Source organism: Bidens hawaiensis, unplaced genomic scaffold (genome assembly GCF_021521415.1).
Source record: "Bidens hawaiensis isolate Kalapana, Puna unplaced genomic scaffold, B.hawaiensis_p1.1 tig00001269_1, whole genome shotgun sequence".
Classification (NCBI taxonomy): Eukaryota; Viridiplantae; Streptophyta; class Magnoliopsida; order Asterales; family Asteraceae; genus Bidens; species Bidens hawaiensis.
In genome coordinates this window covers 4,420,136-4,492,224 of record NW_027491072.1, presented here as the reverse complement: position 1 = coordinate 4,492,224, position 72,089 = coordinate 4,420,136, and the positions used below count along the sequence as shown (strand labels likewise).

The window sequence follows — 72,089 nt, the reverse complement described above, 5'->3', positions numbered from 1 at the left end:
CATCCACCACCACCGTCCATCACCCCCCGTTGGCCACAACCATCGTCTACTACTACCACCCACCACTCATTGTCCGCCACCACCACCGTCCACTACCACCACCACCGGTCACCACCCACCACAACCGTCCATCACCACCACCCACCGTCCACCACCATCATTCACCGCCTACCACAATTGTCCGCCCCCAATCGTCCACCACCACCCACTTCCACAGTTCGTACAGCAACACCAGTTATTTTAGCAGTCTACAAACGTTAAATGACTTATATCTACTGTGATATGTATGATATGCAACTAATTTTCAGCTTATGTAGATGATCCCAATTTATAAAACAAACAATATTATATTTTAAAATTACAGACCTTCAGACCACATATTTAGTTGCAGACATGAAATCATACGAAATCAGATTGCAGCCGTTATTTGTTTTAAAAAACAAAAAGCAGCTGATTATTTATTTCTTTTCTTTTTCTTTTTCTTTTTTTTTAAAGGGATCCTAGGTCTGGAAGGTGGTGGTTACCCCAAACGAGATGAGATGAGATGAGGAGAGTATAAACAGTCAAATCAATTTGGTCTGGTGTGGGAATTGGATTGAAACACAAAGAAGAATGTTGGAAGATGAGGAGGAGGAGGATATAGAATTCTGGAAACAAGCCGCCGAACTCGCTGAAATCTGTTCCTCATTGAAAACCCCTCCCACGACTACCCAACAACCATTACAATTGCCAATAACTCCTCCTCCTCCTCCTCCTTGTAGTATCAGTTATTCTCCTCCTAAACAGTTTTCTCAGATACCACCCACGGAAGACCAACACCACGAGATTCATCGATTAAAGGTTCCCTGATTTACTTTTATAATTCATTGAGGTTCCAGTTTCATTTCTTATTTTCTCTTTGTTCCATTGCAGGATGAATTGGGAAGACTCTCCAAGCAGCTTGTTAATCTGGTATACAACTTTAATGTTATTAATTCTTCTTTTCTTAATTCATTTCATTCTAATGCTTGCTTTTAGGAACAAGAGTGTTTGGAACTTAGGAAGGATAGACAAAAGCATCTTAGACCACCGCTAAATGGATCCGAAGATGCCCAAACTTCTTCTTGTACAAATTTGTGAGTAATACTCTTATAACATGCATATCAGAATTCTTATTGCACCATTTGGCTGCAACTGTAATTTTCAAAATAAATTACCTCTAGCCGTGTTTTGTTTTCCAATATTTACTCTAGTTAATGTGGCAGGAAAAATAAAGATCCTATTGAAGACCCTTCTCTGGGGACCAAAGGTACTTCAATTAATTAACTTTTAATTTTATGTGAATCATATTAATTGAGGATTAGTTGGGTTCTGGGGGATACCCGTAAAAGTTGTGATTTATAAAATTTATAATGCTGCGAGGTGGCAGTTCTGACCCATTTACTCACGAATATCGGTTTAAAAGTTCAATTTATGTTTTTATTACTAATGGCTCATATGGGTAAAACAAAAACAAAGCTAGCTAGAAAGGAAAATGGTTAGAAGCCGCTTATTGTGTAACTTTATGTGTATATAAGATTCTAAATGTTTTTGATTGATAAAATTGTAAAAGCTATCTTATTATTGAAATAAGATAACTTTTGTTATTTTGTTTGACACTCTGAGAATATTTTTACATATTTAAGTTTTTGGGACATAAGGTTTCAGGTCAGCTTAGACCAACCAATTTTGTTTCAACTATTAAATAGCTAGCGGTTGCCTTTTATCTTTCGGGTCTTAATTTGTTTTGTTTTACTTTTTATTAGGTGCAATCCCATGCAAGGCGGTGGGTGTTCAGACTGATGGACATGCCGTATCAACTGATCCGACAATAAAGAAGAATTCATCAGTTTCAAGAAAGTTGGTAGGCATATGGGAACCACAAAATGACCAAATTCAAAGAACCAACCTTGTTTCCATGTTATTTGTGGCTTGTGAAGCAGATTTGCAGGTCCTATTTGGATTCTTAGGTTTGAACATACCATCGAAAAAGACCACAACTAAAGTGGTTCCAAGTCATTGCATTCAGTCTGCTGAAGCTGCAAAAGTGTCTCATCTCTACTTAACTTTAACAAAGGTAGGTATTGGATTACACTTATTAATTTTCTGGCTGTTAAAAGATTATTTAGATTTCATGCTCTCACAGTATTCTTTATAAATTTCTGTAAACATCTCATACGTTAATACAATTTTGCATCTTAATTTGTTTTTACAGTTCTTTTTTTTTTAGTAAAGTGCCAAAATCGTCCCTGAGGTTTGGTTAATTATGCGACTTTTGTCCAAAAAGTTTTCTTTTTGCAATTGGACCATTGACGTTTCCCACTTCTTGCCAAATACGTCCATGTAGTTAACTCCGTTAGTTTCATCGTTAAGTCAGGGGTATAATCGACTTTTCACTAAGGCAAGAAGGGTCATTTATGTCTTTTTGGCGGAATACATACACACTAAATTAACATCATCCCCAATCCCTAACCCTTTCCGACTTACCCTCGCCTGAACTTCACAAAAACCTGAACTTCCATTTTTGTCTTCATTTTTTGTTGATCGGATGATGTTCTATGGAATCTATACCCAAGAAATATGGTCGATTGAACATGGTGGGCTTGGCTCCTACATTCAACAAGTTGAAACACCATCTCTGCGTTTTGTTTTGGTTTGATTTGGGGCTTTAAAAAATTGAAAAACACAGGGGCTCGGTCTCCAATAGCACCATTTGTTCCGGTCAAACCCCACCACCGCCATTTCTCTGGCCGCCATCCCCTTTTCATGCTCTAATTCCGGTAAATCGACCGATTGCAAGTCATATACCCAACAAACCAAGGCCTCAAACCACCTAATCCAATCCACACTCTTAGTCTCTAAACAAATTTGGTTTCATTCTGGTGCGATTTGGCTTTGCTTTTGTTTGATTCAACAGGGTTGGAGAAGGTGGGGTGGGTTCTTGGTAATAATCTGGTTTTTGTGGCGGCGACAGATCACGTTTTGGGTTGGTGGTGGTGGTGGTGAACGGTCACCGGAATAGTATATGTTCTTGGTGGTGTTGGAAAGAGGAGAAGATCGACGGAGAAGGTGGGCAAATCTTGAATGAAGTTTGGGGTGGTTGCCATTGCGTCGACGTTGCAGTGATGGCGAGCCTATGATGTTTCCGGTGGTGGGGTGAGGGGTGGCCGGTGGGGTGGGGTATTGCTGCTGGTGGTGAAGGTTACACTAATGATGAAGATGAGGATTTAATTAGGTTAAAAAATAATAATAAATGAAATAAATTGGTAAAAGACATAGTTACCCCTCATTAAACAATGAAAATTAACGGAGTTGGCAAATTGAACGTAATTAGCAAGAAGTGAGAAACGTCAATGGTCCAGTTGCAAAAAAGTAACTTCTTGGACGAAAATCACATAAATATACCTCAGGGACGATTTTGGCACATTACTCTTTTTTTTTTGTCTTTATTTTTTGTGTTCTTTGTTGATACTACGCAAAATGAAGTTTTCTAGTTAAGGCTTATGATTTTGTTAATGATTAAATATTGTTTCAAGCAAGAAACTTTCAATGCACTTTCACAGTGTTTATATTAACTCTTTGAACGAACTAAAATTTGATGACTTTAAAGTTTTAAAAATGATTCAATAAGCTAGTGGATGTCTTGACTTTTTGTTGACTTTTTTCGAAAAAGGTAAGATCCGGTGAATCGGAAGCAATTTATTAAGGATAATTTTTTTTTCTTTGGAACAGGCATATCAATATCCCTGGATAATACCTTTTCTTTCACTTCTAGTTCCTATGTTAATAGGGCTGGGACTTCTTCTTTACTTAAGCAGCCATATCATTATCAACTATTATAGGTCTTGTTGTCTTAGAAGCTAGTAACGGACTCCAAAGTTGCCTGCAGAAAGTTATCTCTAATAACATGAAATATACCAGTTTTGAATTAATATGTCACACATGTCAGAATATTATTATATGTTTCTTATTAGTACTGTTACATAGTAATTTTTGTTCCATATAAGCCTCACACTTAGGTGTTGTTTGTTTTTGAAGACAAAAACTGTCTACAATCTAATTTCATCTGATTTCATGTCTGCAACTGAAGATGTGGTTTGAAGGTCTGCAATCTGAAAATATAATACTGTTTGTTTTATAAACTGGTTATTGTCTACATAAGCTGAAAATTAGTTACCTATCATATATATATATCACAGTAGATAGAAGTCATTTAACGTTTGCAGACTAGTAAAATAGTTGGTGGTGGGCGATGGACGGTGGTGGTGGTGGTGGCGGACGGTGGGTGGTGGTGGTGATGGACGGTGTTGGTGGCGGACGGTAGGTGGTGGCGACGGACGGTGGGTGGTGGTAGTGGACGATGGTTGTGGCCGACGGGTGGGTGGTGGTTGTAATGGATGGTGGTGGTGGTGATGGACGGTGGTGTGGGTGGTGGGTGGTGGTAGTGAACGGTGGGTGGCGGCGGTGGTGGACGGTGGGTGGTGGTGGTGGACGGTGGTGGTGGTGGTGGTGGTGTTGGACATTGGGTGTTGGTAGGATGTTAAGAAATGTGAAGAAGTTAAAAAATAGCTTCTTTTTTAAGACCATAAAAGCAGTTTGCAGATCTTATTTAAAAAAAAACAGTCTTCAGAAGCTTACGTCTGCGCGCCCGCAGACATAAGCCTCCTGCAGATGTTTTAAGCAAAAACAAACACCACCTTAGATTGTGACATCGCTGAGGGCTGTATGCATTTCTGGGTTAGATTTGATAATATTTGCTGTTCATCAGCATATCTGCAACACTTGCCTTACTATGAGTTTATTATATGCGTTTTTTCACGAGTCCTCGTATTGTTTTATATTCTTTAGTGAAGTATGAGCATGTTACTGTTGCTATAAAGTATTTAATTGAGAAAGTGACAATTAAACTTGTGCAGATTAGTTATGATACAGGAAAATTGGGCGATTTGTTAGAAGCATTGGTCGATCTCTGTGGTCTTCAAAATGTGAGTTTGTAACAATATTCATGTTAAAATAAACCAGTATTGGAAGTTTTGTTATCATATGTTTACAATAGTATATTCCTGTTAGGAATCAACCTTTTGCCACTGTTATTCTTTTTTCTTGTTCTTATCATAACAGCTGAAGCATTTGTTCCGCAGGTTATGATTGTTTACAGATCTCTTTGTGTATTGCATGTGGTTTTGAAACATGTTTTGAATATGGAAAACAAATTAAGCTGCAGGTATATTCCATTATTCCCTCCAACTTAATAAATTGGTTATGTAAAGTTTTTGTTTTATTAATGTTCTCTTCATCTCTTTACATACTGCTACCGCTCTAACTCTCATGTACTTAAAATTAAAGGTACTTTGTATTATTTCTAAAAGTTTCTAACCCTACTTTTCTTATTTTGTTTTTTAATGAAAACTGTTTTAAGATTGTAGTTTTTTATTTTCTGTGGGTCGTGGTGCTCTCCACCTTATGAACTTTGATTTGATCTTTCCAGTGTACTGTGCTCAGGGACACTGTCATTATTAAAGACCCTTCCACTTCTAATCCAAGGTTGTTGATGAGTGCTAAGAACAAGGACAACTCTAGGAATAAATCGCAGCCTTTGATTTCTAGTTCGAAGTGGTTTTCGCTTTTTCAAACGATGCATCAAGTTGCCACTAGACAGTGTGAAGAAAGCATAAAAGTGGAGGCTGTTTCTATCATGAATATTCTTATTTTGAGAACCGATGCTTATACGGAAAGGGAAATGCAAGTTCAATAGCCGCTTATGCTTTTTGGCATCTCATATTTTGTTATAATCTTTCTGAACCAAGTTTGTTTTGTAAATTCTACTTTAAGGTAGGTATGGAGAGGTGCCAATTTTTCAAAGTATTTCTCATCTGTTAAAAAAAGAAGCCGCAGTTGGCGTGAAAAAGCAAGCTGTACGTCTTCTCTACCTTTTGTTAAATTGTAAGTTAATCTCATTTCAGTCCTACGAAATTCAATTAAGTCATTTTGTTAGCAAACGTTACTTTCAGATTCCTAGATCTTTTTCTGGGTTCTAAATTATGTTTGTTTTGTTTTATGTTTTTGGGAATCAATTTCTTTCATAGTGAATTGGTCGTTATTATATGAACCTGTTGATTTAGTAGCTGTAGTAGCTGGTATCTTAATGTGAACTATAGTTGAAACCAGTGTTGTAAAAGTTGAATTCCAAGGGCGACTAATCGGTCCTCGGACCGCTACGTTGGAGACTTACTTCAAGGCGGCTTGGATTAGTCGGAGTTGGTCAACAGTCGGGCTAGGCGGTCAAAAGTCGGGCTAGGCGGTCAAAGGTTGGCTAGGCTATCTTTTTCATGTGAATTATGCTTATTTTACTATAGAGGGGAGGAGGGGTAGAGGACGACCGAAATTGACTTGGGATGAGAGGATTAGGCATGATTTGATAGACCTAAACCTCTCCGAGGACATGGTTGAGGATAGGAATTCGTGGAGAAGTAGAATTAAAGTTAAGGATTTTTAGAGAGAATTGAATACCTTAGGGCTTAGACTTAACTTATTTAGTCCACATACCATAATGGTATTTCCCTTGCATATATTATTATTATTATTATTATTATTATTATTATTATTATTATTATTATTAGCTTTTATATAGCTGTTAAACTGTGATCTTATTATTAATATTATATAATAATATTAATATTAATATTAATATTATTATAATTAGTAGTAGTTTTTATATAACTGTTAAAATTTGATTTCCTTTATTTTGCTTTATTTTCCTTTATTTTGCTTCATACGCATGTTCTTAGAGCCGAGGGTCTCTCTGGAAGCCACCTCTTTATTCCTTTGGATAGAGGTACGGTGTGCCTACATCCCACGCTCCCCAGACCCTACTTATAGCTTTGCTGTCGGTGGGATTTTACTGGGCATGATTGATTGATATATATATTGATTAACATACATATAATATCCAAAACTTAATTTTCTTTATATTTACTATGTTCGAGTACTCTTCGAGGACTTCTAACTCCCGAGTCGGCCGCCTAGCGATATTTGCAACCTTGGTTGAAACAGATATTGGTGACATCATCTTGTTCTCACAAGATAACTCGTATATAGGAAGGAAGCCAACTTAATTTGTCAAATAAAGACCTTTTTAACCGCCTTGGTTTTCTGGTGCTTGAAAATATTACATTTTTTTCTTTCATCTACATTGAAATTGCTTTAACTTTTCTTGTGAAGGTCCAAAGGTATTGGACATGTTTTGTTCCTCTTCTAATGAGGAGGGAACAAGTGGTGAAGTTTCAAGAACAAATGCTGAAATTGGTCATAGATTTGAAGGATTAGGTTCGGTACTAGACGGTTTAGCTGATTGTTTAGCTTGCCATGGAAATGGTGCATCCACAAGCTTGGTATGTTATGTTCATCCTTTCTTCTTATAGAACTTTAGTCTCGTAACAAGTCCAATCTGACTAGTTTTTTCAGACGGGTTTTTATATGTAGTTCAGTCTAATATTTTAAATAAATCTAAGATTAGGAATTTGATTTACCCGATCTAATTTACCTTAAAACAAACTCTATAATCAAATCAAGACTATGATTTCATTTAAGACACTCTTTGCCAAAAAAAACATTTGAATACCTTGGTTTTAAATATCCAGGTGTTAAAACTTCAACGGAATACCATCGTTCTGCTGGCCTTTTTAGCATCCTCTGGGAGAAGCGGCTTTGAAATTTTGTTGGGACGTAATCTCTCGAGAAGGACCAACTTTCTTTACTTAATTTTGCAAGTTATGGCATCTGAAATTGATGTAGAGACATCTGAGTGTATTCATCTTCCCGAAGACATCAGAGAAAGGTAATCTAGTTTAGTATCTCATAACCTTTTTTTAGAACTGATGATCCGATTGTGTGGTTATTTAAACATTACATAATTCGTTTTAAAACACAAATCCATTCCCGTTCATGTTTGTGCAGAATGTTACTCATACGGGAAGCACTTATTCTTCTAAACAGACTTGTGTCAAATTCTCAATACTCGACACCAGTTTTACGGGTGCTGACAAACAGACGAGACATGGCGATCTTGACAATTGACGTTGCTACTCGGTTATCGAGGAAAAGTAAATTGTTGTGGCAATCCGACACCACGAGAGAGTCCGAAATTGTGGATTTGGCCAGGATTTTCAAAAAGAGAGTGTTTTCTTTCTTAGGAGATGCTACATAACATGATAAAAATACAACATTGGGGCATCGGTTGGTTGCAGCTCAAAATGATGAAGGAAGATGATTTTGAGTTTGTTCTTTTTTTGCTTGTATGGCAAACGTACCAATGTAATTTTTTTTGAAGAATTTGAAGGCTGAAAACAGTAGAAATTGGATTTGAATCCATCACTGCCCCCACCTTTTTGTAGCTTAAGTTGCAACCTTTTAAATTCCTTGTATTATGTACGGTTAAACTTACAATTTTGAACTTTATCAATCTTTTTTAAAGCTTTAGGATGAAACAAAATAGATGGTGTCGGTGTTGTTACGTAATAGATTTGGTCGGCTTAACTGTTGGGCATTAAAGTTTAATAAACATGTTAGATCCATACAAAGAGAGACAGAACAAATAACGAATATTGGAATAAAATTTTCAGTTTTGATCTATTGGCCGGTGTTAAATCCAATTTAAGAAATTTTTTTTTGATAGTTCAAACTTTCCAACCTATTTACCTCCGATATTCCCAAGATAATAGAAGGCTTACCCTGTTAGTTTTTTTATGACAAAGGTATTTGCATGGATGATTACTTTAAAAAAATATTTTCTTATTATTAAGAATTAATAATACTAGTTTTTCAGACATGCCGCGTTGCGGCGGGGAAGCTGATCGATCAATCAGAAGCTTCTTATTTATGGCATGAAATCTTCAAACAAACCCATTGTATTCTACAAACAAACACAAAACAACTAAACTACCCCGCCACTGATCGAACATTTGCTTCAAATATTCTTCAAGCAAATCAAATAATACCTATTAAAAGTCACCAAAATCATTAGATTTCAGAAAAATGCTAGTGTCTTAAAAGTTGAATCATTGAGAAGTTGTGTAATTGTTGGTCACTTATTACACCACCTTACCTCTAGATCAATAATTTTTTGCCCGTCAGTTTTCTCCACCTACTGTGGAAGATATCATATCCAAAATTATTAAAGTGATTAGTTTAAAAATGTTTCATTACCAAGACTCTACAGAAGTAATGTTGCTGGAGGCATTTTACCAGCATGACAGTCAACAAACAGGTAGCATAGCTCCTTTAGGGTTTTTTTTGGTATCCATCTTTTGACAACTTGTATTTGTAACAGCTCCGGCTTTTGACGTTCTTTGACGCTGCAGATACATCTGAAGGTCATTGCTGTTTGATTGTTGCTGATTGTATTATGCAAAATGTTAGCATCCGGTATGCTATTGACAAAGTTGGTATAGCGATAGCATAAATCATGTATTTGGTGGAGTTTTGTATTTTAACTATAATGAATAGATATGCAGCAATTAACTTAATATGTACCTCCTTTAAACAGGTTTAAACTCAAAACTGTTAAGCTTTCCTTATCAAGCAAACACAAATATGCAACTGTAAATTGCATTCTGTGTCATATGGTAACCATATCTTACAATTTAATATGCATAACTGCTTATTAACTCCATTATGTTGCTTTATTAAACTATTAAATCGATAACATTTCATAGTATAAACTACATAATCCTATCTTGCAAGAATGAATAAAGAGAATGATCAGGTTAAGACAAATACCTTTTCGAATGCCGAAGCTAATTGCTGGAGCGCGGTGCCTGGATCTCCTAGTATCTCTTTTCATTCAAACAGCTTATTCTATCCTAATAACCAATCAACAAAGAACCTCTTTTTAGTATGTTACACATGAAGAACTATTTTATGGCACCAAACACTTCCAAAATAAAGATTACCTTCGAAAGACTTCCCCACACAACATAGATTGAAATTTTAAGCTACCTCTAACCAACTATAGGTCTTTATTGTGTCACCTAATTTTAGAAGAAACAAATTTCAATTACATGACACAAAACGTTAATGTTATTTTCAGAAATGAAAGTAAGTTGTGCAAAAGAAGATGTGGCAAAAAGCTAACGACACCACCTTTAAAAGGAGAACACTTTACATGCATTTAAAATATCAAAGATTAACATCAAATTAAATCCTAATCTGTGGTTAATACGCGAGAGAGCAGCTTTGGCTGCAAATAAGCCGTTGCATAGTTGATGACCATGCCATCCAAAACTTGCCATGCCACGCCACGACATGAATCTGATCATCGTTGGAGTTTAAACCGAAATCATGAAAGTAAACATTATGCATGTTCACTATAAAATAGATTGCCATTACCAAAACCCTAATGAAGTCTCGAATAAAAAACATTGAGGCTTTCATGATAACCAAGCCTCTCGAAGAGGAGTCATCCACTGACTATCTTCCTAAATCGTATCAACATTTTTGAATCCCCAAAATAATCGACATCTAAAGTGGACTTAAAAAGTAATCAATTACCTCACAAAGTGCAGAATAAACTCGATTGGGAACTACGGATTCGTCGCCGCCAAGGAAACGACCAGTGGTCGACAGGCGCCGGTCTCCGACATCACCGTCGCCTAAGGTTCGAAAATGGAACCCGGCAACAGTCATAGCTTCGCCGTCACCTAGGGTTCGAAAACGAAACCCGGCCGGAAACAGTCGAAATCGGAGACACTTACACACCATAAACTACAGCAGCGGTGGAAAGGGGAGTTTGTAACAATTATAGACAGAGAAGCAAAGCGGTGGTTGAGAGGGAGAGAGTGAGGTTGAATGAAATGAGAGGATGAGATGTACACATATGTTAAGTAAGTGTACAAACAATTATAACGCATTTTTCAATGAACAGTGAACATGTGAGGAAACATAAAGTTGAAAAATAATATATATATATATAATATAATACACGTACATCGCACCCCACCATCGCTGCATCACAATAGCCTACCTCCCCTGTGAAATAGCCCAAAATAGCCCTCGTCCAGTTACCACCACTATTGCCGCCAATTACCGCCACCACTATTAGATCACCACCATCAGATCTCGATTCTACCCTAATCGTAGATGTTGGGTGTCATTTTTTTAAAAAAATCGATGGACCCAAAAGGAGCAAATTTGGGAAGAGATGGTTGATATTTTTTTTTGTCAATGTAACATCCGTCTTTCTAGATAAATAATAATACAAGATTTTATAATAATAATAATATTATTATTATTATTATGTGTTATTATTTATTTATTTTAAATAATAATAAGTTGAGTGATGAGCTTAGAATTAAAAACATGGAATTGAGGGTGGTAATGGGCTTGGCATATATATACAAACACATCAAACCTTACTAAAAACCTAGATCGCATTTAATCCATTTCACCTCCACCTAAAGAAAACACACTCAAAACACACACACACTCTCCATTCTCCATCTAAGTTGGATCTAGAACCGAGGAATGAGCAAGAATCATTTAATGTTCGCGTGTCGTGGTATTTATATATGAAAGATTAAGATCAAACGCGTGCCAAAATCCAAATCTGAATCGACCTCGAACCAAATCTGAACCGACCTCAGAAAGGTATGTTTAGCTAAAAAGTTGAACTTTTCGTTTACGGATTTGCATGAAAATTTGTAGGATGATAGATCAGGTCATGGATAATGATAAAGCAATGAACTTGATAATAAATGGGCTAGTCGATTCGGGTAAAACGAGTGGTGTTCGGTTCGTAAAAAGGACGCGTAAACGAAGTCGGATTTGACATGGAATTTCATATGGCGATAGATAAAAATGATATGTTTAATAAAACCCCGAGTTTTATGAAAATTTGGATAAGATCCGGTAGGTAAAATCAAGGTCGTTTAAACAAATGGAATTTGCGAGATGGACTTGCAAATGCAAGATGTAACTTGCGTTCACGCTTACAAGATGTAACTTGCTTTCACCCTAGCAAGATGCAACTTGCGTTCACATTGGCAAGATGTAACCTGCGTTCACACCTGCAAGATGTATCTTGCGTTCACACCTACAAGAAAAACTAACTGACCCCGTTAGCTCAGTTAGTGAGAAAGCAGTTAAGTTTGTTAAGTGGGTTGAAGTAACTATGTAAACTCTGTTAATCTAATAAACCAAGTTATTACCAATAACCCCGTTAGGTGCGTTAGACTTAACTAACAAGTTTAGCTATCAAGTTAACTTCGTTAACTAAGTTAGTTTAGTTCACTAGTTCGATTAGTCAGTTATATGAGTAATTAACGCACATATATGTTAAACAGTTAGCCATGCTTAGTTAAAGAAGGGGATTACAGTTAATTAAGAATGCTTAAGGATCCGGGTGAGTTCTAGCCCTCTTTTAACCTTTAAACGTTTTGCGGCTGTATGTATACTCCTAAAAGAAGATAAAAGAGGAATGTGACATGTTTTTATGAGAAAATAAACAGGTAAACTAGTAATAGATGTAAGTAACTCTTTTATGTTAAAGTTGCATGAAGAATATGAGTAAGTCATAACATGGACATTAGGGAGGTCGTAGTACCTTATACCTGTCCACATCATGAATGCTCGTGGGCAGTACGTGAGTGCTTATAGATAGACACACGTTCCTTTCATGGATATGAATAGATGTTCCTTTTATGGAAATGATAGCGTGTTGTTATGGAAAAGAAAGCATGGGCACGAACACAATAAAGGACAAAAGGCCTATACTGTGTTTAGGGTACGCGTTGTTATGGTAATGTGGTCTAGTTACAGATATAAGGTACTAAACGTGGATATAATATACATGTATGTGGTCTTGTTATAGATACAATGTATTAACTGATAGAATAATATATGTGTAACATGGTCCAGTTATGGATAATTGATGTTCGGTCTGTTTGTATATAGTTCGGTTTGCTATTTTAGTTGTTTTAATCGTTTATTTTAGGAACTTCGGTACTTCATACATGTTTATTGCATTTCAGGTCATAGGTGCTTAAAGAGACTAATTTGGACCTGTACGAGCACGGGATGAAGACCTGGGATGTACAGCATGCGAAACGAGAAGGAAAAATGGTTTAGCTTGTGAAGCCACCCATCGCGCTACGCGATGGACCAGAAAGTGACCCATCGCGTACCGCGATGGGTCCCACAGATGGGAAAGATTAGGGTTTTATTTCGTTTGGACGACCCTAATCGTCAATAAGCAATTGCCAGAGTATTTTGAGAGCAGCAAAGGAGAAAACCATCATTCTCATTCATCTCTAGGCCATATATATGATCCATAACATCGAAATCGAAGACCGAAAGATGACGAATCACGGCTAATCCTTTCGAGTCATACCCAGGATGTAAATTTTGTAATTTTTTAGTAGTTTACTCATGTACTAGAACAACTAATTGTAAATATCTTTTGTTAATCTATGAGTATTGATGTTTAGTATGTCTGTGCATTCAGTCTGTTTAGGTTTTTGTTGATCAGAACCATTAGTTTGTCGGTTGCTATAATAATTGCTTGTAGGGTTGTGCTGGCTAGTTATTTACAAGGAAGCATACAATTGTCCTTAGTTGAGTCACACTGGCAAGGAAGTTTTGATAACCAGTTCGGTGTGTTAGCGATTGTTGATGCCTACGGTTTAGCTCGTTAAACAATCTTTAATTGACTTAGGATAATTAATTTGTTAGGTTGCATAAGACTACTATTAATTGCTTATTTGGATTCCCGGGTGTGATTTGCTTTGTTTATTGATTGAATATTTGCTTAACTACTTGTTTAATATTAAACCAAATCAATTGCTAGTGTGATAAGCACTTTTGACAAGTTACTTCATAATGCTAGGAATCAGTTTCACATTGCACTGACTACATACTCCTCGTGTTTTGACACCCTACTTACCATAGCTTTCTTAGGTGATTAAGAACACTGATTTTAATATTTTTGACTAGATAGCGACAGTCTAGCATCAAAATTGCGCCGTTCCCGGGGAGTTAGTACGCTTAGTATTTTTGTGATTAATTGATTTCTTTGTTCAGTTTAATATAGTTGCTATTTTTTACTTTAGTTTTTCGTTTATTTTCCCATTTTACACGGGGTGTGTTGTTTGTGCAGGTAACAGGTTTATGCACACCCGCTATTCAGGAAGAAATTCACCACTAATTTACGAGCCAGAAATTGAACGTGTAGCCCGGAAGAACTGAGCTCGGATTAGAGAGTCATATATGGAAGGTCAGAATCATAATCAAAACCAGAACCCTAACCAGAATCAGAACCAAAACCCACCACCGGATAACAATACCTTTCAACTGAAACAAAATCCACCCAACGATCAAAACCTACCCACCAATGACCAACTACCACCCATTAACACCAATCAATGGGCAAACAACTCAGTCCGAAAATCCAGAAACCGAAACATTGACAGACACGGGCCATCGGCCGAGACAACCCGATAAACCGAGACGAAGACTATGTCAGCATTCATACTGAAGATGAAGAGGAAGTGGAGTAGAATGAGATAGATCAAAGGCATGATGGTGGTAATGGGGAGGACTAGAGAGTTAGACAAAATGATGGTTATGAACCGAGAAATGTAGAAGAAGTTGTTCGGAAAGCAGAGGTGGAAGAACCAGTTAATGTGAGGGGTGATAGGTGGAGAAATAGGAATAGGGACAAAGGTGGAATTGGGAGGTTTCAGGAAGACAGAAGTCAGGGAATTCGGTTAACAGGGGAGATTTTGAGGATCCAAGGGGCAGATGAAGGAATTATGTGGCCCCGGTTCAGGGAGTTAACAGTCAGTTTCAAACCGGCTATATCAGATGGTGCATCATCCATTGTCTTACAGGTTCATGTACCGGGACAACAGACGTTTAAGTCTCGACCATCCTATATTAATATAGTTCCACATTTTCATGGGATAGCTTATGAAGACCCGTACTCACACTAATCAGATTTTTCAGCCATTTGCGGATCTATCGGTGACAATGCGCTTGATTAGGACGAAATTTGTTTACGGTTGTTCCAGTTTTCCCTAAAAGACAAAACAAAAGACTGGTTCAACTTGTTACCGATGCACAGTATTGAGAACTAGGGTGAGATGCAGCAGGTTTTCCTTAACTAATATTATTCACAATCAAAGACAAGCGAAGCCCGGATCGAGATTCGACACTTTTCACAGTTACCGGGTGAGTTATTTCATGAAGCATCTACTCGGTTTAAAGAGATGGTTAGGAAATGCCTGCACCATCAGATTGAGTTGTGGGAACTGGTTAAGAGTTTTGTTGACGAGTTGTCGTATGAGGATAGAAAGCATTTGAAGGCTTCGTGTAATGGGCAATTGTGAACCAACCCGAAAAGGATGACTGGGATTTTCTTGAGTTTATGTGTGAAGATACTAAGTTAGAAGTAGCTGCAGAAAGAAGAAGAAAACAGGGGGTCACTAGATCAGTAAAATTGGCCTCAAGTGAATATGAGAGAATTGTAGAATTGGAAAGAGAACTTGTGGGTTTCAGACGAAACAAAAAGAAGGAGGTTGGTAAAGTTGGGGTGAAGTTCCCAATTTGTGAGGACTGTGGTGAGTTGGGGCACAAGGCAGAAAATTACCCCGAGTTTGATGAGGAGGAGTATCCCGATGAGGAGGAGGTTAGTTATGCTTACGGGGATTCCAAGGGCCAATGGTTTAATTCAAACACCTACCTAAGGCTGTAAACGAACCGAACGAACACGAACAAGGCCTTGTTCATGTTCGTTCGTTAAGAAAATAATGTGTTCACGAACACTTACCGAACAAGATTTTATGTTCAAGTTCGTTCATTAAGGAAATTAATGTGTTCACAAACGGTTCACGAACACAAACGAACACAAATAAAATTGGCAGAGCCTAGAGATTGAGACTGATGTAATTATCAATGTGAATAATGAAAGCTTGTAAACGAATCGAATGAACATGAACAAGGGCATGTTCGTTTAAGTTCATTTAACTTTAAAAGAACACGAACACTTAATCGGACAAATATTATGTTCATGTTCGTTTATTTAAAATGGATATATGTGTTCTTTTGTTTAAAATCTAAACAAACATAACTAAACAAAGATAAACAAACATGTATGAACAAATGCAAATGAACACAAATATAAACGAACTTAAATGAAAACAAATTAACAAATATTAAACATTTAAGTAGATGACCTATCAAGATAATATTTAAATGTTTTCTATTAATACATAAACAAACGTAAATAAATAGACATAAACAAACATAAACGAACGTTCATGAACATAAATGAACGAACGGAACATGTATTCATGTTCGTTTGTTTAATTAAACGAACACAAATTTTTTGTTCATGTTCGTTCATTTATTAAATAAACGAACTTCCCGCTGAACGGTTCACGAATATTTCACGAACATTCAGTTCGTTTACAAGCCTACACCTACCACCCGGGCCTGAGGAACCACCCAACCTTCAGATTCGGGAATGCCACGGGTCAGTCAAACCCAAACTTTCAAGGGTCCAGTCAGAACCGACAACAGAACAGTTACCGTCAAGGCGGTTATCAGCAGAGTTCGTATAATCAGAACAACAATCGGGGGTATAGCAGAGACAGTTACCGGGGTAATAATTCGTCGGGTAATCAGAATCAGGACCAGCAGAAGGGTAATTCAGGTAATTCAGACGAGTCGATGCACTCAAAATTGGATGCGTTGTTGAAAATAGTGACAGATAATCAGAAAGAAACGCAGAAACAATTCGAGTTGAGGGATAAGTCTTCAGAGGCGATGTCGAAGCAAATTGGTCAGCTCGCAGCAGATATGGCGAGGTTGCAGAAAAACGTGGGTCAGCTACCGAACGATACCACAGTAAACCCACAGCACTTCAGTTCGAGTTTGAAAAAGTACCTCAATCATGTAAGTATTTTAGGAAGTGATAAAAAGTATGATAATAAGGTTGGGGTTCCACCACCATGGGTTGATGGGGTGTTGGAAGAAATTGATGAAAATGTAGTCAGTGATGACGAAACCAGAACCGGTTATTTTAATTGAAAATAATAAAAGTGAAACTAAAATTAATGAACCGGTTCTGAAGGATGGTATCAACAATTCTAAGGACCAGGGGAAGGTTAAAAATGTCCCCTATCCCGATGCTTTGTTGGTACCGTCAAAGGCGAAGATGGCATCTAAACGGGGCCCGCAACAGGAAGAAATGTGGGAAATGTTTAAACAGGTTAAAATTAATATCCCCCCTATTAGATGCCATAAAACAAGTTCCCACCTATGCAAAGTATCTGAAAGATTTGTGCGCACAAAAAAGGAACCGAAAAATTTCTAAACAGATTGATTTAATCGATAATGTGAGTGCAATCCTTTCGGGGGCTTTTCCACCTAAGCTACAAGATCCGGGGCGCCCGGGTGATTTTAAAATGACACGGGCACTCTTATATCTTGGAGCTAGTATTAGTATCCTCCCGGGAAGTCTATACGATCAGTATGACTTTGGTCCGCTTCGGGCAGCCGCCACCATGGTTGTTCTAGCCGACCAGACACCAAAACTTCCCCAATGAATGCTACATGACATGATCGTCAAGATGGAGGATTTTTACTATCAAGTTGACTTTTTGGTTTTCGATTATGTTTCGGGTGAGAGAACCAAACAGCCCACGGTTATACTCGGTAGGCCATTTTTTGCCACCACAAATGCCAAAATTGATTGCAAAATTGGTACTGTTGACTCGGCATTTGGTAACCATAAGCTCAGATTAAACGTTTTCACACATGTAAATAATTCTCCGGTTGATGATGAGTGCTTTATGGCCGATATTATTGATGAGTGCATTCCGTTATACGCCTCAGTCATGGACACAGACGGCATAACGGAGACGTGTTTTATGTTTGACAGCTTACAGGTGGAAATGGATAAGCAGCTGGAAGAGGAGGAGAAGAAGCTGGAGGTTGCAACTTTGAGAGGAGATCGACTCCCATGGTCGGTTCAGGTGGAACCGCTACCCGAGAAGATTGATATTGGGTTAAAACCGTCTTTACAGGAGGCACCGAAAGCGGAGCTGAAGGAGCTACCGAAGCATCTGAAATATGCTTTCTGGGTAAGAATGATACTTTACCGGTCATTATAGCTTCTAACTTGTCTTTGGAACAGGAAACGGCTTTGCTGGAGTTGCTGGTCGTGAACAAGGAGGTGAACGGGTGGACCATTGCGGATCTGAAAGGGATTAGTCCCTCCATCGTGATGCCTAAAATTTTGACAGATCCGGATGTGAAACCCGCGCATGACGTGCAGAGGCGGTTGAACCCGAACATGCGGGAGGTCATGAAGAAGGAGGTGCTGAAGTGGCTCGATGCAGGGATTATTTTCGCCATTTCTGACAGCACGTGGGTGAGCCTGGCTCAGACAATACCGAAAAAGGCGGGCGTCCAATTTGTTAAGGACGACTCAGGTAACGAGGTTGCCACCCGGCCGGTAACCGAGTATTTGCATTGATTATCGAAAGCAGAACACGGCAACATCGAAAGATCATTTTCCGCTTCCGTTTATCGATTAGATTGCTGAAAAGATATCAGTTCAGGAATTTTATAGCTTTTTAGATGGTTATTCATGATATAACCAGATAGCTATTCACCCCGAGGATCAAGAAAAGACTACGTTTACGTGCCCGTATGGCACATTCGCATTTAGGCGAATGCCATTTGGGCTATGTAACTACCCCGCCACCTTCCAAAGGTATATGATGAGTAACTTTTTAGATATGGTGGGGAGGGGTTTGGAAATCTTCATGGATGATTTTTCAATTTTCGGTACATCTTTTGAGTTGTGTTTAAATCAGCTCGAAAGAGTTTTGAAAATATATGTTGAAACGAACTTGGTTCTTAGTTGGGAGAAGAGCCATTTTATGGTCCAAGAGGGGATTGTTTTAGGCCATGTTGTGTCGAGCCGTGGGATTGAGGTGGACCAAGCTAAGGTTCAAGTTATTTCTACTCTACCTCATCCCATGAATGTCAAGGGCATTAGATCATTTCTGGGGCATGCCAGGTTCTATAGACGATTTATTAAGGGTTTTAGTGACATTACAAAACCCTTATGTAATTTATTGCTTAAAGATGCCCCATTTAACTTTAATGACGAATGTGCTAAGGCCTTTGACATATTGAAACAGAAACTGGTTGAAGCCCCAATCTTGCAATCACCCGATTGGAATTTACCTTCCGAAATAATGTGTGATGCGAGTGATTACGCGGTTGGGGCTGTTTTGGGTCAAAGGGTTGAAAAGAGACCCGTTGCCATATACTATGCGAGTAAAACCCTCTTGGACGCTCACTTGAATTATACCAATAACCGATAAGGAGCTACTCGTGGTAGTATATGCTTTGGATAAATTCCGGTCTTAGATTTGGGGTAGTAAAGTAATTGTTTATTTTGATCATTCGGCTGTCAGGTACCTCATGGATAAGAAGGATGCAAAACCGCATTTAATCTGATGGGTTTTGTTGTTACAGGAATTTGACTTAGAGATTCGGGACAAGAAGGGACATAAAATGTTGTTGCAGATCATTTGTCCTGAATCATGTTGGAAGACGAATATCGGGACGGGCCCATTAACGCTGACGAACAGATTTTGGCGGTTCCCAAAACTTGTGGTTTGCACATATTGTTAATTTTAAAGTTGCAGGTGACTTACCGGAGCATTGGACGAGGAGGAAACGGAAACACTTTGTCACACCCCAACCTAAAGCGAAAATGCCGGGGCGTGATCCGATTGTTCACAGCTCAAAGGTACTATCATAATATAAAAATGACAATATCTATTAAGTTAATTATTTTATTTCAAAGAGTGCATAAAATATCCAAATATGACAAAACAATTCAAATAAGTAAATATAATCGAATATAAATCTAAATAATGATTGTCTTCATTAAACCCTAAGGTCTTGTCTAGGTGTCCAAACTTTAATCTTCAATTTACACGATAACCTGCATATGCGTAGAAAATACAATAGAGTTTGTCAACATAAAGTTAAGTGAGATTATCACCAGTTTTGCAATGATATGATCAAGTATGATAAATAAGCATAACGTAGTAAATTGCGGGTAAATGAATCGAACCATAAGCAATTAGTTAGACCGTTGCCAAGCGAATCGAGCGTTGGTAAATAGTATGATCACACTATAAATGAGAATTTTATGGACCCCTCCGAAATACGAATGAATGAATATTAGCACATAAACAAGTAACACATAGCATTCGATTGAAATACGGATATAATACACATATGTCCCCAAAAACTTGGGAAAATTTAGTAAAATGGGGGAATGATAAAACTCACCTTAGTTTGAAGGCAAGTAAACACAAATATGAATAAATGAGTAATAATAAACGGATCTTCCACTAACGCGTCGAAACAAAGTAAACCAAATAAAACTGAAACATTGAGAATGGAAAATATGAGTAAAAACGAACTTAATGTTGCTGGAATCATCGGATGTTTAGAACTCCGGTTATGTTAAATTTAAGATTTAAACGAGTCGGTACTGACCAGAATCTGAACAGCGAGTCGGAAGTCGGGTTTTGGTCAGTAGCCTTAAATTTTGTTACGAGAATAAAAGTCTTCTGAACCGAACGTTGGTTCCGACGAGAAGCATGAGAAAACGAATAGTCAAACTTGTTGACTATTTTGCCCTTTAACATGTTTTAAACAGGCTGACCAGTCAACACCCTTCAACCACCGAAATTGACTGAAGGTTATTGACTAAAGAATATGTATGAACGATTTACAGTTTACAACTTACCCAGAAAGTGGAATAATCAACCAAAACGAAGAGTCAAAGGTCCAGGTATAAGCAAAGTCAACTGATTACGCTTGTATCTTCTAACAATTAAGCAAAAACCAAAGGAATTCATGAGGTACAGAACGGGTGATGGCTGAGAATGCTCTCTTAGGGTTTAGGTAAAGGTTGTTGCAGGTTATGATGAGTTGTTAATATAGAGGACACTAAAACGAACCAATTATGGTTAATTTTCTTGTTTAAGTAACCGAATATGTCTTTAATGCTCGAATCAATATAAGATCAGTAAAAATTCGTTCTTGATCAATAAGTAATGAACATGGACAGGTATCTAGGATATATGAGTTTTCTTGGGGCTTAATTTACTCGATTTAGGCCAAAAATAAGTGATTTGGATGACTAAAACGAACTACGAAAGGATATTAAACAAAACGATCTGCACAGTTGCCTCATAGCGCAGCGCGCCCACCTAGGGTGGTTGCCGTCGCGCGGCGCCCCAGCACTAAGGGGGAGGAGGTTTGATTTTTGGCAAGTGTGGTCCTTGTAGTTTGAAAATTGGCTAAATATTGAACCTTTTATGCATAAAACAAGAAATGAACTACATGAAAAATGTAAAGGGTATAAATTGAAAATACCATTCTTAATTACTTCTAAATACTTAATATTATTAATGATAAAGATCCGAATAATGTTCGAAATTCGATAAAACAAAAACAAATAAGAATACGTTAAAACCCAAAATGTTACAGTTTCCCCTACTTTAGGGAATTTCGTCCCGAAATTAAGGAAAACTAAAACATAATCGTTTTGAAAATAATTAAACTTTTTACAGAAAATATCATAACATAGAACTTCTAACAATCGAAGCAACACTTCAAATGACAATCCGATAAGGGCACTTATATATAGGATGAACCAACGGCGAATCCACCATGTCCTTATCGAAGATAAGATAGGGATACAAGATTCTAATAAATTAACCTTGATGAAAGAAACTTTATTCATAAGATGAAACGCTTAAAATAGTTCAAATAACTAAAGAGTCGATACAACGGAAAAGATAACAGAAATAACGAAAGCAGCAAAAGTCTTCAGAGTCTTCGAGAAGCTTCAGTTATGGTTGCCTTGATTCACTTGACTTGGAGCACTTGAGGTAGTTGGATCCATAAGAGCTTGAGCGGTAGATGAATTTGAAATTGCTTTAATAGGTTGAGCTTGAACAATTTGCATGAGCAGGATTTGGTTGAAGTGAGTTTGGTAAACTTAAGCTTGCGGGTATGGGGTTTGATAGGTTTGAGTTAAGTATGGGGGATCTTGGTTAATGGGAGGAGCTTGAAGGATATATGGTTGATGGTAGTTACAAATGGAGCATAACGGGAAAGGTCCGGTATAGGTCTTCTTGTTAAGAGCATTTTGGTTAGAGGGTTGAGGGTTGGCTTGGTTAACAACATAGTTTTGGTGGTTGGATTTATGTTTGCGGTGAGAAGGGTTACTATTGTGCGGAGTGGGTTTGAGTTTGGCCTTGAGGATTTGGTTTCGAAGTTTTCAAGGGTAGTTTAGAGTCCTTGCGAGGTAAGATTCCATCTCTAACATGGTCATCAGAAAGTGAAGCAGCATGAGCAATAGCTTCCTCGATTGAGAGAGGGTCTCAACTAACCACGGCATCACGGAAAATCGTCGGCGATCCCCGAATATACTTTTGAATACCGCGGGACATAGGGGTTACCAAGTTAGGTACAATCAAGCTTAGTTTCTTAAAACGGTTTGAGTAGGTTGAATTGTCACCACCGATTTGCTTAAGCTCCCAAAACTCCGTCTCGAGCCTTTGCAGTTCATGCTCGGGACAAAACTCTCTCTTCATTGCATCCTTGAGTTCCTCCCAAGGCATAGCCAAAACTTCTTCAACACCTTGGAGGGCCTTAAAAGAATTCCACCAGGTGAGAGCTCGTTCCTAGAAAACGCTCGAGGCGAACCTAGTCCGTTTGTCGTCTGGACATTCACAGTGGATAAAGATATTCTCCATCCTCTCAAACCAGCGGAGGAGCTTAGTAGCATTCTCCTCGCCAAGATAAGGAGGTGGTTTAGCACTTGTAAAGTTCTTGTAGTGGTAGTTGTTCGGTGTAGCTGAAGTAGCGGATCCATTGGAGTTAATACTTTGCAGTTGGGACACAACCGTGGGTAAAGCAGTAGTAAACTCCTTAGTGATTCTAGCAGGCAAACGACGATCATGAGCAGCCGATTGACGACGTTGATAACGACGATGAGGTAGAGAAGACATTCTACAAGGACCAACAATGAAATTTTATAAGATGATGGGTAAGTTGTGTGAATGAGTTGATGTGAGATAATAGAAAAGCGGATTTAAATAAAATTGTGCTAGTGATGACTCAAGGACGAGTCGGGATTTAAAATAATGTGAATAAGTTCGAGGCATTTAATTAAATTTAAACAATGTTTTTATAAAATTTTCCAAAAGTAAAATGTTATATATATATATATATATATATATATTAATAATAGAAAACATTAAAAATGAATTTTAAAAACATAACTTAAAAACCAGGCCTGGGGAGGCTCGAACCCGCGCCCCAGGCCGGTTCCGGAGCTTAACAAGAGTACGCAGGCCACCAGACAAGACTGTTTATTGGTTAATATCATAAAAACAATTAAATAAAGAAACAGGTTCAGTTGTTCATATCCATTTTCATAAACCCTATCTCTTAAATCACGTTAATTGTTAGTTATTGATTCGAATTAAGTTAGGGTTAATGTTTATTCCTTCAAAACGAACTATAAGCACATTTTAATTACCGATTATGAGGACAGCAAAGCGGAGAACGATAAATAAGGGTTACGGCTTCAAACTCAGATTCAATATGGCACTTGACGGCTTCGTTTGCTGTAATTAAGTTAGGGCTTGGGTTCGCGATGCTATGAGGAAGGTGAGTGCAAGTTTAACTGAATTATAACGTGTTTATATAGTGTTTTAAAGCCTAGGTCAGTAGCGGATTCAATTTTGGTCAATAGCTATCAATTGGTTATCATATTCCATGATTAGAGTGTCGGTGTGATTGTAATTAAGTGAGAAATCATTTAGTTTAACCAATTTCGTGATTCATGGCGAAAAAGACGAGTTGCCATATGTGGGAGAGAAGTGTCGATCGTGAGGCTAGGAGGGGAAGAAGAAGGTTGATTTTTTTGAATAATATTTGCAACTTGGTTCCTGAACTTTAGAGGTGGGTGTAAAAATGGTTAAAGGTTTAGTTTAGGGGTTGTTTTGGCATATATTTTATAGTTAAATTAATATGCGTGTGTGTGTGTGTGTGTGTATAAAACCAAAACTAATTCGAGCATTGTGAATAAATAAATGATCGAGAATAAATTTGATTTAATATCAATAGACCAAAAAATAAAATTTTAAACGAGTCGGGTTTTAAGGTTCTAAATTTAACGAGTGTTACAACTGTCATCGCTCGAATATCCTTCGTCATGATACGTGAGATCCCTCTGTCTCTGGGAAGCGTGACTCTGATCATACACGATCCCGCGGGATAAACTCCGCTGGAACGGACGATCTCTGTCACAACTTCTACCTTGCTGATGATCCACCGACCTCTCTGGAGCCTCCATTTCTGGAGTAGGTTGTCTTCGTCTTAAGATTGGTGTAGGTGAAGACGATGGAGAATCATCGTATACCAAAGTTCTCGCCTGCATCTGGTTATTCCTTACCATTCTATTGTACTCTTCCTTTAACCTTTGTTGCTCCTGTTGGTACCACTCTTCTGGCGTCAAGCCTGTTCTTCCAGATTTGGACTGGTGACGAACTCGTGCTTCATCTCCTTCAAACCTGAGAAATTCTTCGGCTCCGTCTTCCAGAACCGGGGTTCGAGTATTTCGGCGTGACTCCGTAATGACCTGCCTAGCGTCTCCTAGGATAGGGCCACCGGAACTTTCGATCTACCTAATTCTTGTCGGAGTAACAATCGGAAGCTGCTGGTTTTGACTCATCATGCAAAAAACCCAAAAATCACCGTGAATTCTAGCCTCATATACGGATGACGCCAATGAAGAAACACAGATCCAAACTGGATAGTCCAGATTTATGTTTCCACAAGTACGATACACTAAATTCCCGATGAGCTCAAGTTACAGCTAATTTCCACTAAAACAGACACCGTGAGTCTCGTCACGGGAATGACAAGATTGGGGGGGGGGGGTCTTCCCGTAACCACCCTCTGCGGGTTATGCTGGAGATCCGCGAGGTGAATTCCTTAGTTTGCTGGTGGTTTCACTACCCTACATCTATACTCGTGCTAACTTTTCGGTGCAACGCCCGAGTTTTTCCGATCAAATAAGCATTATTTTAAATATATTATTATTATTATTATTATTATTATTATTATTTGTATCATAGGCTATGCGAGTACCACTACTATTCTGCACGCCAACTAATTTATAATTTGGGTTTAATGTATTTACTGTCACGAACTTAACCAATGTCGAAAAGCTATGATTATAAGAAGTTTTGGGCGTTGAAGGCAAGGTAGTTTCTTTCTTTAAATAATAATAATAATAAAATAAATTGATTATATAGGTCGGTATGAAACATATTATATACTATATTAAAGGAAAACTAGTGCTACAGTTACATGGCATTTTCGTAATTCTTTTGTTTCTCTCACGGCATTTTGTACTTTCCTTTGTAAAACTTCTTTATTTGACTTTAAATTATTTTAAGTCAACACTTCCAATATATCTGTAAAGGTAAAATAATTCTTATTTCTTTTCATAAAAAATTACTAATGTATATAAAAGAGAAGTTTGGCGATGCTAAACTATGATTGGTTCATTTGGCAAGATTTCATTGGACTAAGTTTTGTTTTGTTTTTTTTTGTTTTAAACTTTGATAATTATATTTCTAATTATCTTTATTATGTTTGTTTTTTATTAGTTTAGTTCCAATGCCAATATACCGTAACGGATGTGATAAAAAGTGACATAATTTGTGTAGACTTAGCGCATTTTGTTTTAGTTATAGTATCGTAACGAAACTGACCGAATGACAATTCTTTCTTTTTAGTCCGGTTTTATAACGAACGTGAAAAACCCAACCAAATTTGCATAGACTCACCGCCAGGGACCAACAACGCTCGGGTTTTACCAACGCTCGAGTTTCACCGACCAACGCTATCCCAATGTTCCATCTCAATTTTTATAACTTTTTTTTGTTTTAGTTTCCGTACAATAACACATGTAACAGAAACTGACCGAATTCACGTCAACTTACCACCTCAACACTTAAGACCGGTAATGCTCGTGTCTTACCAACGTTCGGATTTACCAACCTGCCCAGCGCAACGCGCCGGGTTAAAAACTAGTTACTATATATATATATAAAGAACTTTGGTGCTGGCCACTTGGCGGCACTGTAATGGTTGATGATTTTAGTTGTGTTTTTTTACTTCAGTTATCATAATAAACGTACTCATGCGTAAGTTTACCGACCGACACCCCTCCCCCCCAAAAAAAGGTCGTTAGTCCACCTCAATTTTTATGTGTTCGCAAGTTTACCGACCGACAGCGCTTAGGTATACCACCTCTCAGGTTTGACAACCAAATAAACATTGTCTTTAATATTTTGTTATCTTACATGATAATGTTTTTATATGTTAATAATTTGGCGAGTTAATTTTTTGGGTTTTTAACGCTCAAATTTTACCAATGGTTTCTAATCATGATGAACGCAGCTGATACTCTCTGGTTTACCAACGTCCGTGCTTTAACGCTGGGGTTTTACCGACCGGGGCGCAAGGCGCCCGGGACAAAAAAAAAAAAAAGCTAGTTAAAAGTAAAGGGGGGCAAATATAGAAATAGCAGCATATCAAATCCTCCTGAGTGCTTGATGACAGATAGATATTCTGAGGAGAGTGAGTGAAATCAAAAATCAAACAACCCACTCTCTGCGGAGCTTATTTCTGCAATCAATCAAGCATGAGCCGTGACGATTCGAATCCTTTTGCTACTACTGAAGAAGACGTCAATCCGTTTTCGGTATTCTCTCTCTCTTGTCTTTACCAGATCTATAATTAAATTAGGGTTTCAATTGCTCTTAAACCTTAGCTTCAATGTGATCTTCTTCTAGATCTGAGGCAATGAAAACCTACTCAACTCAATTAAGTACCTAAATATGGCAAGCACAGCCTGATTTGTTATTTCACTCTATCCCTGTTCTATGTCAACACTACAATCGACTAGATCCGGTGTTGATATTTCTGATACTTTTTTACTAAGCATTTAATGCGGCAAAATATCAGATATCGGTTATCGCAGTGAGATATCGGTAATTTTAATATCATGTAAAATTCACATATATATAGCAATTTAACACTAATAATTCAGTATAGTCTCCTACCATTAACAAATTAACCTTTTGCAAATTGCAAAACACTAACAATCGTAGCTAGTAAGAATTGATTAAGACTTAAAACAATAACATTGAACACTGAAAGTTGACAATTAAGACTTAAAACACTGATATTGGGAATATAGGTGATATATTGGTCAAATGTTGGTCAATCTCGTTGATATTATCGGTACCGATATTCAGACTTATATATCGTCAAGGGACCGATAACCGATATATCACCGATATAGGTGATATATCAGCGATATCGACTGCATAGCCTTTTTTACTTTTAGTATAACTATAACATCACATCTTTCTTTGCAATTGCTTTACCATGAATTCAATCCATATGAATTTTGGTCCATCACATCTTCTTGTTTTTTGATTGGACTGCAGAATGCAAATGCTGCCCCTGGATCGAAATCCCGTTTTCCCCAGGTGGTTGCCAGTACTCTATATTTTGGTCAAAAGCATGATGCAACCGTTGATATACCATTGGATTCGGTGAGTGAGTGTAGTAACATTTTATTTTCTGTATTAGTTCCTTTTAGATCTCTGTTACTGATTGGCTGGTTGCATGCTCTAGGATCCGAAGAAAAAAGCAACAGAGCTATCAAACTGGGAGTCTGACTTGAAGAGACGAGAAAATGTTGGTTTTATATTCCTTTTTTATTCATTTTTAAGTTACTGCTTCTCCAATTTACCATTTACCATTTATTTTACAGGACATCAGGCGAAGAGAACAAGCTGTTGCTGGTGGTGAGTATTGCTGTTTAATATTGTTGTTTGAACTTTACTTTTGCATAAGGCACAGTTTTAATGTTTAATCTCCTTACCAGTGGCCATCCCCGCCGATGACAGAAATTGGCCTCCATTTTTCCCAATAATTCACCATGATATAGCCAATGAGATTCCGGTCCATGCTCAAAAGTTGCAGTATTTGGCTTTTGCCAGCTGGCTGGGTATAAATTTCATGTTTTAGCTCTTTGAATCTATTTTGTTAAATTTTTTTATGCACTAATGCACTCAGTATCTTAATAAAAATGATTGTTACAATATCTAAATATTGTTTTCATGTTTGTATCAACACTTGTATGCAGGTCTAGTTCTATGCCTTACATTCAATGTCGTAGCAGTGATTGTGTGTTGGATCAAAGACGGTGGTAAGTTAATATATGCATTTGCGCAGGTGGGAAATAAGACGTTGTGAAGTTCTGAGGTTGTATATGTTTCTTCCATGTACAGGTGTCAAGATCTTTTTCCTTGCAGTCATTTATGCACTTCTTGGAGTACCGCTCTCCTATGTGTTATGGTACAGGCCACTCTATCGAGCAATGAGGTATTTACATCATTTGCTTGCTTACAATTAACTGAAAACTTGATCACAATTTACTTCTGTATTCCATTAGTTACATGATTGTACTCACGGTGTATAATCTTTTGATTTTGCAGGACTGATAGTGCTCTGAAGTTTGGTTGGTTTTTCTTGTTTTACTTGGTAAGATAGAAACCACTTTGGTTTGCTTTAGTTTGGTGGTTGATATTGAAATAATCTGTCTCTTTATTGTCATTTTTCAGCTCCATCTTGGGTTTTGTATATATGCTGCTATTGCTCCTCCAATAGTCTTTCACGGGAAGTCATTAACGTAAGTTGCATTCTTTTCTTGACCTTCAAAGTTATAATATGATTTGCATGTTTGTGTTTAATATAATAATATCCGTCTTCTAATTCGAATATACTTGTTGATGAGCAGTGGCATTCTAGCTGCGATTGATGTCTTTTCTGACCATGCACTAGCAGGGGTAAGTCCTTACATAAAGTGTGCACGCGTACATAATAAACAACACAAATAACGCAAGCTTTTGTTGTTTTTGTTGTTGTAGATCTTCTACCTGGTTGGATTTGGATTATTTGTCTTAGAATCACTTTTAAGCTTTTGGGTGCTTCAGGTTAGAAACAAACTAGTCTTTTTCAGTTTGTATCTTCTTTGGCCGACGTAAATATATATATTTTTTACTTAATTTTTGTTTTGTTGGTTTATGCAGAAAATTTACATGTATTTTCGTGGGAACAAGTGATGCGGTGTAGTGAGTTAGAATGACGTATTTGCATTGGTTGCGGCTTTGCTTGTTATGTGGATGGTATAATACTTGAGTTTTATATGTATGTTTATAGGAACATAAAATACAGCATCTTGACTGCATTTTCATTTACTATCCGTTTGTTTGCTTATACAGTGAGGCTTGATTTGGTGAATAATCAGATTTTTATAAACATTTTGTTAATCGGGATGCAGATTGTAGAATATGGACATCCAATAGAATGTCTTGCTATCGAGTGTGCTGGTAGTTTTGACCCATTTACTATGGGTTATAATTTCTCTTACGGTTGAAGAAAATGGGTGAATGAATAGATAGCCATCTCCAGTTCCCTCAATTACATAAGATTAAGCCTGACAACAAACAGGTGTCGGGTCAAAACAGGTTTTGAGCAAAATGTGTTTGGATAAACAATCAATTTGATTTAGGTCAATAAAGCGTCAGACAAAAATAAGCATAGCTTGAAATGAGTCGTTTTGAAAAGGTTATCAAGATGATAAGTGATTCCGTGTTTTATAAGAGTGAACCGTAGCAAGTTAACAAGTATTACTAGAGTAACATGTTTTGAGTTAGCAAGTTCATTACGTTTTAATCCGTTATATAATTTATGTACACTCAAATTGATCCGATCCCATGTATAATTCACAATTTACTTGTATAAACCGGTTTAACAGTCTTATTTCTCAGCAAATTCTCATGTTCGCCTTACACTATTGCATGTGGACGGGCATTTGTTCTTTTAAAAAATCTTTCTAAGCATAAAATATACTACTAATAGCACAAAATCATGAAACTTCAGATAAAATCAAAGAAAAACGAAAAAAAGAAAAAAACGACAAATGTCATAATCATATGATTCTATTGAGATTATTTGTTTATTTATATCATAAGTCTTGTATAGGAATAATAATTTAGTTTGTATAGCATTTAAACTTTGTGGACCTCTACTATTGTACTTGGTTGTGAAAATGTTCGATAAAAGAAGCACAACCTTGTGTGATCAGGTGTGACAAAAAAAGGGTGCATATCGTCCTTCTCCCACATCCACACAATAAACATAATTATAAAAGCCATACTGTGAAACGATTTTAACCATGAGTATAACCACTTGTGAGTTACTTAACATTGACTTGTTGTCAAGTTTAAATGAGCTAGAGCCTAAAAAATAAGCTTATTTAATATACGAGCCTGAGCATCACTTATTGAGCTAGAGCCTAAATGAACCGATTTTATAAATATATATAAATTTTATTAATTTATACATAGAATTCTGATATAAATAAATGACATATATTATCTTATACGTAAAAATTTTGATTTTGATTACAAATATACATATAATTATTTATAAACTTACAAAAATATTAGTAAATCATAAGCAAGCCGATCTGGAGCTCGAAAAACTACTCACAAGTTGAGCTTCAGCTTCAAAGTTATAGCCAGAAATGAGCAGTGCCCGAACTGTCACAAGTTAAACGGGCAAAGATCGAGTTTGGGCTCGGCTGGTTTCATTTATAGTCACCCAAGTTTGGACCAAAGTAGGAGGTTTCTAATTCTATTGCTATTAAAGATGTGCAATGTAAAGTTAAAACAAAGTGGAATTCAAGACTGAAACCAATAACCACCATGTCTATTGTTATCACTTAATCTTCATCACCCATTCTATCTTTTCTATATCCAACATTTTGAAATGACCACATTACCATTGCACTACTACAACTATGACCAGGACCTTCATATTTGTCCAAAACTGCAAATGACCAAAAAGCCCATTGCCAGTGACTCATTATATTCTCAATTCTCTCTTAACCTTGAGAAAGAAAAATGGCAGTGTCCACAGCCAATCTATAAACTCAACACGCTAAATCTCAGCGCCCACAAAAACCCATTTGGGAATTCAGCAAAGACAGGTGTTGTTCTATACTAAGGGCAGGGTAAGAGGCGGCGAAATAAGATGCACGGGGGAGACAATAGTAATCGGGCTAGCAGTAGACTCAGGGTGCGGAAAGAGCACCTTCATGAGGAGGTTGACTAGTGTGTTTGGCGGTGCGGCAGAGGCACCAAAGTGACACAACAACAGTTATATGTTTGGATGATTACCATTCACTGGATAGAACAGGGAGGAAGGTGGAAGGGGTGACCGCGCTTGACCCACGAGCCAATAACTTTGATCTTATGTATGAGCAGGTTAAGGCTTTGAAAGATGGTATTGCTGTAGAAAAGCCTATTTATAACCATGTTAGTGGTCTTTTGGACCCTCCTGAGCTCATCAAGCCACCTGAGATCCTTGCCATTGAAGGTTTGCACCCAATGTAAGTCAGTCCATAGGATAAAACTTTTATTCCTATGTTTTGGTTTGGTCCTTATATTTTCGATACATGTAGGTTTGATCAGAGAGTAAGAGACCTCTTGCTTGGACATTAGAAACGACGTTAAATTTGCATGGAAAATTCAGGTACGGTATAAAGTGTTTGAACGTGATTTAGTTGTCACGCGACTTCAAATCTCAATAAACCGTAATTGCAGAGGGGCATGGCAGAGAGAGGGCACAACCTTGAAAGTATAAAAGCTAGTATTGAGGCCAGAAAGCCAGATTTTGATGCTTATATTGGTAAATATAGATTTCGGCTTGTAATATTTAAAAGCATAAGTAAGCAATCAGAAACTTCTTATATTTGAGAATCTGAATGGATTGTGTAGACCCACAAAAGCAATACGCAGATGCGGTTATAGATGTGTTGCCTACACATCTGATTCCGGATGACAATGAGGGGAAGGTGTTGAGAGTGAAGCTGATAATGAAAGAGGGAGTGAAATACTTCAGCCCTGTTTACTTGTTTGATGAAGGCTCCACCATCTCATGGATTCCATGTGGGAGGAAACTCACCTGTTCTTACCCGGGTATCAAGTTTGCCTATGGCCCTGATACCTACTATGACCATAAGGTAGTAATCATAATAATAACAACAACAATCTATCTCTGTTAAGAGGTGAGCTTATTATAAACGCATACGCCAATTTTTGTAGGTGTCGGTGTTGGAGATGGATGGGCAATTTGACAGACTGGATGAGTTGATCTATGTTGAGAGCCATTTGAGCAACATTTCCACCAAATTCTATGGAGAAATTACCCGGTAAATGTTGAAGCACTCTGACTTCCCTGGTAGCAACAATGGCACTGGCCTCTTCCAAACCATTGCTGGTTTGAAAATCAGAGACCTCTTTGAACAAATCACTGCCACCAAGGCCTCAGCTACCTTGGAAGCTACAAAAGCTTAAAACTTCTTTTTCCTTTCATGAGAGTTACACTCACATATGTATTAAGTTGTATTTGTCTATTCCATGTACTATAGGGATTCAAATTCTTATATAAAATAACACTTCTACATCTGAATATATCAAAAAAATATGCAAGACTTTGAACTTGATTTCCTAGTTTAACACTCTTATTTGGTGGCCACTTTGATTTTATTTTCAACTAAACAAAGCTCAATTTAGTCAACAAATCATAGTGTGTTTAGATCAAGTAATATATATATATATATATACATACACACACATACATAGGGGCACGTTCAATACAAAATCAATCTAAGTAGAAAAGTGTAATTACCACATACACACTTGTACGATATAACATCTATTGGGAAAGAGTAAGAGAAGCGGCTAAAAAGTCGTCTCATAAGCAATACGAATAAGTTATAAAACATGCTGAAGTCATGGATTGGAAAATCCAGAAAATCAGGCAAAGCGAAATCAAGCGGGTCAAAATAAGGTTGGATTCTAGTCGTGACCCTGCGATAGCATGCAAATGACGAGATCAGACAAAAAAGAAATGAAAAATCCTCACATTTTCCCTATAGGATCAGACACGAATGCTACCTCCTAAATTTCAAGACGAAATTTCTTAAAGGAGGGGAGAATATAACACCCGACTATTTTAAGCCTAATCCGGCACTAATGTAATCCGTGATTATATGAATAAATATTATATTTAATAAAATAAAGTTATTAGTCCAAAAACTCCAAAAATATATGAGTTATATTTTATTATGTTCAAGAAATTAAAATTTGTCGGATAGCAAACACTGCGCGAAACGAACAGTAGCGACGACTCGAGTATAGTTAAAAGTCCAAAAATATTCAAAAATGTCAAGAATGGCATAAAATAATATAGTATTAGTGAAAATATTAATAATAGGTAATAAACTTATTTTTAGGGGTTTCAGTTTGTGAAAATTAAAAAATAAGCGAGTAGAAACGTTACAGGACACTGTAAAGGCCCGAACCCAACTACCTCCAAAAATTTATATCTTAGGCTAGTATTGTAGGTAATTTTATGGTGGATTTAGTAGTCAAGCTAGTTTTATACATATACATACATGTATATGTGTGTATTTTTTTTTTTTTTGGAAGTTGTTAGATACTAGATTGTTATGATTTTGGGTTTTGAATAATAAAATGGTTTGAGTGCATAAGTTGAGGTTTTGCAGGAGATGTGAAAACCCACTTACATTTGTAAGGCATACGTACATATATTATTTTGTTTTAGTTTCATAAATATGCTTGTATTTGGTAGATTTTTTGAGTTTTTGAGTTGAAATTTTAAATCAAATTATATAAAATAATGAGAAGATGTCATTTTGGTTGTATAAAATATTAGTATTTGACTAATGAGTCGGTATGATAAAATAGGTGTTTTAAAATAAATTGATGTTAAATGCATGGTTTTATGAATAATTATTAGACCTGCATTATAATGGATAAAATTACTATTTTATACAGTAAATATAGAGGTTTGTCTAAAAATTTGAAGCCACAATGTTAAGTTATGCTTATGGTCATAATCAGTGTAAGACTAGTTGTTAAAAACGTTAATTTCGACACGTTAAAATGAAATTTTGTGAAACTGTTTTAAATCATATTACAAAATAATGAAAAATGAAAATATTTGAAGTTATACAAAGGATTCATCATGTTTGGTTAATCATATATAACGATTATCGCTTAGAAAGCCAAAAATATGACTTTTCGATGCAAAAACGAAAGAGCTTTAGAAACTATTTTGATCAACTTCTAAAACTTAAATACTGATATCATTATATAATCTAATGTATACAATAAGGCCGAGTTAGTAAAACATGATCTTGGATGGTTCGCGTCGTGAAAGACAACGCAAAAACATTAAAAATAATCATTTTTATGAAAAAATTAAGCCAAACTGAAAACGAAAGTAATTTTATAAACTAAACTTTAAAACTTATATATTTTAACAATAAAAAGTGTTTTCAAGCATAAAACCATAAATCTTTACAAATACGTTAAACGATTCACCGTTAAAAGCGAAACCGACAAAACCAGAAAGACATCTTTAAAACGTATGAAGCCTTACATATTCTTAGATAAATTACAAAATTCCAGCATATTAAAAGTATTTTTAAGATTTTATTTATTTAAATAATATTTAATAATATAATTATTATTAGGTACTTGCAAGAACTTACTTATGTCCATTACTTGTATAATTTGGTACCAGGTTTATGTGTTAATTAATCTAAGGGTTAGATATATAAATATAGATATCCGAAGGTTATATGTGGCATGTGCTTGTGTTAAAAGATATAAGTTGAACTTATTCGGGATCAAAAGTCGCCAAGGGTCATTTGAACATAAAAATAATAAAATTAAATGTTTTTCTTAAAAAGATAAAAACATTTGTATGAATACTTCAAGTTGGATGAACAACTTATATTATAAATTTGGATAAACTATTAACACGTGTACTATATTAATAGGACATAAGTGTTTGGATGTTATTGACATATTACCCGCTAAAGGCGAGTTTTTCAGAAATCCTCATTGTTTCAATATTTTAAATTGTTTATAAATGTTTTGGGAGAAATCACATTGGGGTCAAAAATGCATTATATTTTGACAATTGTGGTATTGTAATAACTTTAAAGTTGATCAACGTTAATTAACGTGGTCGGGCCGACGCGAATATCACGCAGTCTTTATAATTATTAACTGTTGGACATGCATAGAAATATTGATAGGTCTATCGGGATGAAGCCCTATCATAACCGGTCGCTTCGGTGGGGTAAATGATAAATATTTCGAATTATTGTACGCTTTAACTATAGGTTTAAGAGTGTTACATTTGTTATACTCCTAGCTAGTTTATAACTATCACAAGTTGTTAAAGAATAAGATGTATTCCGACACTTTCGTTGGTAAAATGAAAGGCATCCATTTGGTCTATCATAGTAAACGAGGACCGGGTTTATAATTCACTTTTGTGTATACAACGAAAGTAGATCTTGGTCTAGTACAGATAAGGTATGTCATTGACTTTGGTCCAGTATGGGAGATATAATGCGTTAACTTTGGTCTAGTATGGGCAAAGCAGTTTTCAAATAAACAAAGCAGAACGTTGTACAATTATTGGCTTTGCTTTGACAAAGAAAAGTTATGTTTTTAAAATGCTTTAAAATGACGCTTTCGTTAAGCGAAAAGGGGTGTAATAGATTTTCGGGGGACGGAAACTAATTTCCATGTGACTTTTGGTTTCGTGCCGATAAGAGCGAATCTATACTTTTAACAATATTTTAACAAAGGAAAGTTTTGTTTTTAAAATATTATTACGATTGCAAATCGTTAACGCAATTTTTTCTAGTTCAATAAAAGTTGACTTTGGGTCGCATGGATGAAGTGGTGTTTATGAAAATATTTAAGTAAAGAAAATCTTTGTTTTGAAATAAGTTTTAAAATTTAAGAACTCGTCAACCATTGTGTTGACGTATAAAACGTGTTTTTCAGGTAAATGAAAAGCGGATGCTTCGTGTAGATGATGTGGGAAAAATGGTTGTAATACCTTAATGTTGGATTTCTATTTTAAATAAATCGTATACTCTGGTCACGCCACCTTGTTCAAGCGAAAGCCCATCAAGTGAATGAAGTCTAATTCCCATTCCGGGCCGGCCCAGGCCTGCTCGCTATTCGAGTGTAGCCAGCAAAAGCAAAAAGTAATTTATGACATTTTATAATGAATAAAAGTCCAACCTGCATACGAATATGTTGTGCTTAAAACATGTTGGCTACACGGCATCTGTCACCTCCTAAATTAATTGATTAAGTTTTTCGTTGTTAAATTAAGGTTTTAGGGGTGTGACAACCAAAACCCATAAATTAGACCCAAGAACCAACCCAAGTTACTTCGGTTTAGTTTAGGTTAGTCTTTTATTGTGTTCGGGAAAAAGTGATAGCCTTGGATAAAACTAATATCGACCTAACACCCAAACTAACAAACATATCATCCCTTCCCCCCCCCCCCCCCAAAACCCTTTTTCTATCAACTCATTTATTACGTAGCCATTATGTATATGCTATGCAGTTAATATCGGTGATATATCGTCGATATATCGGTTATCGGATCATGGAAAATATCAGCCATAATATCGGTCCCGATATTATCGGCGATAATGACCGATATATCGCCGATATTTTGTTTTAGTAATATCGGTTATATCACCAATTTTCTCGATTTGGCCATTTATATATCCAGAACTTGGAAAGGCTTTCAAATCCGATTACCTGGTTACTTTAAACGTACTTGGCGACCACTTATCGATCAAATAGAGAACTTGGATTGTTAATTCCGGCGACTTTTCGCCGGAAACGAGAAAGAGCGGCACATCTAGGAAGTGAGGAAGAAGACATGTGCGTTTAAGATTTTTTAGGTTTAATAAAAGTTTAGGTATTTTAAAATTTAGCCCTCTTCTTTTTACTAATTTACATTTAATACTTGATATTTATAAACTTTTACATAAAAAGTTTAAAATTAATTTGTATATTCTAAAAATTAACACCTTTTATCTTCACTAGTTTACATTTGATCCTTAAACTTATAAATTTATACATAAAAAAGTATAAAAATAACATTATATACATATATATTAGCTGCCGATATCTCACCAATATATCACTGTGAAAACCGATATCTCATGTATCGGTTCTTGACCGATATCCGATATTTTTTCGCATTAACTGCATAGTGTATATGTTCAAGTCCTCGAAAATACGATTAAGTCCTTGAAAATACGATAGTGGCTTTGCTTTTGTAAATCGTGTCAAATTCAAAATCTTTTGAAATATACAGAATTAGTTGTCTTGTTCATATAAATTCGTTGTGTGTTATTTTTACACTAAAAGACTCAAAAATCATTAAAGTTGTGTAAATTCGCTACATCATATAAGTCACATAGAAAGCACCATTCACACAAAATGTTGTTTTTTCTGTTAACGTGTAAAAAATAAAAACAAAAAAGGTTACTAAACACAACACCTTATCAACTATTTTTTACTGATTGTATTCCACCCTTTAACTTTTTATTTAAATTACTATTTAACAATTTTTACACATCCCTTAAAACAATTTTTCCACTTAGTAGTCTTTTTCAAGGTGGAGCGATGTTCATTGATTAGACTTTAAAGGCCGTTTATATAATTCTTATAAGAATTTATCAAATAAAAAACTATTAATTTTCTAATTTTTATCTTTTATTATTATTATTATTATTATTTTGCCTAACTTACGTTAGTATACAATAATACATTGAAAATATTATAATAATGATAATAATAATATTAATAATAAAATAATAACAAAAACACAAAAAGACAAAAAAAACAACAACAAAATAACTTAATAGTATTTTCAAATTTATAAAAAACTATAAAATAAAAAAAAAGGTTAAAGAGACTAATTTGCCAATTAAAAATATTAAAGAAATGAAAGTTCCGAAAGTTGCACATTTAGCAAGGGAGATGGTACATTTAACCTAACCTAAACAATAAGAAAAATATGAGAGGCGATGATACTCTATAGCAGCGCTGGTGCATACTTTAGTTACAAAATTCTACTACTGACACAGCTTAAACGACATGGTCACGACTAAGTTCGTCACAGATATATAAGCTAGCTACATCCGGTCAAATGGTCAGATCCTAACTCGATCAGTTGTGATGCGAAACATCAACATTTAAGGCCAACATCTTGTTGCGGTGCGTGTATACACACTTATGTTGTTCAACCACAACTTCAAGATGCTGCTGAATTTTAGGAGCCACTTGTTCAGGGGAATGTGAACCAGAAACAGGTACAGGTTTACTTGGGATAGGAGCTCGGTTATTGTCAATCCCGAGCTCGAAAAGCTCAAATTCTTCAACGGAACGTAAAACGGGATGTAAGTACGCTTCACACAAATAAGATTTCATTTCCGTATCATCTTCAGAAACGTCATCTTGTGTGTCCTTCTCCACAGCTTCCTGAAACCAAATGTCAAACGATACCGCTTCTTTAGTTGCTGATTATTTATCCATTTATTTATAAATGGTGTTTTAACTTTTAATCCAAATGTGTCAATTCAAAAAACTTTGAAATCATGAATGTGAGTTCACCTCGAGAGGGTATTTTCGGAAAGCAGGTTCAAACCGGCTTTTGCAGAACTTGTGAAACGTGAGGGTCAGAATTGGTAACACAACAAGCAAAGGAGTATAACTTATAGCCTTTTTAGTGCTAAGAAGTCCCAACAAAAGAAGCTGAGCTATCAACAAGCTTGCTATTATCCTATGATGAACATGTGGCCAGAATGCAGCGGCACTCTCATAGCGTTGATTGTACACATTAATCACCTGCTCATCCGAGCATTAAAACATATTACCATATAGTCACTTCCAAAACAGCAATGAACAAAGATTTTGATTTACCTGGTGACGGTAAACGAAGTACGCAAATGCAAAGAAGACGAGGATAAAAGGTAGAAGGATCGGGGTGACTACAGCATAAACCGCCCCCATAAGAAAGTATAGTTGAAGAGACGGAATAGCTTCGGGGAAATCTATGCCTTTGGGTTTCATTGCTTTTAGCCTATCTCTTTTGGTTTTCACAAGTACCATGTTTTTGAGATGAAACAGTATCAAAGGCTTTAACCGAAGAATCTCCCCCGCCATGCCTGCCCATCCATCAATCATTATGTATGTTATAAAGAAAGTAGCCTTCATCGGAATTGATACCCCGATTGTCCTTGGTATCCTATAAAAAAATATATTATTTCATTCAACATGTATCGTAAGAATTATAATATCAACTGAAGCATCACTTACTCTGTGGGAGATTGGTGAAGGAAAGAATGAAGCTGTTGGATTGCGGTTCCAGTAACAATACTCCCCAAGAAAACATTTACCAGCATGAAAAAGTAGTACTTCGCAGCCGTACTCCTTTCCAATACAGAAAACGCAACGTGCCCTTCGAGTTTTGACATGGTCATAAGTATACCAGGAAGAAGCCATAGAAATATCTTTAGAGCTAGACCCGGAAGAAAACCTTGAAGAAAGGACTTTATAAAGCTCCTGCACACATGCAAGTTTTCAAAGTCATTATATAACAATAAATAGAACAAACAATCCATGTAGTTTGACCATTTAGCAAGTTTCATCCCTAAATTTTAAAAGTTGCAAACTTAGTCTAAAAGTTTGAGAGGGGGTGATGTGTGCCACCTAGTCCATGTCCACGTCTGCATACAAGTCTTCTATTTATTTATTTATTTTGTTAAGTTGTTTGGTTAATATTTTTAATTTAGTGTGGGAAGATGTCCATGTTTCCATGTATGTGTCTTAATAGTAGGAGAATGGTGGGATTTCTTTTTATCCTTTTAAATAGTGTTCATGGATGGCTTTGAGATATGCAGATGAATTAGTTCAAAATTGTTCTCTCTAAATATTCTTCTCTGGATTCCTTCTCTTTTCTTTGATAAATCATACAAGACCCATATTAGAGGGGTGCACCAGCTCCGTCCCTAAGAATAGTTAAAAATTTAGGGCCTAAGTCAAGAAAAATATTGGGCCTTTAGTAAAAAGAGTTATTTATTAGGTTTAAATAATTAAATTTTAGGCAAATTGGAAATAAATAATCTCACCTTTTGTGTATTTGCCGATAATAATCCCACCTTTAAAAATCACTACCAATGGTCCCACCTTTCAACTATTTTTGTCATAATAGTCCTTCGTTAAAAAATACTTAACGCCGTTAAGTTTCTTCCTAGTTTCAAATCGATGTTTTAGAGCTTTTGATCGGAAGAAGGATACGAGTCGACCGATGTAAAATTTATCTCGAAATAGTGATCCAAACGAAGAAACAATGTTTCAATTCGGGTGCTTGAATTTCCAACTAATAAAAATCAAGTCATTTGAATCACCGTTTCGAGATAAGTTTTACATTAGTCGATTTCCAATCAAAAGCCCTAAAACATCGGTTTGAAACTAGGAAAAAAACTTAAGGACGTTTAAGTATTTTTTAACGGAGGACCACTGAGACAAAAATAGTTCACAGGTCGGACCGTTGCTAGCGATTTTTAAAGGTCGGATTATTATTGGCCAATACACAAAAGGTGGGATTATTTATTTCCAATTTCCTAAATTTTAAAATGGCCTTATTGGTTATGATTTGGGTTGTGCAAATTTTATTTTTCTTTTTTTTTATAAAAATGGACTTAGATGAATTGAGTAATTGAGTTTAAACATTAAAAATACATATTTTTTTCAAAAAAAAAAAAAGAAGAAATATACGAATTTTTTTTAAAAAAAATTGGGCCTAACGGGGTGATCAGACTAGGGACGGTCCCCCCCCCCCCCCCCCCCCCGCCCTTCACACACACACACACACACACACACACACACAAACACAAATCCCCTCCTTCCCCTCATAGAGGGTCTTCGAGTATACATTTAGTCCCCACCGTTAATCGCAGTTAGGGTAATTATGTCTTTTTAATTTTGGAACCCTAATAAAATGTTCTTTTAAACTTCACAACTCCTAAAAACTTGCAATTTGGTCAAACCACATGGACCATTTGTGCTGCGGCGGCGGCGGCATCGCAGCCGCTTGCAAAAAGATTAAAACTAGACTTACCATTCAATGATGGGCCGGAGAAATGGAACAACTTTTTCAAGGCCTTCAAGATTAGCGAGTGACTGAACAAACGCAATGGGTATGATGTAGAAGAACACTAAAGCAAAGAGTGCTAGTGACATAACTAGTTTACGGATACTCAAAGAAACAAAGGGTAGGCTTTTCCAGTAAACATCACGAGGTTCAGGGGCCCACTCCGTCAACCATAGAATCGGGTTTTTGCTTTGTTGTGTTTGAGCGCACACAGCTGCACCCCACCTCGAGTTAAGCGATACAAATGCAGCTGGCATTATGCGTTTCGGGTCTTTCAGAGCCTTCTCATGCTCCATTGTTAACTACTGTTCCAACAAGACATTAGAAATAAGATGATAAGAAAACGAATAACAAAAGACTCAAATAGTAAATTTAAAACTAACATAATTCACCTTTTCATCAAGCTCTTTAATTTTTTGTTGATAGTATTCTATGGAATCTACTTTCTCGCCCCAAAGTCCAAGCAAGCCCGTCTGAAAGTGTATATATTTTGGAAATTTCAGTATTTTATAGCACATTAAGATGCCATATCATTTGAACTAAAATGTGTACAAGTTTTCAGTGCATAGCAGCAACCTTTCTTGTTGGACGTTTGTTTGGTTGTCTTTCAAACTTATGCTGGATGTAGACTAATTTATTTTGCAATTTCTGTCTTTTCCTTACTGCTCTTGCATATTTGTTTGCATTGTAGACGGTCTGGATGAAGATGATCTGCCATCAAGACTATATATATATACACACACACGCATACAAGGAGGGAGAAAATATTACCTGGTGACAAAGATAGTGAGTTGAGTGATTCTTTTTGAAAAAACAGGACACAGTATTGGACACAGACTGGTCAGGGACACGAGGAACATTTCTAACCAGGACCTACAAAAAGGGTTGCATGGTGAACAATGTTATTCTTTGATACACAGAATAATGTTTTTTAGTTTCGAAAATTCATGTCGTAAATATGTTCTACATAACTCACTCACTTGTGACTGCTCCTCTAGAGCTCAAATGAATCATGTTAGTTTTGAAAGTCGACAGAAACTCATTTGACGATCAAAATGGCATGACAAGCATACACGTACCGTAAATTGTTCGGCTCGTCTACTTTTTGAAGCCAAAAAGTTCAATCTCATTGATGCTACCATATCATACTCCTTGTATAGCATATAGCATGCCCAAAACGTGAACAAATACATCATAAAAATGTGTGCAAAAAACCTGAAAATTAAAAGATAAAAAGTTATTCAATCTAGTGAAATATATATGTTAGGAAATCATCCACAGAAGTATACATGAAAAAGGGCAGCAGAAGTCAAATGTTTAAAATCTTGAAAATAACTTATGTCCCAAGTCAAAATTATTAACTTCATATTACGGTTTGCATAAAGAGTTGCATTAAGTACTCAACTATACATAAGATGAACTAATTCCATAGGAATGATGAAGTTTAGGTTAAGCTTACTTTGGAGACTTAGGTTGAACGTTTGATATTGAAAGCTTATCGATGTCACTGATGACCAAATCTTTGCTCAAGAAAAACAGCATTCCACCCGATACATTAACTGGAATGAGAACCAAGAATGCCACAATTGCAGTTGGCCCAAAAATTCTCAACCTGCAATTTGAATAGATATAGATAGTCCAACATAAATTGACAAATAATTTTATTTCACAAAAGTTTAATTTATTTACAGCTGTAACAACATAGTTTACTTAATCAAACATAAAATGTTGATTATTTATTATATTCAAGGAAAGACAAGACCGCACCCTACCCGTTTTGACCCTACATTTTGCCACCTATACACTTGGATATGTAGAATCAACATCAACATGCTAAAACAATTTCATATATGTAGAATCAAGTCTCATGGTTAACAAAAAATTCCTTGATAACATTTTCAGAATCAACAAACAAGCATGTGACTTAGTATGGTCAAAGTTTTGACTTATTCATCCAACTAAGCACAAAACCATATAAATAAAAATATTGATAACCACCCAAGTTTTGAAAATAAATGATAGCAATACCAAATTTACAAGCTTATAAAGCAAACTGAAAAGCTCGATGATTTCTTGACCAAAAAAAACATTAAAATCCCCAAATTTCACGAACTTTTGATAACAAATTCAAAACCAACAAACAAACATTAAGGTAGCGTTTGGTAAAAAGAAATGAGAGGTGGAATGGAATAAGTCATTCCAAATGAATGGAAAAATCCATGTTTGGTTGTCATATGGTAATGGAATGAACCATTCCATAATCAATGAAATTCCTTCCAAATATAAGATTTTCATTTTTTAAGGAGTAGGTGTTTTTTTTTTCATTCCTTCAAGGAATGGAATCAACAACAGCACCAATAATAATAATAATAATAATAATAATAATAATAATAATAATAATAAAATATTAGAATTATTATTATATTATTATAATTATTATTACATTATCAGATTATTATATTATTGTTATTATTTTTATTATTTTATAATTATTTATTATATTATAATACAACAATTGTTATATTAGAGTTATTATCGTATTATCAATATTATTAAAATTATTTGACTAGTCAATGCTTCATAGCACGCATGTGTGATTCAATATTTTTATGACTATTTTTATTCGCTTTAGTGGTCTCGTTGAAGCGCGCAAGTCTTAAAAATAAGTTAATACGAATATTCATATTATTAATATTATTTATTATTATTACTAGTAGTACCAGCAGCAACAATAGTAGCAGCAGCAACAACAACAATAATAATAATAATAATAAAGGGATGATGATTCCATTCCTATATGGTAACAAAAAATGACAATGAAATGGTAATGGTCCATTTCATTCCTTTGTCCATTCCATTCCCATGTCCATTCCATTCCGTCATACCAAACATACCCTAAAACTTTTGATAAGAAATTCAAAATCAAGAAACAAATATCTGACTTATTAAGGTCAAAGTTTTGACTTATATATCCAACTTAACACAACACCATATAATAATAATAATAATAATAATAATAATAATAATAATAATAATAATAAGTACCCAAGTATTGCAGATAAATGGCAGTAAAGATCCCAAATTCACAAGCTTCAAAAACAGACTGAAAAAATTGTTGATTTCTTGACCAACAAAAAAAACAGACAGTAAAATCCCCATATTTCACAAACTTCATAACAAATTTACAATCAACAAACAAACATTTGAATTATTAAGGCCAAAGTTATGACCTATTCATCCAACTTCACAAAGCCATATGAATAAAAATAATGAGTACCCATGTGTTGAAAATAAATGGCAGAAAAGATCCCAAAATCACAAGCCTTTAAACCAACCGAAAAAATGCTGATTTCTTGGCCAGAAAAAAAAAAAAAGTAAAATTCCCAAATTTCACAAACCTATCAACAAACAAACATCTGACTTATTAAGGTCAAAGTTTTGATTTATTCATTCAACTTAACACAACACCATATGAATAAAAATAATAATAAGTACCCAAGTACTAAAGATAAATGGCAGTAAAGATCCCAAATTCACAAGCTTTTGAATCAAAGTAACAAACTGGAAATTTTACTGATTTTTGTTTTTGACAAAATCACACAGTTAAAATACTAAAAATCCCCAAATTGTGAAAAAGTAGCAAGTTATTCATGAAAATCCCAAATGAAAGGAAAAATAATAATAATACCCAAGAATGTAAATCCTCAAGAAGGCAGCAGAATCAAGTCCAGCATGTTGAATAATCTCAGGCTCCTTCATTTGCAAGGTTTGAGGCATCCAGTTAAGGAAGGTGAGGTAAGTCTTCAAGTTAAGATTAACAAACTTAGCCACTAAGTTGCCTGAGCGCGTGGGGCTGCCTCTTGCTCCTATCATGTACCATTTGGAGAAGTAAACCCTGTCGTTGATGGGCTGGATTCTAAGCAGTGCAAAAGCCAGCAAGAAACCAAAGGCGGTGATTATGTTTATCACTGCAGACACACAGATATCGCCCAGAGTAGCCATGGATTGGATTGGATTGGATTGGATTGTTGTAGAAAGAATACTACTGTCAAAAGGTGGTCTAGCTGTGTTTGGATGATAATCAATGTTTTCTTTTTTAGTTAGCTTTGTTGCTTGTTTAATACAGCACCGTCTTTAAAAAAAATTTAAAAAATAAAGTTGATGTTTGGAATATATATTGGGAAAATTCCCAAAATAGCCCCTTTAAAGAACAGAAGTACCAAAATAGTCTTTTTTTCCTTAAAATCTTTTATAATTTGGACTGTCAAGACGTATTGGGAAAAGATAAAAATAAAGACGAGATTTTAAAAGAAAGGTAAAAAAAGAGATTTTAGGAAATAATGTCGGTAAAGTCCAAATTATTTGTAATCTTGGAGCAAAAGTCAAATTTTTCAAAAACTTTTTTACTAAAAAAAAACTGTCTTGATAGACTGTTTTTTTATGTTTCCTACATTTCCCGTCCATATTTTCAAATTCTTGAAAAAATATATTTTTTACAATTATTCCCCTGGATAGGGCTGTCACTTTTACCCGAAACCCGACCCGAAAAAACCCATACCCGTACCCGAACTAACTCGACCCGAAGAACCCGAACCCGAGAAAAGACTAACCCGAACCCGAACCGAAGTAATTTGGGTTGGTTCTCGGGTTTGATTTATAAGTTTCGGGTCAACCCGAAAAACCCGAATAAACTTTTAGTTTTAAAATTAAATATATTTTTATGTATAATAAGCTAAGTCTTAGCCACTAAAGTTATCATAATCTAGCTCTAATTGACTGTTGTCATTCTAACTATTATGGATCGATTGTTTATTATTAATTTATGTTTTCCGTTTATTACTAATAGCAACCAAAATCGAACAACTAAATCACATTCGATTGAATATGATTAAGGCTCGAGTTAGTTTTACTCTTCTTTTGAACTGTTTTATCAAGCTATGTTGGTTTGTTATTTGATTATTTTGTTATAAGCAAAGAAGAATATGTTGTTTTAATTTTAGCATGTCGTTCTTAATTTTTTTTTTGACAGAATTACAAATTTTGTCCTTTAAAATAAGACGAATTACGGTTCGTGTCATTTTCTTAGTTTCCTTGCAGACGGTATACTTTAAACTTTTTTTTCTTACAAGTTTTGTCCTTTACGCTAACTGGGTTAGAAAAAGTCAGTTAAATCCCATCACGTGAGGCGCATGTGAGGGTAGTTTTGTCATTTCATATATCTCTGCAACTAACCACATCTTCTTCAATCACCATCATCAATCTCACCAACCAATTACCCATCACAGAATCCAACCTAAACACCCCCGCCGGACTCACCACCACCACCACCGGAATCACAACCTCGCCATCATCAATCTCACCAACCATTTTGTTCTTGCATATATTGTTCTGTGTAGATCTTGCTGCATTGATACCACATGCCACACCCCGTCGCCGGCTCCCTTTTTCTCACATCACGGCTCCACCACCGTCGCCCCTTCCAATTCCGGCCACACATCCGAGATATATGAAAGGACATTATGGTTCACATGGTTTAGATCTTGTTTAGTGGGTCGCACCTCGGGTTTCGTGACTGACCACTGTTCACCGGAAACGGGTTTCCAACTCGCCGGAATTTCGTTTGCATTTTATACTATTATTTGTATTATTTAGTTTTCTTTTGGCCAAACTCTCTTGCTATTGTTACTGTTATTAGATTCAATCGAATCCCGGACGACGGTCACTGGGTCGTGGGTTAGGGTTTTGGCGATGGACTCGAGCTCGGTGGCGGCGGCGGAGTGGGTGTCGCGGTCACAGAGTTTGTTCAGACAGACGAGGGTTCGGTGTTTCAGGTCAAGTGGGTGTTTGGTTGGTGGTGACATTGTGGTGGTTTATTGTGGTGGTGGTTTGTTTGTGGATTCCGGTAGCATTGCCGGCGGAGTAAGATGGAGTAAGAAGAAGACTGATAAAGGGTTTAGTTGCAGAGATATATGAAAGGACAAAACTACCCTCACATGCGCCTCACGTGATGGGATTTAACTGACTTTTTCTAACCCAGTTAGCGTAAAGGACAAAACTTGTAGGAAAAAAAAGTTTTAAGTACACCGCCTGCAAGGAAACTAAGAAAAGGACACGAACCGTAATTCGTCTTATTTTAAAGGACAAAATTTGTAATTCTATCTTTTTTTTTGTGTTTTTTTTCCTTTTGTTTGTTTTCTAGGATACTCGAAACCCGATTAACCCAACCCGAAAAAACCCGAACCCGAAAAACCTGTAAGAGATTTGGGTTGGAATTCGGGTCAAGATTTAAAACTTTGAAACCCGAAGAACCCGACCCGAAAAACCCGAAACCCGAAAAATGAACCCGAAGAACACCCCTACCCCTGGACCACCACCACCACCATCATCGACGCCGTCGGCCCCACCCCATCACCACCACCGTCACTACCACCATAGTCGCCTCCACTACCGCTGCACCCATCACCGCCGCTACACCATAGCCACCGTCGCCCGCAGCCTATCACCACCACCACTGCACCACTGACCCTAACACTCCGACTGATCTCTTTAAGATGATCAATGCTCTCAACAAAAACCTCCGGCTTCTCTGCTCCAAGCTTCGGCCACCGTCTCGCCGTCAAAGACGGGTATGGTGGTGGTGGTTTTCTCCGACGACGGAAATTTACGGTGGAGGCAGCTATGGTGATAGTGACGGTGGTGGTGATGGGGTGGGGTCGACGGCGTCGGTGATGGTGGTGGTTCAGGGGTATAATTGTAAAAAAATATTTTTCCAAGAATTTGAAAATATGGACGGGAAAGGTAGGAAACATAAAAAAACAGTCTCTCAAGACGGTTTTTTGAAAGAGGTTTTGGAAAAATTTGGACTTTTGCTCCAAGATTACAAAATAATTTAGACTTTACCTTCATTATTTTCCCAAATCCCGTCTCATACCTTACTTTCCTTCAAAATTTGGACTGCTCTCTCATTATTTTTATCTTTTCCTAATGTGTCTTGCCAGTCAAAATCTAAAATTATTTTGAGGAAAATAGGGCTATTTTGGGAATCTTTTTTCTAAAAGGGGCTATTTTGGGAATTTTCCCATATATATTTATGATGAGTTTGGTTTAAGCTAGAAAGTGTGACGGGATCTTAGGTGTCACTGTTGACAATGACATAACTTGTTTTGTTTGTTGTGATGCAAAATCCAGTCCATTCTTTATCTTCATCTCTATATTTACACTGAAATCACTATATTTTCTCTTTCATTTTCAATTGTTTTGTTTGTTGTGATGCAAAATCCAGTCCATTCTTTATCTTCATCTCTATAATTACACTAAAATCACTATATTTTCTCTTTCATTTTCAATCAAATAATATATTTTTATACTTTTATCATTATCTTTTCTCTCTCTTTCACTCACAACTACTATAAAAAACATTATAAAATTATAGAAGTGAACAGTGTGTTTCTCCAAATTTAACCATGAATAGTAACATTTTCTCTTTCCTCATCTCACAACCATTTTCAATCATTTCTAAAATATGGAGAACTCCCTCACATAATTTGAAGAACCCACTGGAAATGCTCTAACGCCCTTATTAAAGTCCTTAGCAACCTTAAAACCATCATCGAAGCCGGTTGATGGTGCTGGAGGTTGGTTGATAGTAAGTCAGCTGGTGGTGTTTAGGAGGTGGGTGTCAAGTGGGGTTCAAGTGGCGATTGGGGGGAGTAAGTTGGTGGTGGTGTTTTCTAGTCAAAAATATTTTTCCGGCAACTAACAACGTTATAATTTCGCTAGTCAGGTCCATTGATGGTAAATATATTAAAATGTGGGTATTTCATGAGTTGGAACCGGTAACGACCGATTAACAGTTGGGATTATTTAAATTCAATAAACATTAGATCCATTATTATGTATAATATATTTTGGTTTTAACTTTTATTATTTTATACGATAACTTTTCTTAACGTTCATAATCTATTATTGGTAGCTTCAGTCTATAAGTTACAAGTTTGATCAAAGTTCATAAATCATCATTCTAATTAGATTTGGTAACTTGCAAGTTGGTGTTAGTTTATTAATTTGACATTGTAATTTGTAATTAAGTTTTTTAATATATTTATTGATTGACTAATAAAAAGAGTGATCCAATATCGTTTTGTTAATTCGTTTTTTGTTTTCCTTTTTATCGATTTGCAACTTCACTAATCTCTTTATTCTTGTTGTATGTATATTATAAACTTTTAATTTATTGTGTTCGTCTACATTTTCATCAATAATAAAGAGATTTTTTTTCCTTGGGTTAGAAATATGTAAACGTGAGCACACACAAACCAATTGTATCCGAATCCAGGAAACGTTATAGCAATTTTAGGGTTATCTTAAATAAGTTTTATTTTTTAAAAATAAAGCAGCATAATTATAGGTCATTTACTGTAAATAAGTTTAAAAGTTACCGATAAATATATATGTCGATCAACTACTAAAAATTGGTCTAATGGTGTGATGCCTTTCTTTATAAATGTGAAGTTGTGAGTTGAAATCTTTACAAATTCAAAATAAATGTGGAATTTTGTTGTTCATAAACTACTGAAACTGACCTACATAGGCTATGGATGAACAAAATGGTCAAAGTTTTGGTTCATATTGTTTTATATGATTTTAAGTTATTTTTTACACTATACTGAATTTGATGTTTCATAATAAAGAACATATAATTAATTGTAAAGAAACAGAGGAAACAAATATACTTGTAAAGGTAAGATCCGATACAAATAAAATTAACCTTATAAACATGTAAATAACTAGAGTAATTATGATTTTGAACTAATGTAACTATGTTATAAAAATTAATTTTATGTAATAATAATTTATGATTCAAAAGTTGAGTTCTAATAGTTAGTCTATATTAACATAATTACACTAGTTGTTTATATATTTTTCAAGATAAAATTCATCTATATATATTCCAAACACATGTAAAGCATAAAAAGAAACCAAATATATAAATAAAACATAAAATATTAATAAAAGTTACTATGTTGATAAAATAATAAAATGTAATATGAAAAAAAATCTTATAACAATTGTTATAAAATTTTATTACAAATTAAAAATAAAAATCTTATAACAATTGTTATAAATTTTATTACAAATTTGAAGATCTAATAATAATAATAATAATGTGTAAGAATAAATATTTGGATATATATATTTATGTATGGTCATCATTATCATTTATATAATAATAGATAAAAATAATTAAATTATACCTTACTAGATTTTATCCCCCGTATTACGGGGGTTGTTTTAAATTATTCGTTTTTAATATATATATATATATATATATATATACATATATATATATAGGCTAAGTATAAAATGAAAACCCACTTGAGTTGTGAAAACTCTAGAAACCTATTCTCAACCATATGTTTTTAATTAATGTTTAAATCTTATGGTCCACAATTAAAGTGAATAAAAAATGTAAATATAAATATAACTTTTTCCCTCTCCTGAAAACATATATAAAAATTAGTAAAAAAATGTTAAAAATAACAAAACATTTTTTTTTGATGTTTCGATGTTTTGTATTAAATGTTACAACATATATTACATGTAACAAAAAATAAAATAAAATTTAACGATGTTACATAGGGTTTTCGCGGGTTTTCACAACTCAAGTGGGTTTTCATTTTAACCTTACCCTATATATATATATATATATATAGGAGATGGATCAAATACTAATAAAAATACCGTACTAATCGTGCGAATCAAAGGACGGTGACAATTTTGTAATTAAAGGATTCTTTCATCCTTCATCTGCAGATCGTCGTTCCCATGTCTCCTTTGCAAAATCTATACTAATCGACCTTTCCTTCTCTACTTTCTCCATCGCTTCCACATGGCTTCTATGTATCATCCACTAGAAACCCATTGTTTGATGAAATCAATTGAATTATATGATTCAATTAAAATAGAAATTTGATATTAAAAAACAGAGCATGAACTTTTTTAAAGGGTTTATGTGAAATCAACTAAATCAATAAATTGAAACAACATACGTTGATCAATTTAAATAACAAAGCTCTATTTCAACTGAACTAACCCGTTTGTTTTTTGTTTAATATTCATCAGTTCTTCTATCGTAAAGTATCATTGATTTGCCTGAATAGATAAAATGTTACAGGTAGAGTAATTATAGTCATAACTAGAGTAATTATGTAACTGGATATTATGATTAAAATATAACTAGAGTAATTATTTTCATAACTAGAGTAATTATTACTAAATATTGAGACTAAATATATAACTAGAGTAATTGTTTTTATAAGTAGAGTGATTATGTAAATACCTTCATAAAACTTCATCAGATTCAAATATGTGATTTCATAATTACGCTAGTTAAATAAATAATTACTCTAATTGTGATTAAACAATTACTCTAGAGTAGTTACGTAACTGCTATAGAGTAATTATGCGATCTTCTAATTCTACCTAATTATTTTAGTAACATCAATTGATTGATTAGTGTGATTCGCAGGTTCAATTAAGCAACCACTGATTCAAAAAACTTTGATTTCATTAACAAGTTATCTTTGATTGACCGCAACATGACGTAACACCCAGATAAACGATCACCGAGTCTATTTTGTGTTTATTTAGATTTGATTTAAATTACAAAATTGCCACCGCTACTTTTTTCATATTTTCTTCAGTTCGCATGATTAGTATAATAATTTTATTTCTATGATAACTTTCCCCTATATATATATAGATAAAGGATAGAATACAATAATCCTTTATCGTACATTACGTACGCGACACTTCCAACCATTAGATTTTCAAAACCCAAAATCACAATTACACTCATCTGCTCGTCCCTCTCCCTCAATCCGTCTCCACCACCAGTCGCCGACATCAACATACCTCCTTCACCTTCGATCGCGGCGCCATCAACACTCTTCGTCACCATCATCGCTGTCGACAATGAACTCATCGGAAAAACGCAAAACTCGTCACAGGTTTGTTTAGTTGAATTGAAATTGAAATTGAAGCCAATTGATCGGTTAATCTTGAAATCGATTCAATTAATCATCAATTTGAAGCTTTAATCGATCAATTTTGAGTTCTGGATGATGGGTTTTTGGCATTGAACGTTTAAAGGTAAAAACATTTTAGTTGAACGTTTAAAGGTTTAAAACGTGTTAGCTGGAACGTATTAGCTGAACGTTTAAGTTTTTGCCTGAACTTTTAAAGGTTTTGAACGTATGTTGAGTACGTAACGTACGTTAAGCGATTATTGTATGTTAACCTTCCCCTATATATATATAGGGGCTGGATCTTGCGAGAAGTAATATTATAGCGAGAAATGCGATAAGTAAATCTTAGCCGTTAATTACAAAGATCTGTGGTGTAGGATAGATGATGGCAGTTTTGTAATTGTTTAGAAGTTGAGAACTGGTTAGATTTGGTTGAAGGGCTATATAGGTAATCTTTGTGTAGCTTGTTAAAAGGAACCGGTTGTAATGTAATAACTAGTTCCAGAAATGCAGCACCTTCCTCATAAGTCCAACACAAAGCTCGAGGCGCAAATAATATTGGGAAGCCGACGGATACAGAGGATATAATTAGACTGACAACTACACAAGGTAATAGGCGCCAAATCTTCTAATTATATCAATCGGATGCACACAATCGAGTAATTTTAGCGATAAGGATTCTAATCTTTGGAGTATATAAATCAAGCAGTGTTCGTGCGTTCAATCACAAGCCATTACAGTTGAAGTGTAATTTGGGGGTTTTGCTGAAAGCACTTCCGATCGAAGGTTGAAGAAGAGTTCGGAGGTAAGTTCCCTAGAATTAGGTTTAGTTGTGTTACATTGGGGTGCAATGGTGAGTTATGAGGCAAGGTTTTGAACGATTTAGGGTTTATGTGTCGATACTTAATTTGGGGAGATTGTGATGCTATAAAAAATTTGTTTTGTGAGTTGATGTAGGCAACTGGTGGGAAAAATTGTATTTGCCTTCAGTAGTTGTGTGGTGAGTAGTTACAGTAGATGTATGGTGGGATTAATTAGTTTAAGATGTTTGTGTATGTAGGTTGTGTAACTTTGAATAGGGGTTTTTCTAAAGAGTTTTAGGTTTTTTTAATAAATGTGTGTATGTGGCTGTACGTGTGTCTGTTCACATATGTTGATATGTTTGTATGTTTTCACTTGTTATGTGTATGGCATATTGCTGGGTGTTGAAGAGTGTCGGATGTACAAACGGTGTTGTGTCGTTTACATGTTTGTGTTGCTGCCTCTTTGTTTAAAATTATGTTTCGTTTGTGTAGCAACGTGGTGCAAATTTTGATGGTCCTGTGTGGTGTTAATTTGTTAAGGAGACGTGTTGGTGCGGTATTACGAGGAGCATGTTTGGTGTAAAGTTTGGTTTTTTGTGTCTCCTCAATAGAGTAGAATTGTATTTTAGTCAATGTGTAGTGGATGTGAAGTAATTTGTGTCTAATTTGATTGATGGTCATGTTTGGTGTTAGTTTGTTATAGAGACGTTCTGGTGGGGTATTAGGAGGATAATGTTTGTAAGAATTTGGGTAGTTGTGGTTTACATATGTAGTTGAGTAATGTAGTTAAGTCAATGACTGGTACGAAATGCGTATGTGATATGTTGGAAGTTGTGTGTAGTTTCGTGTGAACCAAGTGTTGCTATTTGATGTAGATGTGTATCACATTAGGTTGTAGTGTAACAAGCAAAACAATACTGATATAGGCTTGTGTGTTGCAGGGAAAAGCAAATTGAAGCAAAAGTTAGTCATGTCAAGTAGTAATTTGTTTGCATTGGTATAACTGTGTGTTTGGAAGTTTTTGTGTTTAATAATGTTCATTTTCTTGCTGCGTAGAGAGGAAAAGCGAAAGGATCGCAAAGAGAGTTAGTTTCTCAAGGTTTGTAAACAATAGATCGAACCCAGTTGATGTTGAGGCGGAAATGATGAATATGGAGAAGGGCAAAGGTTAGTGTTTTGTGTTTATAAAGTGTTGGTGGTGTTATTAATTTAGTAGCTGCTAATATGGTGTCGATTGTTGTTGGTTAATATTTGTTTAAATGTGTTACTACTTGTAGAGTTTAGCGAAAGCACGCATGGTACGGATAAGGTTAGGAAACGAAAAGATTCGTCGGCTAAGAATAAGCATAGCGGTTAGAGTGTTGATTTTTTAAAGCGGTTGTCATGTTTTAGTTGTATATAGGGTTGGTTGAAATAGACGTTGACAGACGCTTGATATAAATGTATGGGATTTGGCGGACGATGTTGGTGGGTCGCATGTGGCTAGTGGGTCGTCTAGGAAGCTGATGGACATAGATGTCGACGTTGTTAACGAGCAACCTGAAGTAGTCGTACATAGTACTGAAGTAGGCGTTCCGAAACAAGAGATGGTGAAACGAAAGCCAAAGTATGAGAAGTATGATGTTCCTAGTCTAAGGACCAGATCATCTCCGCATTCGATGTGGAGTGCAGTGAATAAACTTTCCAAAGCGCAACAGGAATGCGTGAAGGAAATGGGGTTAGGAAAGTTTCTGTCGTTGACTGTTGACGGAATCCCTGGTTACTTGGGGTATTATGTGGTGAATAACCTGGATACGACATCGATGACAATTAAATTGAGGGAAGGTCGGTTAAGTATAACGAAGGATGGTATTCATGCACTGACGGGGTTACCTAATGTAGGTGTTGTCCTTAAGAAGAGTAAAGATGCAAAATCCGTTATAACCGAAAGTAAACCATGGAAAGAGTTTCATGGGAAAGGGGATTTGAGCCCACCAGATATAGATAGTTGACGGGTGGATTGTAGAGCCACCCTTAAGTGTCGTAATTCTTGTTAAAACGTGTGCGTTTATGTATAAATTCAAGGATTTGGATTACTACACTATGTTGTGTAATGCAGGTACAAATAATGAGAAAATGTTGCTCGAGTGTGTTCAGATGAAAAGGAACAAGAGAGTCAATGCGGGAAGTCAACAGCCAAGAATTGATAAAGAAAAATGGAATTTTGAACTAGGTCTACCGTAGCTTACGGTAGCCACCGTAAGCTACGCTAGGGGTCTGCCGTAAAAAGCCACCGTAAACAGACACTTTCCACCGTAGGAACTTCAGGGCTACCGTAGCTTACGGTAGCCACCGTAGCTTACTGTAGCCTCAACATTTTGATGTCGGTTACAACTTGAAAAATGGGTTTTAAAGGACTTTTGGGTTCCATTCTTGGGTATTCCGAACTAGACAATTGGTGTGGGTGATTTTGGTGCCTTGGAACAATATTTTGGGTGTTTCTTATTGAAGATTAACATCATAATCTTTGATTGAATTGGATTAAACATTAGATTGATGAAACCGATCATGTGTGGCAAAACCCTTTGGTGTTTCCCTTGGATGTAAGGTTATTCACGATACATTTATGTTTATTGTTCTTGAATTTGGATTAGTTATTTAATTGTTGAGGTTAGTATAACTATGATGTTTGTTTGATTGTTTGTAATTTGTCCATATCGTTTTAAACTTAGTTTCGTTCTATACGTTCTTTGTGTCATTGACAATTGAGATTTAGTAGAAGGAATTAGGGTTAAGACTATATTGATTGATTATCAAGTAACGACCTCGCGTTCTAGGAATCCGAGTACTTAGTTCTTGATTAATCCCAAACAATTACACTTACACAAAATCAAGATATTATGATTTATCCATTGAACTTTAATAAAAGTGTTGAGTAATAACCCGAATTCCAAGAGGAATACTTGCTTAAGCAATTGTTTACAACTTTCGTATAGTTTATTTAGTTTATAAAATCTAACCAAAACCAACTTGAGAATTACTTTTTCGTCATTTACATGTATATTAGTTTAATTGTTGAGTTACTTAGTAACACATATTCCACAAACTCCTCATGTTCGACACCCACTTACCGCTATTTAGTTAGTTGTATTTGGTTTATTTTTGCTTGAGACTTCGACCTCGTGTCAAATTTTGGCGCCGTTGCCGGTTAGTAGTGCGCAACGTGTGTTATTTTTGTAGTTTTTGTTTAAATTGTTATTGTCAGTTTTACACGGGTTGTGCTAGTGTGCAGGTACTTACAGGTATATGCATACACGACACTTGCGGTCTTCATCACCGTTAGCTTTTAATCCGGAAATCGAGAGAACTTTTCGCCAGAATCTGATTCTTCAAAGGGAGAACAAGATTATTGGGTTACCAAGCACACAAAGTCGAACAACTAACACCACAATCATGACTTCGGAACAAACTTTACCGCCAATGCCACCACCCATCAATCCACATAACCCACCATCCACTGAACCCATTACCACCACAAATCCTACAAGCGAGCCTACTTTAACCGTGTTTAGCTTTCAACCACTAGCTAACCTTCCACCCTTGTCCAACTTCATGCCTATTCAAGGACAATCATCGACTTCATCACAACAATCACCTTTTTACTCTCAACAGCATTCATTCTACCATCGACAACCATACACATTTCCCCAAGACCCACCCATAACCCATATTTCACCGGGTCTTAGATTGGGCCCGCATTTGTTTGGTGGGCCACATTATGGAGATAACAATGAAGGGTATGAAGAATTTGAAGAAGGATATGTAAGTGGAGTTGATGGGAGTCAATTGAGGGTGCAAGGGCAATTCGGGTATGGACCCGAACAACAACCGCAACAACTAGTGCAAAAATGGGGTAGGCCGAATATCAATCAAATACAATAACCACAACCATTGCAACAAGTTCCACAACAACCGCAATATCAACAACCTCAACAACCAAATCCTCAACCACAATTCCAACAATATGCCCAACAAAGGCCCGTTTAACGGCAAATGGGCCAACCGAGAGTACCACTGGGGGTACCAAGAAGGCATGCAAGGGAGATGGTTAGGGGAATTGAAGCTCATTTTAGACCGGTCATCACCAATAACCCATCTCCGGTAGTTATTCCTCAAAACCAAAATGGAAGAACGTTTGAGGTGAGAACCAATGCGCTCCAAAGTTTACCAAAGTATAATGGTCTAGCAACGGAAGAACCTTATTTTCATTTGGAGGCATATGACTCTATTTGCAACACGATTGGGGGTCAAGGTTTTTCACCGGATGAAGTTAAGTTGGTTTTATTCCAATTCTCGTTAGAAGATAAGGCCAAGAGATTGTTCTACACTTTGCCTTCCGCATCAATTTATACTTGGGCCGAGATGCAACAAAGGTTCTTGGAAGAGTTTTACACGGCCCAAAAGACTAATGATGCGAGACGAAATTTGAGAAGCTTCTAACAACAACCGGGTGAGATGTTTCATGAAGCATTTGAGAGGTTTAATATGATGATAAAAAATTGTCCTCACCATGGTATAGCTCTTTGGGAATTGTTGAATGCTTTTCATGAGGGGTTAAATGCGGAAGATGAGAGGGACTTAATGTCAATCACAAATGGTACATTCGGTACCAATTATGAACAAGATGATTGGAAATTCTTGGAGAAAATGTCGGTCACATCGAAAAGAAAGGCTCAAACCGCAAGAAGAGCAAGGTCGGCAATTGGAAGACCACAAGTCCATGCCGTAGAAGATGTAGGAGTACAAACCACTAACTAAAGAATTGATGTTTGTACAAATTGCAATGAGTTAGGTCATGCGGCGGATGTGTGTACGGTGGGACAAGCACAATTAGAGAACGTGAATGCACTTCAAGGTCAAGGGGGAGGTGGTCGAAATTATAACATGAATTTAAACACTTACCACCCCGGGTTGAAAAATCATCTCAATTTTCGTTATGGGAATCCGGCTACTCAATCTAATCCGAATTTCCAAGGGAATCAAGGAAATTATGTTCCACGCTAACAATACAAAAATCAAGGCTTTAAAAGTCAATTTCAACAAACGGGAAGTGATCAAAGTGGGTGTTCGGGTCAAAGTTATTCAAGTGGGAATGAAGTCATGGATATGCTTAGGATGATACAACAAGACATGCAACGGAGAAATCAACTTGATGAAGTGCGAATGCAAAAGGATGAAGTCCGTGACAAAGTCATTCAATCGTTGACCACTCAAATGGGTCAACTTGCAACCGATGTTGAGAATTTGAAGAAACATAGCTCGAGCTTAAAGAAGGGGAACAACGTGCATATCAATGCGGTAAGTCTTTTACCTAATTTTGGAATTTCAAGTGTTCAAATTGATCCAACACCACAGTTTGTTGAGGAGGTGGTGGAAGATATTAGGGATGAGACTGAAAATACGAGTAATTATGAAACAATTTTTCAAAACAAATCTAAATTACAACCGAATGAAATATCTTTGTGTGAAAATTGTTCTTGTGATAAATGTTTAAATGACAAATTAACCAAAATAAGGGATGAGAGGGTTGATAATAATATTATCCCGATTAAACTTCAAGACCCAGGAGTGCCCTTTTTATCAATCCAAATTGGTGAATTTAAAACTGATTGGGCACTGCTAGCTCTTGGAGCTTGTGTTAGTATAATTCCCGGTAGTTTATATGATCAGTATGAGTTTGGTCCGCTACAAAAAGTAAACACCACCGTGGTTTTAGCGGAACAAACCCATACACTTCCCCGAGGCATGATATATAATTTGATGGTACATGTGGAGGATTTCTGTTACTCAGTTGACTTTTTAGTACTTGATTATGCTAAAAATGTAACTAATACGCAACCCACAGTCAAATTGGGTAGACCCTTCCTCGCCACTTCACTTGCAGTAATTGATTGTGCTAAGGGGACACTGGGAATTAAATGTGAGAATCGTGATAAACGGTTATTATTATTTGAAAATACTACTGACCCTTTTATTGACAAGGAAAGCCTGAAGGCGGATTTTGTTAACAAGTGAGCATCCTTGAGTAAGGATCACACGAAAATGGAGTGTTTTGTGATTGACAGGTCAGTTGAGAAGAAAGAAGCTGAGCATCAACAGAGTGAGAAGGTGGCAGAAAAAGGTGGCCGACCAAGGAAGACAAAAGTGAGACATCCACCTAACCTAAAATGATCCAGGGTGGAGGATGAGGATGTTCGGGCCCGACCCTGGTTTACAGGAAGACTGGCAACAGTTGCTTGAAAAAGAGCGTGCTTATAACGAGAAGGCTGCACGAGAGTGGGCCAGTCACTCACCTTGAATGTCATAAAAGTTTCAAAAAGGTGGTAATTGTACATTTTGTATATTTTTATTTTTATTTTGCTCTATAATTTCTAGTTTGTTTGTTATTAATGGTATTTTTTAAGTTACCATCTTAGCAAAAACCAAGTGTGGGGAAATTCTTATGGATTTCTCTTTGACACTATGTTGGGAACAACACGGGTTTTTCATGAATGGAAGTTGATTTTTTTAATTTCTCAAAACCATACATTGGGGACAATGTATCCCAAGTGTGGGGATGTGGGAATTTTTTGTTCTTAAAAATTTTTCGTAAATAAAAAAGAAAAAGAAAAGAGAAAAAAATAAAAAAATAAATAAAAAAAATTTAAAGAAAGTCGGAAAGTGGTAAGATGGCGGGGTAAGATTTTGGTCCCTTTTCATGGGCACAATTCCCTAAAGGTCAAATTTGCTTAGTTGTTTTAAAAAAAACGAGGTTGTGTAGTATTCTAGTCAAGGTTAGCATGCTTTCGGTATAATAACTTTCATAACATGTCCATATCTACTTGTTTATTCGGAAAGTGAAGAGCGGTGATGGATTGGTTATTCTCCGTTAGATCTTGTGCTATCAATGCATTTTGAGACCTTAGCTTGGCATATGTGCAAAAGTGATAGAGGCAATTAGGTTTAAACCTAGTCTGGATGAGCGTGAGTGTGGGTTTTGGGGGGTTGGGCCTCATACATTACACATATGAGCGTGGGCAATGAGATGGGCGGGGGGTTGGTTCCCTTAGAAAACTTTATTGGACTTATTCTTTTTATTTAATCAACCCCGATGTTATGTTGCGAGACGATCCGGCTTAGTAGGTATTTCTTTATATTTGTAATTGTTATAGTACTAATCAATAGGAAGTATTGAGTATTATGTTTACTCAAAAAAAAAAAAAAGAAAAAAATGAAAAAAAAAGAAAAAAAAAGAAGAAAGAAAAAGTTGAGAGTCAATGTTCGAAGTATGGTGTAGTGAGTGTTGAGATGCAAGTTAGTAATGTTTATTGTTGTTTATATTATTGTTTAATTAGTTTTGATGTAATAAGCCGGATCGGATCGCCTGAGCTACTTTCAATATTCCATTCCATACCCTTACACCTAGCCCCGTTATAACCCGTTTTAAGTCCTCTTGATTTGTATTTGTGTCAAAGCATATATAGGTGGAGATTTGATGGTAGTACAAGCGTATGCGAGGAGAATTGAGTATTATTGGAAAATATAGAACGATCACCGATAAGAGGGTTAATGAGTGACAGTGTGTTATGTGTGAGTAAAAGCCGAAAGCATGTTAAGGTTGACTAGAATTCTATGTTTTAAATATAATATTGAGTGATTCTAATGCAAACCACTAATAATGAGGGAATAGGGTATGATTGGGGACCTTGACTGAGCCGGGCTTTGTGGTATGTTTGGTGGTTGTGTTTTAAAAACAAGAAATTGTTTGAGTTGTTTGAGGGCAAGTAACATGTAAGTGTGGGGATGTGACGGTGGATTGTAGAGCCACCCTTAAGTGTCATAATTCTAGTTAAAACGTGTGCGTTTATGTATAAATTCAAAGATTTGGATTACTACACTATGTTGTGTAATGCAGGTACAAATGTGGAGAAAAGGTTGCTCGAGTGTTTTCAGATGAAAAGGAACAAGAGAGTCAATGCGGGAAGTCAACAGCCAAGAATTGATAAAGAAAAATGGAATTTTGAACTAGGTCTACCATAGCTTACGGTAGCCACCGTAAGCTACGCTAGGGGTCTGCCGTAAAAAGCCACCGTAAACAGACACTTTCCACCGTAGGAACTTCAGGGCTACCGTAGCTTACGGTAGCCACCGTAGCTTACTGTAGCCTCAGCATTTTGATGTAGGTTACAACTCGAAAAATGGGTTTAAAGGACTTTTGGGTTCCATTCTTGGGGATTCCGAACTAGACAATTGGCGTGGGTGATTTTGGTGCCTTGGAACAATATTTTGGGTGTTTCTTATTGAAGATTAACATCATAATCTTTGATTGAATTGGATTAAACATTTGATTGATGAAACCAATCATGTGTGGCTAAACCCTTTGGTGTTTCTCTTGGATGTAAGGTTATTCACAATACATTTATGTTTATTGTTCTTGAATTTGGATTGGTTATCTAATTGTTGAGGTTAGTATAATTATGATGTTTGTTTGATTGTTTGTAATTTGTCCATATCGTTTTAAACTTAGTTTCGTTCTATACATTCTTGGTGTCGTTGACAATTGAGATTTAGTAGAAGGAATTAGGGTTAAGACTATATTGATTGATTGTCAAGTAACGACCTCGCGTTCTAGGAATCCGAGTACTTAGTTCTTGATTAATCACAAACAATTACACTTACACAAAATCAAGATATGTAGGTTCCAGGACGGATCGTACACGGGATGTCTCTAACAACGCAGGTGCGGAATCCCTGCGTAGGTAGATACGAGTGTAGAGTATGTAGAGATCGAACACACAAGCAATAAACCAACCACGTTATATTGATAACAAACACGTGACCCGAAGTCACCGTTACAGACTATGACACGTAACTCGGTTACTGAAAACTGAAACGAAAACCCTAAACCAACTAACTAAACTGTTTCGTCTGAAACAGTATATAAACACGACAACTTCGCCACAGGCGAAGTTGTCAATAACTTCGCTGATTCAACAAGTTCGCCATAGCGAACTTGTTGACAACTTCGCGCATTACAAAACAAACATAAACAAAACATAATTACATTACAGACTCGATTACAAATGCTAGACTATGAACTACTGACATACATGTACCAACAGACTCCCCCTTGGCAGTAGCTTCATATCTTGATCTTCAAATCTTGAGTCTTGTAATCTTTACCTCTACGCGTGCGCCCCTTCTCTCACACATACCGACACTACCCTTTGATATTTCCTAGCTTGATCCTTCCAAGCAGGAATGTAGAAGATCTTCTTCTCGTTGAGCAGTTTCAAATCATCCTTCGATAGATTAACAAGATGCATCGGGTCGTACACCCGAAGTACTTCTTGTTCATCCTCATCTTCCATTACCGCCTCAGCTGTCTCACAATCCACGTACCACCATTTTAAATCTTTTAGGACGTTCTTGGGCATAACTTTCATCGGTACTTCTTTCAAATGACGGACTGGTTTATACTTCATTACCATCCAAGGTTTGCCGTCAGCCCTCATTCCACGATCTTTGTCTTCTATCAACTTTCCTTTTTGAGGCTTTAGGAGTTCAAACTTTTTGTCTTTAATGGCTTCTTTCCAGACGATCTTCCCAATGATTCTTGCCATATCATCATTACTTCTATTGATCAGCCCCAATCTCGCTAAATCTCTCACCTCACATTCTGGTAAGGAATTCAGAGATCTCAACAATCTCTTAAAGTACTGAATGCCGTCGTACCGTTTGATCACAAATAGTTTCAGCTCTTTGTCGTACAACATGCATATGATTCCTTTCTTTGACTCTGCATAGCCCTTTATATTATAAGTCTTTCTGAACATCGTTGGCACTGCAGGCTTCTTGGTTTTAACAAACCACTGAGCACAGCCTTCTTTCCAGTTCGGCTGCTCCTCCCATACTGTATCTTCTATCACACTCTCATCCCCCAATTCTGATCTCTCAACAGCTGGAATCTCATGTTCCACTGACTCATCTACAATCTCACCTTCTTCTAATACATCTTCCACATTAATCTGTTCTCCAATCCTCTCAATCTCATCCATAGGCAACACGTCATCATCATCCATCAACTCATCGTCCTCCTCCTCATCCAACTCCTTCAACGCATCAATAACGTCTTCAACATCAGCGTCGTCATCGACAACTACAACATCATCACCAGCTGCATTTGTAGACTCCCCCTCAGTTGTGGAAGCTCCAAGAGCCTGAGAGGTTCTTGGCAGCTCACCACCTGCACCTGAAGGTGCATTGGGATCATCGTCATGATCTTCTCGTCTTTTCGTTCTCAACTCATCGCCCCTACACGTCTTCTCCCCCTGAGATGCCAAGTAATCCTTGAAGGCATCTATTATTCGTCCATGTTCTACCAGGAGGGCAGCTTGTAGTCGATTGGATTCCACTAGGCGGTCAATAGTCTTTGACTGTTCAGCAACAATCCGCTCTAGCGAAAGAATCCTCTCGGTATCTGAAGTAGGCAATGGAGTTAGTGGAACATCAGCAGAAGTGACCGCAGGTGGTACACTTGGTAACCCTGCAGTAGAGGTGATTGTCGACTCCACAAACCGTGCAACTACCACCGGTGGATTAAGCGGTTGAGGTGGTAGGGACACAATTGTTGGTGCCGACGTCTCGATCGCTGAAACCTGTGCAGTAGTAGGAATAAGAGACATACCAGATAAGGCAGGTGGAGCAAAACGTACTAGTCTTGAAGATTCTCCAGCTCCCGAACCTATCCCTCTCTGTTCTCTTCTTGAGCGTCTTAGCACAATCTGTACTGCCTCCTCTTCATCCACTTCATCCTCATCCTCCCCCACAGTTCTCGGCCTCTTTCCCGTAGTCCGTTCACGAGACACCATAAGTCTTCTTGCCTCAGCAAACGTCTCGTCTAGATCAGAGTCAGCTACCGAAGTAGCTGCTCTGGTAACATCCATAAACTGAGGACCCGAGACATCCATATCAAACAAACCATGTCCACTAAAAGCAGCATCTAGATCAACGTTTTCAGCAGTGGACACAGCCTGAGATATAGTAGCTGGCACAGCAGCAGAAGATACAACAGGCGCAGCTGATACAGCATGAGGTGCTGCCGCCTGATGTGGTTGCGGATCCCTGAACTCGTCCCCTCCTGCAGGAACATACTCCGGGTTAATGAGATACCCGAAAAGTGGAGTATGCCTGGGACGCCGCTCAGGGTTGCTTCGAGTGCTCGACGTTCTGCACTGAGCAAAGATACGTTTTGTTACGCACTCAACGTATCTGATAGGGCGTCTTTGCGGTACAGACGGAGCGACATGATTGATAATCATTTGTAGGAACCGAGGATACATAATAAAACGCTCGCGCGCCGTCGCCCGTCTCTGACGATCAATCTCGTAAAAGATTAGCTGACTAAACGAATATCTGCGGTTGTAAGTCAGCGCAATCATAGCCGATTGCATCGTCGCACCCATCCCATCTGTTCCTGCCTTTCTGCCGGACATGCATACTATCAACACATGCATCAAAAAGCGCCATTGATCCAGCAGAAAGCCTTTCCTCCTCTGCGAGTCCCCCAGCGGACCCGAATAACCCATCCTTAAGTAAGCTCCGTCACGGAAAGGAGCTACGAATTCCGTTGGGTCGTCTCTCGTTTCATCACCGAACTGCAGAGCCAACCGTATGTCTTCCGAGGAAAACTGTATGTCTTGACCATTGACAGTTGCTCGCATCACTGGAGGCTCAGGTCTGCAATCATAATACACCGTCTGCCAGAAATCTTGAATGTTGGGCAGAGATATGGGTAGTGTATTAGTGATCGCGTGAAAAACTCGTGATCGTTGGAGAAATGTGATAATCTCCCTATAGTCTTCAACGCCTCGTGCGTCTGGATCCAAAGTGATGTATTGGTTATGAGCTGGGAAGAATTGTCGTTGCTCATCACCATCATCACCTCCAGCACCTCCAACAGCAGCCATATCTGCACAAAACAAATCAAGTTAGAGACCATAAAACCATCTCACAAGTTCGCTGTGTACCATATGCGAAGTTGTGATGTACAGGCGAATTTAAAGGTGAGGCGAAGTTGGGAACAACTTCGCTTCATCTGTAAGTTCGTCTATAAACTTATAAAAAATTTGAAATAGGCGAAGTTGTGTTCAAGGCGAAGTTATGGATAACTTCGCCATAGGCGAAATTAAGCTTCAAGCGAAGTTGTGGATAACTTCGCTGAAGGCGAACTTAAGCCACTGGCGAAGTTGAGAATAACTTCGCGTAAACCTTAACTTCGCCTGAATCTGAAACGGCGACTGTTCAGATTCAAACAAGTGTTATCCGACGTTTCGGACCGATTTAATGATCCATCAATGAAGAACGGCATGGATTAATGATATTGAAACGTGAAGGACGTCCATGAACACGTAACACAAAGGTGAAAAACTTGGTTTCGAAGGTTCGACGACCCGAGGTCTCGAACCGGGTAAAACTATAGAGAATGAGTATGTTTGTGAAAGATATTGACCATACATACCGTCAATGAGTACTAGAAACTGAAATCAAGGATCGAAATCGAAGATAACAAGATCGCGGATAATCTGTATTTGATATTATGTTCGCCGGAAAGTTTTCAATATATGTTACTGTTCCCGTTAGAAAGTCCTTATATAGGGCTGAGTTGGTTCAGGCGAAGTTACGCTTAACTTCGCCAAGGCGAAGTTAAGCACAACTTCGCTGAATTCAACAACTTCGCCCGTAATTTTCAAAATCAGCCCTTTAAGTTTGAATAATCCTGAATTTAACCTTAGAAATTACCAAAAAGAGTTAAACAAATATGATCAAGACCCAGTAACCAACAATAAAATAATATAACTACAAAAACTAAAAAAAAACTTAGAAAAATTTTAACGAAATAAGGGATCAAATTTCAGTCTAGTCAGGGACCACTACGTTTTAGAAAAGATCCTAACAGGAATCATACTAACGATGTGACTGTCACTTAGATCCGTCTTTGGCTGTATTATGACATAGAGACACAGGTTGCAAGCATGTAAATAACGTAAATGGTTTTCATCGTTTCTGTGATACGGATTAAGGTTCAGTTAAGCTCAAAAATTTAAGTTGGCAACATCTCAGAGATAATGATGTCTTCTATCTATTCTCAAAGCGTATTTGGCTATACCCAAGTCACCCCGAATTGACTTCGACCCATAATGTCTGATTAACTTGTATATACTCGTTGACTGCTTCCCGTTCTCTTCTTACTCCAGACATGAGAAGTCTTGATTGTTACTATGTCTCATAAGTACTAAAAATATACATGTTTTTTTTTTTTTTTTTTTTTTTTTTTTTTAACCAAACATTCTTATTGACTTCGGAGTATTAAACTACTGCAAGTCCCGAATCTGGATCACTGCAGTGTCTTGAAATGCTTTCTTCACGGGAATCAGATCACTCAGGGGCTCGTGTATGACTGGGTAGTCGCTTTTCTGCCTATCATTCGGAAAGATATGTGTGAAGACATTCAAAACTCTTAAGGAGTTTCCACGTAAATTCGAGTAGTTTAAGTTAGTATCACATACACTTTTACGCACCATAAAAATTACCACGACATACAATGACTGTTCTAAAGCCTTTTAAGCCTAATAACTTCACTAGTTAAGCACACACGATTAGTATATATATCATTTTCCAAGGTTGGATCAATTTTCTGTTAAACACAGCATAGAACTTCATACGAAGTAACAGACTTGAAAATTAATTTCATTTCCCTTAAAAAAAACTTTAAATTCAATCGCCCCAATCACGTCAAAGTCGTCAGGTAAACGGCTATCCTGAAGATCCAATGGATCAACTGGACCGACCACATACAAGTATGTGTCCTTCTTACTAAGTATGACCGACTAATTTTCAGCAACTGAAAGAACACACGTCATAGCTGCACCGGTCACTTTCAGTCTTCCGGTTAATGGCTATCCTCATTCTCTAAGTTGAAACGAGGACCAAAACATATCCTAGGATATGTCCATCAAACTGAGGTAACCGACTCATTTTAAGCAAAAATGACCCATGTTTTTTTTTTTTTTTTTTTTTTTTTTTTTTTTTTGAAAATCAAAGACATGGTTACTCGGGATTGATCATCCCGTTTAGCTCAATTAGGTTTTGAAATCTAGATTTATCAAACGCTTTTGTAAACAAGTCAGCAAAATTTTCAAGTGTATCAACTTTTTCGATCTTGATCAGTTTCTTCTCAGCACAATCCCGTATGAAGTGATGACGAATGTCAATATGTTTAGTTTTACTGTGCTTCACGGGATTGTTAATTACTGAGATGGCGGCAGTGTTATCAATTAAAATAGGAGTAAGTAAGAAATTCAGACCATAGTCGCGCAATTGTTGCTGAATCCACAAAACCTGAGAGCAGCAGTTGGATGCTGCCATGTATTCAGCTTCGCATGTTGAAATTGCAACTGATGTCTGTTTCTTGCACTGCCAGGAAACTAATCTTCCTCCAAGAAACTGACAGCCTCCTGTTGTTGACTTCCGACTCTGATTACAGCCACCATAATCAGAATCTGTATACGCCACCAGTTCAACGTCTCCCCCCTTTGGGTACCACAACCCTAGTTTCGGCTTGCCCTTAAGATACCGCAAAATCCTCTTCACACCTTTCATGTGAGATTCCTTTGGGTTTGCCTGAAAACGAGCACAAAGACAAACAGAAAACATTATATCGGGCCTAGAAGCAGTTAAATACATTAATGAACCTATTATCGCCCGATACAGAGTAGGGTCCACATCTGCGTCACCATCTGATTCAGCGCCCAATTTGTGATTGACGCAGATTGGGGTGTCATATGGAGAACTGTCCTCCATCTTGAATCTCTTCAGCACATCATGAACATACTTTGTTTGATGAATGAACATCCCATCCTTCTTCTGATCAACCTGCAATCCTAGAAAGAAGGTTAGTTCACCCATAGCACTCATCTCGAATCGTTTCTTCATGACAGCCTCAAAATCCTGACACATGGATACTCTTGATGCAGCAAAAATGATATCATCCACGTAGACTTGAACCAGTAAGAAGTCACATCCTTCTCTCTTCACAAACAGCGTACTGTCAATCAATCCCCTTTCAAAACCATTTTCCAGCAAGTAGTCCGATAACGTTGAATACCAGGCACGAGGTGCCTGATGTAACCCATATAACGCCTTGCTCAACCTGTATACGTGATCCGGAAAGTCTGGGTCAGGAAAACCCGGAGGTTGTTCAACAAACACAACCTCATCAACTTTCCCGTTAAGAAACGCGCTCTTCACATCTAACTGAAACACCTTCATCTTTTTAGATGCAGCAAACGCCAAAAACAATCGAATCGCTTCTAACCGGGCAACAGGAGCAAAAACCTCATTGTAGTCAATACCCTCTTGTTGATTAAAACCTTTAACAACCAGCCTCGCCTTATTTCTCACGATAATCCCCTTTTCATCCCTCTTACACTTGAACACCCATTTCGTGCCTATAGCATGCACATTTCTTGGTTTTTCAACCAAGGTCCAAACTTCCATTTTCTCGAACTGAGCCAATTCTTCTTGCATGGCTTCGACCCACGAGCTGTCCTTTAAAGCCATTTGATAATTCTTTGGTTCAATTTGGCTTATAAAGCAGGAGTACAAACATTCATTCATTATACCCGTTTCTTTTATGCTTGTATAAACACAGGTGTGCTCATTCAAGCTACTTCTGGTTTGTATACTCGAGGACACATCACCTATAACGTTCTCCAAAGGGTGATCTTTGTGAATTCTCGTGGTCGGAACAGCACCGACATGTAAATTGTCTTCCAAGTTCGAAGAGATCTCATCTATGGTTGTTTCTGGCTGAGAGTGAAAAGGATTAATAAACTCATCTTCAGTTGAGGCCGCAGGGGTATCGATAGGATTTGATGTGGAAGGCTGAGATTTTTCTGTCATCTGATGTTGCACTACCTCCTCTTCCTCATCAAAAATCATCTTCGTCACTGCTCTTTCGTCTTCTTCAGAAATTTCCAAAGTAGGTACGTTAAACGACTTAAAAAGTTTAACATAGTCAAACAGCTCAGCAGGTCCATTGCTTGGTTTTGGCGGTTGGTAACTAGTAATGTCGGTGTTACAAACCACCTCCACCTTGCAAGTTGTCGTATTGAAGACCCGTCTGTTGGGAGTCCCAACAACATAACCGACTAGGATTCCCTCATCGGCTACTTCACCAAATTTCGAGTTAGTCTTCAAAATCGAACAAGGAGACCCAAAAGGTTCAAGACCGCACAAGTTGGGCTTCCTTCCGTGCATAAGCTCGTAACAAGTTTTTCCAAGTCTCTTAACGGTTAACACCCGATTCAGAACATAGCAGGCTGTAGCAACTGCTTCAGCCCAGAACATCACAGGAAGCTTTGAGTCTGCCAGCATAGTTCTGGCTCCTTCAATCAACGTTCGGTTCTTCCTTTCAGCTACTCCGTTCTGTTGTGGAGTATACGGAGCGCTGTATTGATGCTCAATACCCTTCTGAAGACAAAAGATTTCCATCTCAAAGTTCTTGAACTCTGTCCCATTGTCGCTTCTGATGAATTTAACTGATTTACTCATGACGTTCTCGACTTTTGTAATCAGATTCTTCACCATCTGAGTCGTCTCGTCTTTCGTTTTCAGAAAATATACCCACGAGTATCGCGAGTAATCATCAGTTATCACCAAGCAGTAAGAAGTACCACCTAGACTTTGTACATTCACCGGACCGAAGAGATCCATATGAAGTAGTTCTAGAGTACCAGCAATTGAGTTGATCGTCTTGGTGAGATGGCTTTTCTTGTGTTGTTTTCCCTTCTTGCACGCTATGCATTTATCTTCAAAGTTAAAACTCTTTAAGGGAACGCCCATCACAAGCCCATTTTTGACAATGAAGTTCATCTTACGAAGATGAATATGTCCCATTCTCCTGTGCCATAATTCTGATTCTGATTCGCTTGCCTTTGTCATTAAACAGGATTCTCCGGTGGCCATTTCAGTAGACCTCATATCCATCACGTATGTATTCGTTTCACGTGGAGCTTTCATTACTATCCATTCTTCTGGTATATGAAAACCAGGCTTCAATACAATCGCTTCATTCTTAGTGAAATGGACAGTGTATTCTTTATCACAGATCTGCGACACACTCAGCAGATTGTGCTTTAATTCCTCCACAAAATTTACGTTTTCAAGTGTCATTCTCCCATTCGACACAGTTCCTCTACCGGTAATCCTTCCTCCGCTTTCACCAGCAAAACTAACTCTAGCTCCCTGAACAGGTTTTAAGTCTTGCAACAAGTGTCTGTTGCCTGTCATGTGCCTGGAACAGCCGCTATCTATAATCCAAAGATTGTTTGCAGCCCTGTTCAACTGTTCCTGCACAATAAAACAAAGAGTTAGAATCTTGGGACCCAAGACCAATTGGTCTTGGATCGATACGTCCCGTACCCTGGCTTTCTTTAGTTAGCATCAGGATAATTTCTGTAAGTCCTGTTAGGGAATCTCCCTGCAGATTGTGTGTAATGCCTTCCAAACCTTTGAGAATTGAAGGTGTTATATCTTGAGGTTTGGTTGTAAAAATGAGGTTGGTTTTTATGAAAACTTGAATTCGTTATATTTTGGCATTTTTTAAAGTTTTCATTTTTAGCAGGAACAAAATGATGCTTATTCTCATTTTTATTTGTCTTTACATCTCTAAATCTCGGTTTCAAAGGGCAATCTGCAACTAGATGTCCTAACTTGTTACATCTAAAGCAACATCTACTCTCCATTTTCTTGTCAAATGTTGGTTTGGATGTAGAGGCAGCGTTACCAGCCGTTCGTCTCACATAAGGTGGGACGTACGGATTGAGTGGAGAACTCTTTTTAGAAACTTCATTTTTATCTCCATCGGTGGGTAAACCTACCTTCTCTTTTGTCTGACCAGATTCGGACAACTTATCCGAATCTGATGAGACTGGACTTGAAACAGAAATATTCACACTAGAAACAGGCGAACTTGTTTCGCCACAGTTAACACTTGATTCAACACTTGTAATCTTGATAGGAGTTGTCTGAGAAACCTCGAAATCAACAGATTTCTGAACACTTGGATTATAAGTATAGTTGTGGTTAAAGGGTGGTGGAACTTCATTATATCCGATTCCTCCCCTCTTTGCAGAGGTACCTGGATCACTCACGAGGTGATCAAGGATGGCCGAGGAATTCCTGAACTGCTCAAGTTTGCGGTTCAGTTCCACCACCTTTACCTGGTGGTCAGCAATCTGTTTATCTCGATCAGCAATCACTTTAGTTTTTTCCTCCAAAACTTCATAACTAAGATCAATTATTTCAATTTTCTCAGCAAGTTTAATTTTTAAGCTTTGAACGTCTTTTTCACATGCTTTTATTTTAATTTTATAACTCGTTTCTCTTGCTTTCGTAAAATGGTGATCTTCTTTAATAGTTTTAAAGTCAGCATCTAAATGGACATACTGATCAGTTATTGTTTTAAGTTGCTCAGACAAATTCTCACAACTAGTACAAATAGTTTTAGGACTTACCTCGGAGCGATTATCTTTGTCATTTGCCATGAAAGCGGTTTCTTCTTCATTTGCTTTCTCAATTTCTTCAACCTTCTTACATTCTTCAGCTTCAGACTCAGCCATGTTTGCTTGCTCACCAGAACCACTTGAGCGTTGATTCCAGTTGTACTCTCCTGCCTCTCTGGTCAACATGGCATTTATCTCTCTGTTAACTCCTGAGTGTTGTGTAGGTCGACCTTGTCCTCGTTCAACCCTCTCATTTCTGCATTCCTTGGCAAAGTGCCCGTACTGTTGACAATTATAGCACCTTACTTTGGACTTGT

General features: G+C 36.8%; 4 protein-coding genes and 2 pseudogenes across 5 annotated transcripts in view; 4 read left to right on the top strand and 2 right to left on the bottom strand.

Moving 5' to 3' along the window:
- Positions 1–5,755, top strand: part of LOC143570066 (protein SENSITIVE TO UV 2-like) — a 7,620-nt gene extending 1,865 nt beyond the window's left edge. The window contains exons 2-7 of the mRNA XM_077055818.1: positions 913–951; positions 1,018–1,105; positions 1,785–2,095; positions 4,935–5,003; positions 5,160–5,242; positions 5,507–5,755. Of these exons, the coding sequence (XP_076911933.1) occupies positions 913–951; positions 1,018–1,105; positions 1,785–2,095; positions 4,935–5,003; positions 5,160–5,242; positions 5,507–5,570 (654 nt within the window). The 3' untranslated portion in view covers positions 5,571–5,755. The remainder of the gene's footprint in view (positions 1–912; positions 952–1,017; positions 1,106–1,784; positions 2,096–4,934; positions 5,004–5,159; positions 5,243–5,506) is intronic.
- Positions 5,756–5,780: 25 nt separating this feature from the next.
- Positions 5,781–8,255, top strand: LOC143570340 (protein SENSITIVE TO UV 2-like). Its single transcript, XM_077056015.1, has 4 exons — positions 5,781–5,961; positions 7,240–7,409; positions 7,659–7,855; positions 7,975–8,255. Exons 2-4 carry the CDS (start codon positions 7,257–7,259, stop codon positions 8,222–8,224), a joined length of 600 nt encoding a protein of 199 aa, XP_076912130.1. The 5' UTR covers positions 5,781–5,961; positions 7,240–7,256; the 3' UTR covers positions 8,225–8,255.
- Positions 8,256–26,841: 18,586 nt separating this feature from the next.
- LOC143570329 (secretory carrier-associated membrane protein 4) lies at positions 26,842–29,447 on the top strand. Its single transcript, XM_077056005.1, has 12 exons — positions 26,842–26,902; positions 27,654–27,761; positions 27,844–27,906; positions 27,983–28,016; positions 28,097–28,219; positions 28,358–28,420; positions 28,503–28,596; positions 28,710–28,755; positions 28,836–28,903; positions 29,012–29,060; positions 29,142–29,207; positions 29,304–29,447. The coding sequence occupies exons 1-12, from the start codon at positions 26,843–26,845 to the stop codon at positions 29,334–29,336; spliced, it is 807 nt and encodes a 268-aa protein (XP_076912120.1). The 5' UTR covers position 26,842; the 3' UTR covers positions 29,337–29,447.
- LOC143570055 (phosphoribulokinase, chloroplastic-like) lies at positions 29,356–32,706 on the top strand (annotated as a pseudogene). Its single transcript, XR_013141851.1, has 6 exons — positions 29,356–29,399; positions 31,189–31,669; positions 31,742–31,812; positions 31,884–31,968; positions 32,058–32,302; positions 32,385–32,706. The product of XR_013141851.1 is annotated as a phosphoribulokinase, chloroplastic-like (transcript).
- Positions 32,707–38,303: 5,597 nt separating this feature from the next.
- Positions 38,304–45,360, bottom strand: LOC143570463 (hyperosmolality-gated Ca2+ permeable channel 1.8-like). The gene is made up of 11 exons (XM_077056111.1): positions 45,047–45,360; positions 42,818–42,970; positions 42,438–42,573; positions 42,130–42,231; positions 41,935–42,054; positions 41,751–41,831; positions 41,326–41,660; positions 39,522–39,767; positions 39,126–39,450; positions 38,817–39,050; positions 38,304–38,684 (listed from the first exon to the last, which is right to left on the bottom strand). Exons 1-11 carry the CDS (start codon positions 45,358–45,360, stop codon positions 38,373–38,375), a joined length of 2,358 nt encoding a protein of 785 aa, XP_076912226.1. The 3' UTR covers positions 38,304–38,372.
- A 12,283-nt stretch (positions 45,361–57,643) lies between these two features.
- On the bottom strand, positions 57,644–57,744 carry LOC143570657 (small nucleolar RNA R71; annotated as a pseudogene).
- Between the last annotated feature and the right edge of the window lie 14,345 nt (positions 57,745–72,089).

Coding starts and splice junctions, on each gene's coding strand:
- LOC143570340 (XM_077056015.1), top strand. CDS start 7,257: ATGTTTTGTTCCTCTTCTAATGAGGAGGGAACAAGTGGTGAAGTTTCA. Junction 7,410..7,658: donor ATGGTGCATCCACAAGCTTG/GTATGTTATGTT, acceptor TTAAATATCCAG/GTGTTAAAACTTCAACGGAA. Junction 7,856..7,974: donor CCCGAAGACATCAGAGAAAG/GTAATCTAGTTT, acceptor ATGTTTGTGCAG/AATGTTACTCATACGGGAAG.
- LOC143570329 (XM_077056005.1), top strand. CDS start 26,843: ATGAGCCGTGACGATTCGAATCCTTTTGCTACTACTGAAGAAGACGTC. Junction 28,756..28,835: donor GGTTTTTCTTGTTTTACTTG/GTAAGATAGAAA, acceptor GTCATTTTTCAG/CTCCATCTTGGGTTTTGTAT. Junction 29,061..29,141: donor CTGACCATGCACTAGCAGGG/GTAAGTCCTTAC, acceptor TTGTTGTTGTAG/ATCTTCTACCTGGTTGGATT.
- LOC143570463 (XM_077056111.1), bottom strand. CDS start 45,360: ATGGCTACTCTGGGCGATATCTGTGTGTCTGCAGTGATAAACATAATC. Junction 42,232..42,437: donor GACGAGCCGAACAATTTACG/GTACGTGTATGC, acceptor CCCTTTTTGTAG/GTCCTGGTTAGAAATGTTCC. Junction 39,768..41,325: donor CTCCGGCCCATCATTGAATG/GTAAGTCTAGTT, acceptor GCATGTGTGCAG/GAGCTTTATAAAGTCCTTTC.